The 68,525-nt window shown below is 38.2% G+C and overlaps 6 protein-coding genes and 1 long non-coding RNA gene across 11 annotated transcripts in view; 6 read left to right on the top strand and 1 right to left on the bottom strand.

The window, feature by feature from the left end:
* Positions 1 to 9,603: 9,603 nt before the first annotated feature.
* On the bottom strand, positions 9,604 to 14,342 carry LOC131022491 (uncharacterized). Its single transcript, XM_057951999.1, has 3 exons — positions 14,102 to 14,342; positions 10,754 to 12,138; positions 9,604 to 10,678 (listed from the first exon to the last, which is right to left on the bottom strand). The coding sequence occupies exon 3, from the start codon at positions 10,675 to 10,677 to the stop codon at positions 9,604 to 9,606; it is 1,074 nt and encodes a 357-aa protein (XP_057807982.1). The 5' UTR covers position 10,678; positions 10,754 to 12,138; positions 14,102 to 14,342.
* Positions 14,343 to 18,128: 3,786 nt separating this feature from the next.
* LOC131022475 (putative receptor protein kinase ZmPK1) lies at positions 18,129 to 20,913 on the top strand. Its single transcript, XM_057951980.1, has one exon. The coding sequence runs from the start codon at positions 18,382 to 18,384 to the stop codon at positions 20,737 to 20,739; it is 2,358 nt and encodes a 785-aa protein (XP_057807963.1). The 5' UTR covers positions 18,129 to 18,381; the 3' UTR covers positions 20,740 to 20,913.
* Positions 20,914 to 42,448: 21,535 nt separating this feature from the next.
* Positions 42,449 to 45,159, top strand: LOC131022514 (uncharacterized). The gene is made up of 6 exons (XR_009101308.1): positions 42,449 to 42,895; positions 43,006 to 43,074; positions 43,623 to 43,686; positions 44,044 to 44,145; positions 44,550 to 44,624; positions 44,874 to 45,159. It is a non-coding gene; the product is annotated as an uncharacterized LOC131022514 (long non-coding RNA).
* A 5,930-nt stretch (positions 45,160 to 51,089) lies between these two features.
* On the top strand, positions 51,090 to 54,622 carry LOC131022497 ((2Z,6Z)-farnesyl diphosphate synthase CPT6, chloroplastic-like). Of its 3 annotated transcripts, none has more exons than XM_057952011.1 (4): positions 51,167 to 51,630; positions 51,698 to 51,768; positions 53,705 to 53,994; positions 54,117 to 54,622. In XM_057952011.1, the coding sequence occupies exons 1-4, from the start codon at positions 51,289 to 51,291 to the stop codon at positions 54,137 to 54,139; spliced, it is 726 nt and encodes a 241-aa protein (XP_057807994.1). In that variant the 5' UTR covers positions 51,167 to 51,288; the 3' UTR covers positions 54,140 to 54,622. The 3 variants fall into 3 exon arrangements, with proteins under 3 accessions (XP_057807993.1, XP_057807994.1, XP_057807992.1); XM_057952009.1 differs by having other exon boundaries at positions 51,203 to 51,630; positions 54,122 to 54,622; XM_057952010.1 differs by having other exon boundaries at positions 51,090 to 51,630; positions 53,705 to 54,622.
* Positions 54,623 to 60,332: 5,710 nt separating this feature from the next.
* On the top strand, positions 60,333 to 63,225 carry LOC131022488 (protein RETICULATA, chloroplastic-like). 2 transcript variants are annotated; one of them, XM_057951995.1, is made up of 8 exons: positions 60,333 to 60,554; positions 60,684 to 61,336; positions 61,421 to 61,519; positions 61,721 to 61,941; positions 62,041 to 62,110; positions 62,186 to 62,265; positions 62,532 to 62,596; positions 62,814 to 63,225. In XM_057951995.1, the coding sequence occupies exons 2-8, from the start codon at positions 60,755 to 60,757 to the stop codon at positions 63,005 to 63,007; spliced, it is 1,311 nt and encodes a 436-aa protein (XP_057807978.1). In that variant the 5' UTR covers positions 60,333 to 60,554; positions 60,684 to 60,754; the 3' UTR covers positions 63,008 to 63,225. The 2 variants fall into 2 exon arrangements, with proteins under 2 accessions (XP_057807978.1, XP_057807979.1); XM_057951996.1 differs by having other exon boundaries at positions 60,375 to 60,550.
* Positions 63,226 to 63,590: 365 nt separating this feature from the next.
* LOC131022505 (protein MIZU-KUSSEI 1) lies at positions 63,591 to 64,932 on the top strand. Its single transcript, XM_057952021.1, is given in 4 exon segments — positions 63,591 to 64,110; positions 64,113 to 64,155; positions 64,157 to 64,561; positions 64,563 to 64,932. Coding segments are annotated over 4 exon segments (669 nt in total). The 5' UTR covers positions 63,591 to 64,043; the 3' UTR covers positions 64,717 to 64,932.
* Positions 64,933 to 67,803: 2,871 nt separating this feature from the next.
* LOC131022509 (uncharacterized) overlaps positions 67,804 to 68,525 on the top strand; it is a 2,439-nt gene continuing 1,717 nt past the window's right edge. The window contains exons 1-3 of one of the 2 annotated variants that reach the window (XM_057952028.1): positions 67,804 to 68,033; positions 68,165 to 68,423; positions 68,518 to 68,525. The exon at positions 68,518 to 68,525 is cut by the window's right edge and continues 40 nt beyond it. In XM_057952028.1, the coding sequence (XP_057808011.1) occupies positions 68,338 to 68,423; positions 68,518 to 68,525 (94 nt within the window). In that variant the 5' untranslated portion in view covers positions 67,804 to 68,033; positions 68,165 to 68,337. The remainder of the gene's footprint in view (positions 68,034 to 68,164; positions 68,424 to 68,517) is intronic. The other variant, XM_057952027.1, reaches the window with a different exon arrangement.

The raw sequence follows: 68,525 nt of genomic DNA, 5'->3' as shown, positions 1-68,525 counted from the left end.
AATTATGGAAATATTACTCCTTAATAAAATACCATAGCATAATTATTCATGTGATCAAATAAAATAATTATAGCACTAATATTAGTGCACTCACTCAATTATAATATTCCTCTTCGTATGAAAAATAATTTAAAAATATTATGCTAGGAAAAATTTCCATAAACCGGCATCATTCGATTTCTCGGTAAAAATAAACCGCACTTGCTTTGGAAACTTAATCAAAATTCCAAGTGCTAAAGTCTCAAATAAAAATCATAATAACTTGGTCATAATGACACACGTCACAGAAATCACATAATCAATCAGTCACGTAATTTCACATAACATCACATCAAAGCAGTCGGCAAATACAAACAACTAGACGTCTCTCAGACCGACTTTAATTATCAAGGTTTCTCACTCTTTCTTCCTCGACTCTATTTCCAACTCATTATTCCTATTTTCTTAATAGGACAGTCAAACTCTAATAATTCGGTATCCGGTAACTCTATTTCCGGTAGTTGGAAATAAAATAAAATCTCAGCTCAGTTCAATCAGCATCTCTATCTCAACTCATTTCTCAAATCTCATCACTCTAATTCCATCACCGGTTTATTCACTCGTATCTCTATTTAAAAGACAATCTGTCTTATCTGCTCATAAAAAAAAAAGTTTCGTATTTCGACATCTCAGTACTCTCATTATTGTTAAGACACTATTTCTCAATATAGGGAAAAGTACGGGGTGTTACATCCCACCCCCCTTAAAAAAAAATTCGTACCGAAATTTGAGTTATTCACCTTCGGGTAAAAGCTCTGGGTACTTCTCTTTCATCTTCTCTTCAAGTTCCCATGTTGATTCTTCTTGACCGTGATGTCTCCATTGGATTTTCACCAAAGGAATCGACTTGTTCCTCAATTGTTGGATCTTTCGGTCCAGCATAGCATCAGGTCTCTCTTTATAGCTCAAATCTGGTTCCAGAGACACTTCTTCTTGATGGATGACGTGTTTTGGATCAAACACGTACTTTCTCAGTTGAGAAACATGGAAAACGTCATGGACGTTCGCGAAGCTCGGAGGCAACGCTAGTTTATAGGCTACATGGCCTACTTACTCTAATATATCATAAGGTCCTATATATCTCGGTTTAATTTCTTGTTAACTCGAAAATAACATGCTCCCCGAGATAGAGAAAAACTCACACAAACATCGTTTCTAACGTCAAAAGAATCTATCAGTGATTACTCAACTGTTTGATTTTCTTCTTTCGATTTTGCTAATCGATGCCATAATTCATGGCTATGTGGTCCCACTTCTATTGTGGAAGTCTCCCATAGGTATAAGTCGTATAAGGTTGCCAAAGTGGCGCCTTCACGTGTTAACACGTCAAACATTCTTCTACGAAAGATGCCATCTCTCGCTTCTTATTCTCCTATCAAAGCATCATTTCAGTCTTGGCACATCTTTATACTTTCCGCCTGTACGGTGTAAGGGGTATCATGAGCTTCGCTCGTGATTTCGTTCTTCGACTCTTCTTTATCAGGCACACATATTCTCTCTTTAAACAAAATGGCATTATCTGCCGTCTCTTGATAATTCTCCACTCTCTTGGTTCGAATCTTTATTCGCAAACTTTCTATCTTCTCATCTTCTCTCTATGCTGTGACTATTCTCGATCGTAAGTCAGGCGTAATGTTCAGTGCAGAAATTACTATTTCTGTCGTTTGTGGTGGTATTACTACCTTCCAATTCATCTTCTCGAATTCCTTGATTAGGTTCTCTTCTCGAGTAAGGAGAAATCCTAACTCTCCCTGATTCTCTCTGCTTAACGCGTCAGCTACAACGTTAGCCTTTCCAGGGTGATAATTTATTTCACAATCGTAATCCTTCAATAACTCTAACCATCTTCTTTGTCGCATGTTCGAATCTTTTTGCTCAAAGAAATATTTGAGACTTTTATGATCGGTGTATATCTCACATCGTGCTACGTAGAGACGGTGTCTCCAGATCTTAAAAGCAAGCACTACGGCTGCTAATTCTAAATCATAAGTTGGATAATTCCTCTCGTGTGGTCTCAGTTGTCGCGAAGCATACGCTATAACTTTTCTCTCTTGCATCAGTACACAACCTAGACCATTCCTCGATGCATCAGTGTACACTGCATACTCTTTGTTCGTTTATGGAACAGCTAAACTGGTGCAATAATAAGCCTCTTCTTCAGCTTTTGAAAACTTCGCTCGCATTCGTCCGTCCAAACGAACTTGACTTCTTTCTTTAGCAGGTGCGTCAATGGCTTAGCGATTTTCGAAAAGCCGTTAACTAAACGTCGATAATACCCTGCTAATCTCAGAAAACTGCGAATCTCGTGTGGTGTGGTTGGCAATCTCCACTCCTGTATCGCTTGGACTTTCGCTGGGTCCACTTCAATTCCTCTCGCAGAAACAATATGGGCGAGAAAATTGATTTCTTCAAGCCAAAACTTGCATTTGCTAAACTTCGCATAAAGCTTTTCAGCAATCTCTCCAACACGATCATCAACCGCTCTTCGTGTTCTCGTTTACTCTTCGAGTAAATCAGGATATCGTCTATGAAGACTAACACGAACTTGTCTAAGTATTCGTGAAAAACGCGATTCATGAGATCCATGAATACTGCCGGAGTATTCGTCAAACCGAAAGACATCTCTTCCAAACATCCTTGAGTTTATCGTAATGCCATATTGCATACACAATGCCGTCTTCGGAAATATCTTCCGATCGTATCTTCAGCTGATGGTATCTCGTTCTCATGTCAAACTTTTAAAAAAAAAGTGCTCGCTCCTTGTAGTTGATCGAACAGATCAGCGATTCGGGGTAACGGATATTTATTCTTTAACGTCACTTTGTTCAACTCTCGATAATCGATACACAGCCTCAAGCCTCCATCTTTCTTTTAACAACCAGAACTGGTGCTCCCCACGGGGAAACACTGGGTCGAATGAAACTCATATCTAGAAGTTCTTGGAGTTGCAGCTTTAACTCTTGCAACTCTGCGGGGGCCATTCTGTATGGCGCTTTCGACGTCGGTACGGCGCTAGGCTCTAAATCGATCGTAAACTCAAGCTTTCGGCCTGGGGTAATCCCGATAAAGTCTCGGGAAAAACGTCTTTATACTCTCGTACAACTGACACGTCATCAACGTTTGCCTTGGATTCGTCTCTCTCTGGTTCAGATATACAACGTACGCGATTGTATCTTTTCTCGACAAGAGCTTTCTTGCTTGTGGTGCCGAGATGATCGGTGTTTTCTTCTATGTTCTCTCAATACCAATGAAGGAAGTAGGTTATTGGCCAGGTGGCTGAAAAGATATCCGTCTCTCCTTGCATTGTATCTTTGCATGGTTTTCTTCTAACCAGTCCATTCCCCAAATTTATATCCAAGTGCCACATATGCATCAGTCTCAGATTTCTAACCTCGAGCTTAATCGATCTTAACTCGAATTCTAAATTAGGGCATACGGATGAAACCGTAATAATTCTGCCTACGGGTGTGGTTACTCTTTAGAGGTTGTGGAGCAAGCTCTACGTTCAGTGTCGAACAAAAATACTATGGGCACATCTTTCAACTCGCCTATATCTGGCAAATTTCTTCTATTCTTGTCTGGTGCTTTCTACTCAAGCGCGAACAGTCTCTAATGATGCGGTTGATTCGCCTGCGGGGCTGGTGGTTGCCTTCTTGATCGATGTGGTCGATAGGCTGGCTGTTGTCGCTGTGGTGGAGGTAGCGGTAGAGTTCCCTCCATTGCTTTAAGTTGTGGCCGAAGCTGACTCGGTCGTCATCCGCTTCCACTTTGCTGACGATTCGGACACTGGTTCGAGTAGTGCCCGACCCTTCCGCAGGTGTAACAGCTATTCTGTCTCATCTTGCATTCTCTCAGATGTAATTTATTGCTCTTCGACAAGTCGATAACCCTCGCGGTCCTTGAAGGTTTACTGCTTCTGGGGCAGTTGGGCCAACATAAAGCCGTTTATCTCAGTTCTGATATTGTGGTGGCGCATTCTGACTCTGCCACGGCTTTTTGGGATCTTGACTTCGGTCGTCCCATTTTCTCTTTCCTTCTTGCCCTTGTCCAGAAAAGGATGGATTGTACGTCTGAGTGCTCTAACTCGTTTGGGGTGCTGAAGCTCAAATCACGTTCTCTGGTTGCATTGCCAGTTCTATATCAAATGCTCTATTTTATGCTTCAGTACACATAACCGCACTCTGACTCGTTAAATCGTCTCGTACCTCTTGTCTCAAACCTGATCGAAACAATTTTGACATCTTCTCATTCATTTCTTCTCGATATGTGGCATACCGATCCAAGTCGCGAAACTGACGTTCGTATTCAGCTACGATTTTATTGCCTTATCTCATATCATCAACTCTATTTCTTTCTTCAATCGGTTTATCTTTCTCGACAAAAGTCTAAGGGAACATATATCAACCTTAGAACTAATTCTCATCACTCACAAATCATAAGACTCTTACTCAACATCATACTATTTTCTCAATTCTCATAACTCAACGTCAAAGACATATTTCATGTCTATCATCGCAACATCAGCTCAAAACTCTACTCAAGCATAGAGACTCTCTGGTCATCGTCATATAGACATATAAGAAAATTTTCTCTTTCGAGAACTCTTACTAATTGCGGGGCATAACGAAAATAAAACATCCCCTAATATTACGACAATGCTACATCTATACTAGTCGTCATCTCAGTCTGCTATCGTGGAAAACATTATCTGCTCTAATCTGTCATCTCGATCTCCTTGAATCTGCTATTGCCTATCCTGGCTTAGCATCACTTCTTCTCATCCTCGAATTGGTCAGCTTTTTGCATACTTGGCTAATATAAGAAAATCCATAATCGAAAAGTCGTGCTCGTCCCGTAAAAATATAGTTTACGACTGCTCCCATAATTCGTGTTTCTTCCAAACACTCTTCTCGTTATACTATCCTAGTCACCTAGACATTCCTAACTCTTGTCGGATGTGGTAGGGAATAGGATGTGATAAATAAAAATGTCTGATCTTGAACAAGATGAGCTCAAGTAATGAAATGATTCCATAATAGCCAGTGCTATTTCAAGGATAATGAAGAAGTTACAATCAAGGTAAGATCAAAAGCTAGAACAGAATCTAGAATAAAAACTGAGATATGATATGATAGAAGTAAATCAATACTGGAGGTAGAAACAATCCACTAAGTGGAAAATGAATAAATTGTCCACTGTTAAAGCAAGGGGTAAGGCTTTCCAACACAAACGGCTCAGGCTCGAACACAATGGATCTGAAAAAAAATTCTCAATAGCAAATAGTTCATCTCCTGTTGGAGTTCAAATGGATGCCGAAAAATTTTTAATACGACCAAGCGGGATAGGGACTCAATAAGTCTACTCTCATGACTACTCTAGCGATGATACGCGCGGTCCCGGTGAAAGTACCTCTATTTCAAAGTACAATTGGTCAATAGCATCTATGCATCCCATGAAGTCTCCATAATACGTTCGTCCTATTAGGGTCGTGTCTCTAAATCGCGATGAAACTCTAACTCTCGTCGTATTATCTCAACGGTTGGTTTCTCTGCTCCTCTTCTTCATCTTCTTCTCGGTTTATGTTCCTTCGGTTCCCTCTTCTTCTCGGAGGTATACTATAAAGGAAAAAGAGTTATATAACTATCAACTTCTAAACTAACCGTTCGTCGTTACAAAATACAAATCCTCATTTTCTCATTTCACTTCTATATCTCATTTGTGATATCAAAGTTCTCAAAACTCTCATCCAGTCTATTTCTCGTCTATCATCGTTCGTAATTCTCATCAATCTCTATTCTCATTCATCATTAAGCATCAACATCATCATCATTCTCAAAGCTCTGATAAAGATAGTGAAACTCACTAATCATCAACATCTCTTGTATATATATATATATATATATATATATATATGGAAAATTGCCTCTCTCTCGAGGTCTTTTACAAAAGTAGGATCCTATATACAAAGGTCCTAACACTAAAATGATGTTTTAACTATACAAGCATCATAGGTACTAAGTACCTATAGATATATACTATCTACACATACACACAATGCTATGCTTCTCTACCTATATATATATATATATATATATATATATAGGGGTGGGCTAGAGTGAAAACACCCCTTAGTGTTTAAAATAGGAATAAATATTAACCATAGATTTAATTAATCCCGCGGTCCAGATTAGATTATTACTTACTGCTCGGTTCAAATTAAAACAGGTTGTGAATCATACATAATTAATCGGATAAGGGTAATTTGGTCCCAAAAAAAATCGACCGATGATCTTCACCAAACTTGCTCCGAAAATAGCGCCCCATTTAATTGGAAATTCATTTATGGTATTATTTGACTGCAACTTGAAATGATTCGATTAGATCAGACGAATCTTTGAATATTATTGCCATATCTAATCTATTTTGTGGAGAAGTAATAAATAATTATTTTTTATGGTATGAATTAGAAGGTGTAGGGTTTATTTTCCAAGATACTCTCTTTATCCCTTTCCGGCAGGGGGCGATTCAGCCGAAAGGTACCAAAAAAAATTCTGGCATTGGTGTTGAATTCTTGGTAAGCTCTATCCTCTATGGCAGTGAGAAATCAATTTCTTCATTCTGCCCTTTAGGTGTTCGATAGATTGTTTGAGAGGCAATTTTTTTTCTTCAAGCTTTTGTCTTTTCGTTTTTGTCCAGACTTTTAGCCTAGAGGGCGAAAACTAAAAAAAAAATAATCTGCGGTAAAGAATTCCGGATCTATAATGGTGATTACGAAATCAAAGAGAGCTAGTATGTAAATTATAATGTTGTGCTTTGTTTTTTTGTTTTTTTGGTATCTTGGTTGAAAAAAATGGTGAATTGGATATGAACACTCAGATCGGCTGTGATTTTCGTTTGGTGTTCCGATTTCGTGCAATATGAATTAGTAGTGATAGGTTTGGATAAAAAGGATAATTTTTTTTAATGATTTGTAATTTTATGAGTCAAACATCGATTCATATTTTGGACAGGAGAATGCGAAATGCTGTTTATCTTTTATAATTTCGACAGAAGAATGTGTATGAGTGTTCCAGTGGGATGTTTTGTGGTTGTGTTGGTGTGAGAGTATGCGAAATGTTGTTTTGATGTGTAAAATAAGCTTGAGTTGGTTAATTGAACCACATTATGTATATTATGAAGCGTTGTTGTGTAGTATGAACCATGCCTAAATGTAGGATGATCCATTGGTTTCTAAAACCTATAATTATATGTTTGAATCAGTTGGTGGTTGTGCATGAACCAAATAATGTGGGGTGATTTATATATTGTATTCAATGAACCAATGCGGATGAAGCATGAATAAGTATGTATACTTTTCAGCAAATGATGTTAACTTGTATTTGTGATGTTTGAATCACTATTTTTTTTGTGTGAACCCTATCATCGTCTAACAATTGCATCGATATTGTGAATTGCAGCTTACCTTGCTCAGAAGAAGGGGAAATGCATTATAATTTGTTAGAGAAATGAGAATGCAGATGAATTGTATTTCCTAAAAAATGGGACAGAATGCAGATTCAAAATTCAAATGAAACATGATACGAACAAAAAATAAAGAAGTTATCTACATATCAATCAAATAACTATAGGTATTCTGAATTAATAAAAAATCCTAAATAATACTACAAAAAAAATCGTAACATACATTCTAATTCATGTTATTATACTATGAAAATTTGTGTTGAATCAACGGGCGATTCATGCAAATGAATATTCATGCTGAATCAACGGGCGATGCATGCAAGATAATTTTCGATTCAGTTTTGCAACATAACGTGATTCATGCAATATATCTGTGATTAGTAATTCCAGCAAATCATGTCGTAAGAAGTATCTGTTTAAAATAATTCCAAAAAATATGATAGAAGCAATATTTGCATAAGATATATTCTTATTCTTGAGTAATGAAAAGATATGCATTGAAATGGAAAGAGATTAATGAAATAAAAGCTACCAAATCTGAGAAGATATGTTATAAGCGTTAGTTTTGTTTATAATGACAAAAAAATCCTCCAATGCAATAGGCGTGAGTTTTGGTGCTGATCTTTAGGATGATTTTAAGTCATAGGATCTAGGAAAATAAAGGGCTGAGATCCGTTCCTATTTTATGCAAAAAAATATGTTTTTATTTTAGCCCACCTCTATATATATATATATATATATATATATATATAGAGAGAGAGGTGGGCTAAAATAAAAATAGTTTTTTTTGTATAAAATAGGAACCGATCTCACCCATTGATTTGTCTAGATCCTATGGCCAGATTTAATCCCAATTGATAGCCTATATTTACACGTTTAGACGCTGAGAGGATAGGGATGTCATTTTAATTATTCATTATTAGTTACCATATCTTATTTAATTAATCACATTATTGCCATATCAAATCAAATCTTCATACCTTATATAAATTTGGATTTCACTTTTTCATATATGCAGAACACAGAGCAGATCGAAAATTGAACAAATCGAAAATTACATTGAACAAATCGAAAATTAAATTGCATGAATTATGTGTTGATACATAACATATCAAAAATTAAATTGTATGAATTACGTTTTGATACAACACGAATTGAATATTAAATTGCATGCCTTACATGTTGATACAGCACGAATCGAAGATTATTTTAATCTGGTTCATGAATTGCTAAAATAATTCATGCAATCAATTGTGTGATTCATTACATGTGTGAATATCGTAGTCATATTAGTTATGAATTATGTTTTGATACAACACGAATTGAAAATTAAATTGCATGCATTACGTGTTGATACAACACGAATCAAAAATTATTTTAGCAATTCTTGAATCGGATTAAAATTATTTTAATCTGATTCAGGAATTGCTAAAATAATTCATGCAATTAAACTTTTTAATTCATTTAAAAAATTTAATGAATCGATGATTAAATAACACACCGAAAAATAAATTTTTTAAATTCATTTAAAACAAAGAATCGGACGAAGCCTCGTCGCACTCACCGGGGGGATTAGATTAGGTCTTCGCCATTAACACAGAATATAAACCTCGGCTGCTTGTATTTTTTCCGATTAAACTTGTCTGATTGAATCCGCAGTGAAAATCGAAAAAAAAATAGGGAAGCAATTACAACTCACGGTGTAATTGATTTACATTGATTGCACAAAATATTTTAATATGTTATTTAAACTCCAACGTGATTGCAATCATATCAATATTGAATTTCCATATTAATTGGGAATTATTTTAGGATGAAGGTTGGTGCAGATCACTAGCCGATTTTTATTTTTACTTTTGCCTAAAATAGCCTCAATCGAAAACTATGCATGATTCAGTAGTGTAGTGAATTTGAACCGACGAATTAATAAAATTCTAATCTAGACCGTCCAATATAATAGATCAATGGTTAGGATTTATTCCTATTTTATACACTAAGGGGTGTTTTCACCCTAAGCCCATCCCTATATATATATATATATATATATATATATATATATATATATATATATATACATATAACATATCTAGATACACGTGATCGCTAGTCGTCGTCTCCTAAAATCCTGCTCGTCACATCGTCAACCTCCATATCCTCACTCGGCTCCGTCTCCTTGCTCGGCTCCGACTCCTGACTCTCGTACTCGTCGATCAGTCGGTAGACGCTATCGTCGCTCGGCTCATCCTCGACGTCGGTGTCCATCATCGGACCATAAACCGGCACCTCGGGAATAGGTACCCATGTCTCGATTCCGTCGGCAGTAATATGACGCTGTAATGGCTGGGTCCGTCCGTGGCCGACCGTCATCTCTGGAGTTTCCTCATCGAGGTCCTCCTCATCACTATCGGAGCGTGCCGGCCGAGATCCTCCCTCCTGGGCGTCTCGGGATGGTGAATATAGGATCGAGTGCATATACGTCTGAAAAGCCAAAGTGCCTGGCTCAGGCAACGGGGCAACCCTCGGATATGGATCGTAGGGAACATCCTGCGTCTCAGACTCAGTAGAAACAATCGGCTGCGCCGACTCAACGGGTGGCAATGGCAAAGGTGTCGTCGCCGGTGTCAAATCCCAAGGCGGTAAATCAGCGCTGGGAGAAGGAATAAGTGATAGAAACGCAAACGGATCATGCTCTATCCCAGGTGAGTACGTCTCGAAGACCATCGGCTCAGAAACATCAGACTCAAGAGAAACTGGAATCGGATCAGCTGGGGGTAGAGGTGCCATCGGAAACGGCTCCTCGGGAGGTGGAGGCACAACAACTAGGTCCCTTCCCTGGGCTGGTCCCTCAAGCTCTCCATACTGCGGTGAAGGCGGATCGCCATAAGCAAAGTAACGGTGGCTCAGCGTCGCGATGAAGCCACTAAGGTCTCCGTACTTGATGCCCTCCAACCAGGTAGTATCTACGTACTGGGGCACTAAAGATGTCGCCCAGTCTCGCCACGAAGGTGGCAGTAGTGGAATCAAAAGCGTAATGGCCTCTGTGCCATCGATCCCATAGGGAATAGCCCTCCCCCATCTTCGGTGATAGTGTGCCAGAAGTTCACCCAAGGTGTCATCCTCGTCCGGGATATACTCCTTGAACCATCGCTGCATCGCTGTCTCAATATAACTCGGCATCCTGTAATATAAAATATCATGTCCATTAGAAAATGGATGACGAAACTTACTTGGTACATCTCAATCAACAACATACTCGTCCTCGTTTGGTACGGTGGGGCATCGGCTATACTAGCCTCAACATCTCTCCTCATATTCCACATCAACTGCCTCATATCAGAATCCATCATCTCAAACAATTCCGCCATCAAAACAATTCATAACTCATTAGTGAATCAAACTCAGCTCTCAACAGGAAAGCAATAAGAAACAACATCAACCTCTTACCTCGTTAAGCCGGAGGAGTTGGGGTGTTGGGGTTTCGTTTCAAACTAACTCTCTCAAACTAGCCTAAGAATTCAAGTTAGACTAGTACTCAATTTAAAAAGATATCAGTAATTAAAGGTTCAACTCAATCAAGCAATAGACTCATAGCAGATGACCTGCTCTGATACCACCCTGTCGCAGCCCGATTCCCGACACTAGTGATAGTGGGGTACGAGTATCGATACGACTATTTTTAAAAGAATAAAAGATAAGAAGAATAGGTAGAACATCAAGCGGAAGCTCGCATCAAAAGGTGTTAAGGAAATCATCATAAAGGAACCCAAGGGTCAAATCGTCAACGTCGTTATAACTTTTTATTTATCAGAAATTTCACGAACAAAAACAAAATGGGCATCGCTCATTTTTCGTAAGGAAGCATAATATGCAGAGTATCGCAGCAAAAGGCGAACCGATTATATGTATGAAGACACATAACCGTGAGTATATTACTTGATTCGAAAGGAAACGAAGTATTTTAATCATCAAGACTCTATTAATCATAAGGGCAATATTAAATATGATCACATCGATTGAAACGGTTTCCCACCAGCACCAGACCAATCTCGCTCCCCGCTTAGCCTGCACATTTAGAAATACATGCAGGGCGTGAGTACATAATACTCAGTGGGCAAACACCGAAAAATAAGAAAAGTGCTCTTAGAGCTATAAGTTTGAAGCTTGCCACATCTCAGCAATACACAGAAATAAGTTAGCATAAATGAATCTGTGCATGTTTTCATAATCAACATCATAAATAAGTGTCTGCAGACAAAGTAATCGACATGTATGTACCGCATCTACAACTCATCATTATAATTAAGGTACTGAGAAGTAGGCCTCCCTCTCAAGTACCGTGACCGGCCGACCCGAAGACGGCTCACAGTCACCTCTGTGCACAAAATCCCGCTTGTGGCAGGACCGAATTCGTCTCATCTCATCAGTAGAGGGTAACATACAAGCTCAACATCAAAAATTGGCAAGTCAAACAGTTCTCAAACATCATTTATCTCAAAACATTTGTTAATCTCATAACATCATCAAATCATTTTAGAAAGCTCATATGATAAACATATACTAAAAATATTGCCCACCTGAAGACCTTACTCAAATTCTCCCGTCAAAGCGGAGTTACTTACTTCCTTGCTCTGCTCGTGTCTTCAGGGATCATCATCATCATCGAGGGTTCATGTCATAAAATGAATCTCGATTAGAAACTCATTAACAAAACTCATGCCTTAACTCTTGCTCTATCTCATATTCTATCTCCTTATTCAACTCTATATAGACTCTCCACTCATCTCAAATCCTTAAGCTCAAGGATAGGTTTCAAGAAAATCATGGTTCTAAGTCTCGATTTATCTCTCATATAAGACTCGTCAAATTTTCACTCAAACACATAGGCAACACAAACACGTAAGGCACATAAGAAAATACAATCAAACATCATCAAAACATGCTCTGTTCATACACTCACTCAACTTCAAAAATTAACCAGTTCTGACTCCGACATCTCCTGGACTCGAGACTCATACCAAAAGAAAGGTCTTCGAGTCTAGTTTCATATAAAAAAAAGTAGAGTCGAAAAATCCAAGTGGTTTGGGAGTTATGTCGTTTTTAGCCACGATCTACCATATTCGGCAGTTTTGAGCAATCGAAAACTTTGATTTTTGAAAAAATAGTAAATGATGTCAAACTGGGCTCAAATTTGGTGGATATCTATCTAACACAATAAGGTTAATACCATAAAAATTTGGAAAGCTAGATCACACAGGAAGATACTGAAAAGAATAGTAACTCTTTCCCCTGTTCTCTAAAATTGTCGGTAGAAATGTGCAGTTTAGGTTTTGTATTTTATAAAAATAGTACACGAAGTCCAAATGACTTGAAACGTTACAGGGGTGCTCAGGACTCATGTAGGGACTTGCTATAAAATTTTCAAAGCTTTTTGACATCGACAAACTGTCGATTACAGTAGGTCAGTAGGCCTACGAAAATCACCAAAATCTCATCTCAAACTCTTAAATGCTCAACTCAACATTCCTTCAAAGAAAACCAATCAAAGCTCATTTTAAACACATATAACACTCACAAACATTCAAAAACATTATAATACTCATCATACTCAAATTAACTCTCCTCTTTTACATCTTAACTCAAATCTCAAGGAAAACGTCTCAACGAACGCATCAATTCAATTCTCTTTTCATTCTCATGCTCAAAATCACTCCATCATTCATTAATGACCTCATACCTCATATAACTCATTTTACACATATAAATCCCATTTTTATCATGTAAACTAAACTCTAATGATAACTCATGTATCAACGCAAACTCTTAACAAAAGCATGACAAACGTTCACATAATGATCATAAATCAATTAGACCTCATTTCATCATTCATTGACTTCTCAAAATATGAAAACTCAAAAACTCATTCAAACTAAACTAAGTCCAAATTTTACTTAGCTTACAATAGACTTAATCAAACATATTAAAACACTACTATCATGCTCAGAAACATATATCTTAAGCTAAATCACTTAATCGACACATAGACATGAAAGTCCTAATTTTTATTAAACTAAACTCCTTGAATTTTTTTATAAACACACATGGATCTTTAATCTAATCATAGATCTACCAATTTTAACCCATTTATCTCACGTATAAACCATCAATTTACAAATTAGAGCATATATTCACATATCCCTAATTTTATTAAACTAACTCATATCAAAATCATCCATTGACATCATATACTCAATTTACTCCATCAATCATCATCATATACATCTCATAGACTCATCTACATCATCAATTCATCATTTTAATCATTGACTCAAAAGTTCCCATTTTTTGGTAAACTAAACTCCATCGAACTTTCACATCTCAAGGCATATATTTCACAACACACATCAATCATCAACAAACATCACATAGACCACTTTTCTCACCCCAAATCAAGGAAAGAAGAAGAAAATTTTTTGAAGGGTTGAAGACCCATTTGATCGAAAATTTCAAAAACAAGGGAGGGGTGATTTCTTGCTTCAATCTCTCAAGAATACTCACATACAATCTCATACAAGTCATATCTATGAATTTATACATCACTTACCCAAACTTTTCACCAAAAATCACACTTTCTCTCTCTAGCCTTGGAAGCAATCTTCAATGATCTTCTTGAATCCAAGGAGATTGAAGGTGTTTAGGCAAGGTTTTGGAGTGGATTGATGTGTTTTGTATAATTTTTGGAAGCTTCGGAAGGTTCTACCATGGATGTTAATGGAGGAAGATGAGAGATGAAGGGGAGAGAGAGAGTCGAATTGGTGAGGATGAAGGAGTGAGAGAGAGGATTTTGTTAGATATGAATTGATATGGTGATCTTAGTGAAGATTTGAGATCTTAAAGAATATATGGCATTAAATGCCTAATCTCTCTCTCTAATCTCTACACTCTCAATCTCTACTCTCTCAATCTCTACACTTGGTAAATTTTGGTAATTAGTCACATGCTTGGAAAATTAAAATATTAATGTAAGAAGGGTGATTAAAATAATAACCACAATAATTATGGAAATATTACTCCTTAATAAAATACCATAGCATAATTATTCATGTGATCAAATAAAATAATTATAGCACTAATATTAGTGCACTCACTCAATTATAATATTCCTCTTCGTATGAAAAATAATTTAAAAATATTATGCTAGGAAAAATTTCCATAAACCGGCATCATTCGATTTCTCGGTAAAAATAAACCTGCACTTGCTTTGGAAACTTAATCAAAATTCCAAGTGCTAAAGTCTCAAATAAAAATCATAATAACTTGGTCATAATGACACACGTCACAGAAATCACATAATCAATCAGTCACGTAATTTCACATAACATCACATCAAAGCAGTCGGCAAATACAAACAACTAGACGTCTCTCAGACCGACTTTAATTATCAAGGTTTCTCACTCTTTCTTCCTCGACTCTATTTCCAACTCATTATTCCTATTTTCTTAATAGGACAGTCAAACTCTAATAATTCGGTATCCGGTAACTCTATTCCCGGTAGTTGGAAATAAAATAAAATCTCAGCTCAGTTCAATCAGCATCTCTATCTCAACTCATTTCTCAAATCTCATCACTCTAATTCCATCATCGGTTTATTCACTCGTATCTCTATTTAAAAGACAATCTGTCTTATCTGCTCATAAAAAAAAAAGTTTCGTATTTCGACATCTCAGTACTCTCATTAGTGTTAAGACACTATTTCTCAACATAGGGAAAAGTACGGGGTGTTACAGTCATTATAAAATATGTAATTATTAATTAATTATACACTTATTTTACATGTAATTATTAACTATTATACGCTTGTGCGAATTTTGATCGAACCATCAAATATGATAATTATATAAAATTATCATCCAATCATCAAATATTATAATCCAACCACAAATCAATCCAAATTAAAATCAAAATACTTTAGTTTTCAAACAAAACGTATAGTTATATAACTTAACCTTCCAGTCATTAAAGACAATGCGTATAGTCACCCAATGACATCCATCAATATTGCAAATTGCAATGGCCTACACATTACAAAATACATATTTAGCACCAACTTCCCAAAAAAAATGATGAAAAAAGACAAGAGAAAAATAATCTGACGAGTACTCGATGGAGTACTCGATGCTCGATCAAATACTCGATCGAGTACTGAACGCGAGGGTTCGAACAGTGCGGCTTCGACGAGAGCTTGGGACGTGATTCTAAGGTACATAGAAAGAGAGATGTGATTTAGAGAGATTTGAGACGTGATTCTAGGCTAGAGAGAGAGGGGGCGTGATTTATGGGTTTGGCAGTCATTGCAGCCATGGTAGAGCTCGAAAATCAGCTATGGCAGCCATGGCCAATTTAAGAGAAAACAGCGGGGGCGAACGGTGGCAATGTGAAGAAGAAACATGAAGAAGAAAAGAAATGTGTATAAAATTAAAATATAAAGTGTCAAAATAAAAATATAAAAAATGTGTTATAAAATGTAAAATTTAAATAAATACTCCCTCCGTCCTATTAAAACTGGCCACCTTTCCTTTTTAGTCTGTCCCACTATTTCTGTCTACTTTCTAAAATAAGTAAAAAACGCACTTTATTAACTCCCTAATTAACTCACTAATTAACTCTTAATTATAACCTATAACCTACACTTTTTACCACTCACTCTAACCCTACCCGCAATTATCTCGTCTCTCTCTCTCACCCCGCCGCCCCCTCGGTTCCTCTAGGGTTTTCAACGTTGAATCACCGGTGAATCACCGTCAATCGGCCTCTGTTCCTCTCGTATCTCTCTCTCCAATCGTCTCTCTCTCTCTCGCTCACCCCGCCGACCCCTCTGTTCCAGCACGGTGAGAAGTCTTGGTCCGCCGCGATGAAGAAAAACGGCTCCTTTGAGGAAGATCTGACGTCTCTGAGCAGCGTCCTCCCACAGCCACCAGTCCGCCGTTGATTCGTCGTCGATTCAGCACGGCTTTGGCAGCGATTGGCCATATTGTGATGAAGAAACTGACGGCGAGGGCTCCCCCTTTCATCCCGCCGTCTACACCGAATCTCCGCCGATTCGGCGGAGATTGCTGTTCAATCCGCCATTTGTTGAGAAAAGCTCTCAGATCCAAAGCTCCCCGGTCGGATTTGAACCTGTCGCAATCTCCAAGGACCCCTCGGCCTCTCCAGAATCTCCACCGGACTCGACGGAGAGCGATGGGCATCTCTCCGGCCTTATTGCGGCCGACACACTATCGCCGTGGTCCCTTGGAGTGTACGGCGCAGATGTACTCGACGATGCGGACTCCGGCGGGTGGACGCCCGTCCCGGAAACGGAGGACCAGCCTCCGATGAAGAAAAAGCTTACCAGATTCCAAATTCTGCCACACATTTAATTTTTTGAGTAATTCGAGAGTTTACAGTTTTTTTAAATTAATGATCTAAAATAAATTAAAATAAATTAATTGAAAATAAAAATAATAAGTAGTTGTGAAGTTGGTTGGGATTAAAATTTCAATTAAGTATCATGGAAAAGTCAAATGGAAAGGGTCCACACTAACTTAAACACTAACTACACATTTCTTAATCTCCGTGCCGAAAATAATGTGGCCGGAAATAATGGGACGGAGGGAGTATAAAATATGAAATAATAATATAAAAAATCAAAGGGTATTATTTTCTTTTAAACTTAAAATGATTGTTTAACTTATGTATTATAAAGTGGGGCTATAAAACTTATATTTTTATGGGAAATGGTTATACGTGATAATTCCCACTTAAGGTTTTATCTACATTAAATAATATATTTGTGATTTCGCATCATTTTCTATTAAAATAAGAAGAACAGGATCCCAAAAATATTAGTATATATTAATTCATTAAATATATATTAAAAGTTTATAGAATTTTATCTTCCATCTGAACATTAATTAAAAATTTATCTTTGGTTTTATATTAAACATGAAAAAGAATAGATTTTTAATTTTTTATTATAAAATTTATTGCAATTATTCAATACCAACAATTTATTAGTGTAATATTCATGAATTGTGTGCAATGCAAATCTGCTAGTACTAAAAAAAGACTAGTATCAAAATCTTGTATTAATTAATAAGTTACGGCTAATTAATAGAGTCATCCCGAATACTATGAATTTTTTTTTTTTTTTTTTTTTGATCGGGCAAAGTCATGTTAGATGTTAGTAGTTAGTTCCCCATCCACTCCAAGAACCACCTTATCTCTCTCATTCACCAAATCCACCTTATATCTCCAATCTCCAATTCGCTCCCAAGAGGGATCGAACCCGGGTCACTTCACTTAAGTGAGGACCTGGTGGCCAGTGGGCTAAGCCCCCTGGTTGAATACTATGAATTAATAACCGTATTAGTGTCCCCAAGGGGACACCAAGCGGTGCGACCTCCTATCTGTGAATAGTGAGGTCTCGGGTTCAAATTCCACTGTTCCCCCTCCCCAACTCCCCCAAGTCAAAAAAAAAAAAAAAAAAAAAAACCGTATTAGTTGATCGATTAATGGATAATAAACCATCAAGATTTCAAAAATGATAAAAAAAAAAAAAAAATTGTCTTGAAGCTTAGTAGCAATGAAACGACCATGGAATTCTCCCATTCCACAAAATCTAATTTCCGTGTAAACAGTGCTTGAAATATGTTAGTGTTTCTCTTCTTCTTTTGTTTTGTCTATGGACTATGAGGATAGCATCTATTCTTATATTCTATTCCAAGTTGGGCATTCCCTTGAGCCGCCGGGTCCCTTTCAACACGGCATATTCAAAGTTGACTTATTATATATATATATATATATATATGCTGCCATAAATGATCCCCATTCTTGAAGTCGAAGATGATAGGCCCAATAATCCTATTGGCCCTCGCGCTCCATCTCCCAACAGCAGCCTCCAAATCCCGCCTCATTTTGAACCGCGGCGACTCCATCACCGTCGGCAAAGACTCACAGTTCCTCACCTCCCCCGACGCCTCCTTCACCTGCGGCTTCTACGGCCTCGGCGCCAACGCCTACTGGCTCGCCATATGGTTCACCAACTCCGCCGACAAAACCGTGGTTTGGACGCCCAACCGCGACCGCCCTGTCAACAGCAAGGGCTCCAAAGCCACCATCCGCCGCGACGGAACCATGCTGCTCACCGACGTCGACGGCACCGTCGTCTGGCAGACCAACACAACCTCCACCGACGTCGCCACCGCTCGTCTCCTCAACACCGGCAACCTCGTGCTGCAGGATCAACGCGCCAATATTCTCTGGCAGAGCTTCGATTTCCCCACCAACACTCTCCTGCCCTCCCAGCCATTCACCAAGAACACCAGACTCACATCCGTTTCCACCGCCGGCAGCTTCGCCACCGGCATTTTCAATCTCTACTTCGGCAGCGACAACGTCTTGAGATTAATCTCCGACACCCCGGACACCTCCACGGCCTACTGGCCGAATCCGGATTTCGACATCTACACAAACGGCAGAACCAATTACAACAGCACCAGGATCGCAGTCCTCGACGATCTCGGCCGGTTTCTCTCCAGCGATCTGCTGCAATTCAACACCTCCGATCTCGGCCCCGGCGTGAAGCGCCGCCTAACAATGGACTACGACGGCAACCTTCGCGTCTACAGTTTGAACGCCTCCACAGGATCATGGTCCGTGACGTGGCAGGCGATCGCGCAGCCCTGCAACGTCAAGGGGGTCTGCGGGAGGAACGCCATCTGCGTGTACGCGCCGCTGCCTACCTGCACGTGCCCGCCGGGGTTCGAGGTGGAGGATGCCGCCAACTGGAACGCCGGCTGCAATCCGGTGTTCAATCAGACGCTGCTGCTCTCGACGGAAGTGGAATTCCTGCAGATCCCCCACACCGATTTCTACGGATTTGATCTCAACACCACCAATCCTGTTACTTTTGATTATTGTAAGAAAATGTGTGTGGAGGATTTCCGGTGCGTCGCATTCAGCTACCGATTGTTGGGCCAAGGATTCTGCTTCATCAAAAGCGCAATGCTGAATGGGTACGCAGCTCCCGAGTTTCCGGCTAGCATATACGTTAAAATTCCCAGCGGTTTGGAGGTGGCGAAGCCTGAAATATTCCATGCCTCGAGCCAGAGCTGCGGCTCGGCTGAGAGGGAAGCGCTGTTCGGGTCTTCTTCTATGTATGATTTCAACAGCAGGAGGTTTAAATGGGTGTATATCTATTCATTCGCGGCGGCGCTGGGAGCTGTGGAGGTGATGTTCATACTCCTAGGGTGGTGGTTTCTCTTCCGAAAACACGGTGTCCCGGCCTCGGTGGAGGCCGGCTACAACATGATCTCGAGCCAGTTCCGGCAGTATAGCTACTCGGAGCTGAAGAAGGCGACCAAGGGGTTCACGAAGGAGCTCGGGAGAGGCGGGTCGGGCGCCGTCTACAAAGGCGTCCTCTCCGATGAGAGGGTGGTGGCGGTGAAGAAGCTGGGCGACGTGTTTCAAGCGCAGGAGGAGTACTTTGCGGAGATCGGGATCATAGGGAAGATCAATCATATGAATCTAGTGAGAATTTGGGGGTTCTGCTCGGAGAGGAGGCATCGCCTCCTCGTCTACGAGTACCTCGACAACCTGTCTTTGGACAGGCATGTTTTCGGGTCGAGCTTTCTGGGGTGGAAACAGAGGTACGCGGTGGCGTTAGGGACGGCCAAGGGGCTGGCGTATCTGCACCACGAGTGTTTGGAGTGGGTGATCCACTGCGACGTCAAGCCCGAGAATATACTTCTGGACAGCGATTTCCAGCCCAAGATCGCGGATTTCGGGCTGGCGAAGCTGCTGCAGAGGGGCGGCGGCGGGTCGGAGTTCACGAGGATACGCGGCACCAAGGGGTACATGGCGCCGGAGTGGGCGCTGAGCCTTCCTATCACGTCCAAGGTGGACGTGTTCGGGTACGGGGTGGTGGTGCTGGAGCTGGTGAGGGGGGTGAGGCTGAGTAATTGGGGTGAGGGAGATGAGGGTGACGGCGCGCTCGCGAGCTTCGTGAGGAGGATGAGGGGGGAGGCGGAGGTGGTGGTGGAGAGCGTGGTGGATGCGAGATTGGAGGGGGAGTTTGGGCGGAGGCAGGCGGCGGCGTTGATTCGGATGGGGGTTGCCTGCGTCGAGGAGGATAGGAATAAGCGGCCCACCATGGCCACGGTGGTGCAGACTTTGATGGAGTTTGAGTATGTTGATGATTGACTTCTTGTAAAATATATATATGCGACTTTGTAGCTGAGATGATTTAATTTCTCACCTAATTCTATAGTTGGACTTCCTAGTCCATAATTGGAGCATGGACGTTTCTTTAGGGGAATTGAATCATGGACTTGATTGCAGAATATTCGTGATTATCAAAGACACATTTAGTGGAGATATCTTTATTTTTTTTTATTTTTTTTAGAGAACAAGAGGATAATTTTATTGAACACAAGAGCATGGTAAATGGAGATGACGTCCCACACCACAAAGGCCGGAGGTTCATCCCAAACATATTGTGTACTAATATCCATCGCTGCTTTCGCTAATGAATGAGCGATAGCATTAAAATCTCGTTTAACATGACGAAGACGGAATCCCGGGAGCAAAGCTAAATCATCACGGCACAAGCTAACAATGGCGCCAAGCTCAAAAATATTTCTATTACTCGAATGAATGACGTCGCAAGCTCTCCCGCAATCCGACTGAATCCACCTATGCGCAAAACCCAAACTTTTGATCCACGAAAGAGCCTCCTTAATGCCGATGAGCTCACCTTCCTCAACACTCCTAGCACAAGGAAGCTTAAGCGCTTTTCCAACGACGAACTCACCATCATGATTGCGAAGCACCATTCCAATACCCATAGCTTGGCTTCCATTGAAAAAAGCCGCATCACTCCACAAATAATCGAACCTTGCGGGATCGGATGCCAACCCAGGAAGCTCACTGCCGAGCACTACAAGAAACAGTGTCGGACACCGACGGAATCAGCGACGAAAATATGTCCGTTGTTAAATAACGACGGAATCGCCGATTGAAAACGACGGTTATAGTAGCTCCGATTCACCGTCGGATTTAACGACGGAATAACGACGGAATTTTTTAACGACGGACGGATTCCGTAGCTAAAAATGTTTTTTTTATTTTTTTTTCGATTAACGACGGAATAGTGATCCGTCGGTATTTTGCGACGGACATATCCGTCGTTGTTTAAGTGGTTGAATGTAGAAATTTTTTAATTATTGATTTTACCTACGGAATGGGCTTCCGTCGTTGAGCCCTACATATTATTTCACGGGAATTAGTCCCGCCTCACTTTCACCTTCGTCTAATTTTCTTCCTCCTTCAAATCCCTCCTCCGCGTTCGCCCCCTCCGATTGCCAATCACCGGCGTCCGGGCCGTCCCCACCGTCACCCGCGTTCGCCCCCTCCGCCTCCCACGTGTCCCCCACCGTCTTCGTCGTCTTTCACCGCCGACGGGCGCTCCGTCGACAAATTAGCGACGGACGAACTAATCCGTCGGTAACCGACTTAGCGACCAGTGAAACGGCGACCCGTGGACGCCGTCGATGATCCGTCTTTGATTACTTTTAGCGACGGAATTTTTGGATTTAGCGACGGAAAATTCCGTCGCTGATCGGCCAGTTTTTTGTAGTGGAGGGAGAAAGATTCGAGTTCCGATTGGGAAGGGTCCGAGCCAAGATCCATTCTTTCCTACTCTCAACAACTATAAGAACGGATCGGACAGGATTCAGGTGGGAATTGCTCCAGACAACAACATTACGCTCTTTCCAGATTTGCCAAAACACCATGCATATGTTGGCCTTAAGCTCCTCATTAACCTTCTCAAGAATGAGAAAGAGAGCTTGTTGGAAGAGTCACTCCTGCCAGTGACTAATGTAATGGCCGACTGCATCTGACCCACCCGCCAACAGTCTTCGGCGAAGGGACAGTGGAAAAAGATGTGCCATAAGTTCTCGAACCGAGCCTTACAGATTGGGCACTCGCCACCAACAGTAATACCACGAGAGATGAGGTTCTCATTGGAAGAAAGATTGTTTCTAGCTGTTGCACGCCAAAGGAAATTACGAACCTTGGGAGGAACATTAGTTTTCCAGAGTTTACTCCATTGACCCTCCACACAGTAAGCATTGTCAATCGTAAGAGCACTCGCAAGCTTGTAAGCGGATTTAGCCGAATACATCCCATTATCCGAAAAGTGCCAAATGAGCTTGTCCGGACCCGGATTTGGGAAAATAGGAATTTTGATGATATTCTGCACATCAGTCGCATCAACGAAGTTGGTCAGAAGATCTACGTCCCACCTACAAAAGTTCTCATGCATAAGATCACTAACTCTCAAATCATCGAGACTAGGAGGGCAATACGTCAAAATATAAAAGTTATCCTCTTTGCGCAACCACGGCTCGCCAAAAACCCGAACGCCGTTGCCATCTCCAATATGCCAACGAGTACCCCTCCGAACCAAATCTTGCGCCGAATGCATACTCCGCCAAGCGAAACTCTGATTATGACCAACATTGGCACTCAAAAAATCGCCTCTTAAGAAATATTTAAACTTCAAAACTCTACTCATAAGATCAGCGTCAGGGTCATCAATGAGGCGCCACCCTGTTTTCCCAAACACAGATAGTTGAGTAATTGTAGGCTTCGAAAACCCATGCCGCCTACTTTCTTATCTACACAAAATCTCTCTCACTTCATCCAATTGATACCCTTCCCCGTGCCACCCTTGTTCCCCCACTAAAATGTGTTCATAAGCCGCTCCATGTCGTCAGTAAGACTAGTGGGTAAAGCAGAAATTGACATGCAATAAGAAGGAATAGCTTGCGCCACTCCTTTGATGAGAATTTCTTTATTTTAGATAAGAGTTAATTGCCTCTAAATCCTTAAACCATAGTCAATTTTCATTTTTTCTCTCAATCTTTGAACTTCCTATTAAAATCCACCAATTATTGATTTTTTCCAATTTTTCCGTGACGGATTTTTTCGGGCAAATCCGTACACACGTGGCATCGAAATTATCCGACGTGGACACGCTGCTATTTAATAAAACGACATAGTGTGTATTGTACATAAACGACGTCGTTTCTTACTTGTTCTTCTTCAATTAAAATTAGGGTTCTCGCTCTGAAACCTTCATTTAACAAATCTCCACGAAATCTACGAAATCTTACAAGAACTGAAGAAAAATCTTTGGGCATTTACTTAAACTGAAGATTTCGCAGGTATTAATGGGCTTGAATCTCCCATTCGGCAGCTCTATCACAAAACACATTTTGGAGAGAAATCAAGATAACGACGTTGTTGTTTGGGAAGGAGCGGCACCGTTGTTTGGGATTCGAACGGCGGCGACCATCATCGAGTCAATGAGATTTGAGAATGTCGGGTTGGGCCACGGCGTGGGCGATGTCGTTGCTGCCAACGCCATAGAGCCAAGACTGAGGGAGCTAGGGTTTCTGATTTTTTAGAGTTTTGGTGATCGAGGGTCAACTGAAGGGAGAGGCGATGCTGGGATAAGGAGGCGGTGATAGCCCCCGACGCTGCAAGCGCAACGGCGGTCGTGGCCGTGCAGCGATAGAGGAGAGAGTGAGAGAGAGGGGAAAGAGTTAGAGTGAGATGGGTGGTAGGGGTTTCCGTCTGTGATGAGCGAGAGAGATGGAGTTTTGGAGGCGACACGAACGGCCTCGCCGGAGTCTCAGAGGTCGGCGTTGGTTGAGACTGTTCGACCTTCATCTCCTCTGCTGCATATCTTGTTTTCTCTTCAATCTGAAAGACCGTTCATATTCTTCCCCGCTTTTAAAACTCCCAAGGCAAAAACGACGTCGCATAGAGTTATGTGCCATTAATAGAGCACGTCGACGCCACGTATTAAGTGAATAATGCCACATAGGATAATTCCGATATCGGATTTGGCCGAAAAATCCGTCATGGGAAAATAGGAAAAAACAAATAGTTGGTGGATTTTAATAGGAAGTTCAAAGATTGAGGGAAAAAACAAAAATTGACTATAGTTTAAGGATTTAGAGGCAATTAACCCTTTAGATAAATATTTGATATTTTCCCGATGTATTAGTGTTTTTTAACAAAAATGTCTCATCATTATTATATTTTTATTTTAATACTATTTTTTTTAAAAAATAATTTCATTTTAATATTATGAAATATAGTTATTTATTATTTACAAAAATTGAAAGTTACAAAAAATTATGCCCAAAATTCAAATTTATCAATCCAATAATGAATTAATACTAAAATTAAATAATAAAAATACTTCTATACTCGAATAGTATAATGGACTGAATCTTAAGTAATAATCATAAATTTAAATTAATACATATAAAATTAAAATTGAAGAAAAAAATATGTAAATAAATATAAAAATTGAAAGTGGGATATTAAATTTGATACCAAGGGAATGAGATTCAGTGTACCACACTTTAAGTCTCGCTTTCAAGTTTGTTTAATTTATTATATACTAGTGTGTAGCCCGTCGAATTTCGACGGGAAATTTTGTACATTGTTTTTTATTATAGCATATGAATGGTCTTTATATAAATTATTTTAAAATTTTAATTTTATTTGACTAAAATAAATTGCTAGTACAGTTCAAGCTATAATAATCTCAACAATTTTCGTCAGTTATATATGGAGTAATTTTTTGTTGAGAGTTAAAATAGATTGTCTTTTTATATGGAGTAAATCTTTATCTGATGAAATAATATAAAAAGCTGATGTGAGGTTAGAGATTTTAGAAAAATAAGAAGAAAAATATTTAGGTAAATTTTACATAGGATATGATGAAGGATTGACAAATAGTATTTTTTGTTAATCGAATATAGGAAAACCATCTTATATATGAACATCGTCTCTCATCCGAACCTTACAAGACTTTTGAGCATCATCTTGTCTGTAGCTTGAAATATCACATTTGACTTTTGTACGTCGAACTTATAATTATTATCGTATATGAAGCTTGTTATATGAGATTTGGCTTATTAGTATCATCTCATCTTTAACTTGAAAGATAAAACTTGACTTGTGAGCAGCATCTCATTCGGAGCTCGTAAAACCATAAGTGACTTGTGAGCATCATTTCGTGTGGAGCTTGAAGACTATAACTAACTTGTGAGCATCGTCTCGTCTATAGTTCGATGGACCGGAGTTGAGTTCTAAGCATCACTCATTTGGAGCTTGTATGACCTAAGCTGAGTGCTAAACATTATCTCATTTGAACCTTCAAAGGTCGGAATTAAGTTATGAGCATCATTTCGTTTGGACCTTGACAAATCACTTCTAATTTGTGAGCATCATATTGTTTAGAGCAAAATACTCGTAAGACTATAACTGACTTGTGAGCATCATCTCGTGTGGAGCTTGAAAGACTATAACGGACTTGTAACCATTATCTCGTCCATAGTTTGATAGATCAGAACTGAGTTCTAAGCATCACTCATTTGGAGTTTGAAGACCGCAACTGAGTATCTCATTTGAAGCTTAAAGGACCAGAATTTAGTTATAAGTATCATCTTGTTGGGAGTTTCACGAACCACTTATAACTTATGAGCATCATATTGTTTGGAGCAAAAACTACTTATAAGTACATCTCGTATGAAACTTGATAGATCACCTCTGACTTTTTAACATTATCTCGTCTCGAATTTGAAAGATCAAAAGTTAATTTTGAGACTCATCTCGTCTAGAGCTATAAAAAAAACATATACCTAGCGGAAATGCTTACAAGTCAATTGGTCAATTTATATTGTCATTAATTTAATACGAAAAACAATTTTGCAACGTTGAATAAATAAAAAAACTTATGTAGGCATATCAAGATAAATTAGTTTTAAATATATTAAGCCAAATTTTACTATATTTTAATTTATTTTATATATTAATATTAGTATGTAGAAAATCATCTTTTGTTTAACAGACATTAGAATTTCAGGTTTCTCAAATAATCGAACCTACTTCAAATAATTGAATCTTTCAATCTGGTTATTAGTTAATCCAGTTAAACAAAGTAACATATTTAGTTCTAAAAAAATCAATAATAATTAATTCGTATTGTAGTTGGTTGATTTGATTGTATAATAAATAACAAAACTTAATTATTTGATCTATTTTAAACATAACTATTTATTGGCCAACTAAACATCTTCTTTACAATAAGATAATTTGACTAATTAATTAATTAGTTGGCCAAATAAATATTTATTTTATTAATCAAAATTTTAATTTAATTTTACTATTAATAATAATAACTAAGTTTGTCAAAGAATAAAAGTCCGTATATTAGAACAATAAACTAATAAATTTAATTTTTCTTCCGTATAAATTTTAATATGCTTATCATTGATAGAATATGCTTACAAATATTGATTTGCTTTATGTAAACTTATATACTATGTGAGAGAAAACTAGAAAAAAGCATGACGTTTTCTTCTAAAAAAACCCTAACCCTAACCCTAGTTTGCCGCTGATTTTGCCGTCGTTTCTCCATCCATGTCTTCCGACCTGCCGCCGACTTCGGCGGACCGAAGCGCCTTGAATCTCCCTCCGGTGTCAAACAACTTCTAACGTACCTCAACACCTCTTGCTGTGAATAATGACAAACGCAATTCTGTTGAGACTTCTGCCTTGGTGAACAAGCAAAAATTGATTTTTGCAGGACCAATGATTTCTGGTCCCTCCGGCACTAAGGCCATCAAGGCATCTGCGCCCCCCGTCTCTTATGCGAATGCTACTGCGCCGCAACGTACCAAAAAAATGGATCTCCCTGCACACAAATTCCAAGCCCTTCGGCCGTTTCGCCAGGGGGAGATGGGTATCCTCAAAGTCCCAAAGGAGATACAAAACTTCCAAGCGTCAAAATTCCAGTTTGCTCTTATAGGCCGACTTATGATGAACAAAGGAGAGAAACCTCGAACCACTCGTGAGCTTAAAGAGGAACTCCAGTCTCTCTGGGCGATTAAGAATTCCTGGCATTTAATGCCAATGGGAAAGGGATATTATACTTTGAAATTCCATACTAAGGAGGATAAAGCGACTGCGAAAGCTCATCTTATTTGGACCTTCCTGCGGGTTCTTTGAGGCTCCGTGATTAGGTTCGTTTTTTCAATCCTTACAAGGAATCGTCCTCTTTAGCTTAGGTTTGGGTTAGAATTTATTATTTACATGTGGAGTTCTGGCACCCCGAAGTTCTATCTGGCATAGGACGTTGGCTAGGTCAACCGCTGAAAATTGATGGTAATTCTATTGATGATGATGTTGCGCATTTCCCTCGCATTCTGGTGGAAATTGATCTTGCTCAGCCTCTTCCGGAGAATATGACGATTGATGGTGGAGACTATTCTTTCAATATTGAATTTAGTTATGAATATTTTCCTCTTTTCTGTATGAGATGTAGGATCACGGGACATTCGATGGATAAATGCCGGAGAGAAAAAAAAAAGGCAAAACAACCTGAGGAGATAGTGAAGCCAAAGGAACCCGAATGGCAGGTGGTGGGAAAAGTGAACAATCATTCTCTGGACAAAAGTTTGGATGCAAGGGAGGGGTTGGTTACCGTTGATGATTACGACGGTGAACCGGATGAACAAAGACAGCAGCCTTCAGGACCGAACATGCTTCAAGCTTTGTGCAAGGATTTGAGGGCTCCGGGTGCTAACAGATTCAACGTTTTGGATGGTATGGAGACGAATGAATTAGACGATGCTCAGGGCAGGGATGAGTTACCTCAAGCAATGGTGGCTAAGCGGGATGCGGACAGTGATGGTACTCTAAACGTGCAGAATCTGGAGAAGGAGATGGGGTCGCCAGGCTTTGCTGTGGAAAACACTATAGGGCCCTGTGAATCTGTCCAGATAGGGCAGCAGGATAGGCCTTATGATCAGGAGGTTGATCAGGCGGGATGCTCGGTGATGGAGAGCTCGGAGATTGCTGACTCTTCGGGTCATAAAAAGGTAATGACGGGGGAAAAAGATGATAACCGAAAGCAACTCATACAAAATGGGAATCATAATAAAGCCCTTCTTATGCAGCAAGAGAGTATCGAAAATCGGCTTCGTAAATCTGTTGAAGCAGGTTATACCCCACGTGACTATATTGTTGATTACAGCAAAGATGATAGTTTGCGAACGATAGATAACGTTGTGAATAAACGTTGGGATAAAGAAGCGGAACTGGGTGAATCCCAGTCCAGATTGAAATTTTAACTTAATGAATTTCTTGGTTTGGAACGTCCGTGGCTTGACGGACGAGTCTAAACGTCTTCTTAAGGAACACTGCCATTCATTTTCTCCGATTATTTTGGGTTTAATTGAACCTAAAACTAGATTTCATAAAGTTCGTCAGCACTTTTGGAGATCTATTAATATGATCCCTCGTCATCAGAATTGTAGACACCCTCGTCGTTCGAATATTTGGTTGTTGGCTCATCCTTCGGTTCAGACGTGGATTATTCATTCTTCGGACCAGGTGGTGATTGCCGATTGCTGCTGGCAATCGAGGAACTTCCGTGTTGCGGTTGTTCACGGAGCTAATGACCAGATTACTCGTCGCTATTTGTGGATGGATCTCCTCTCTTTTGTTAATGGTAACACGGTGTTCATTGGGGATTTTAATGCGATTAAGGGAGCTCATGAACGTTTTAGTTTTGTGACACCTTCGAGGAGCTCTTGTAATGAGTTCTGTGACTTTATTGAGGTTACTGATTTTATTGAGTCGCCTACCTCTGGTATTCGGTTCACTTGGTCTGGCCGACGTTTCCTTCCTAGGCATGTGGAATCTCGGCTTGATAAAGCTCTCTTTTCGGCCAGCTTTGGAAATTTATGGTCTAAAATCAACACTCATGCTCTTCCGAGGCTTACTTCTGATCACTCGCATCTGGTCTTTCAGTATGTCTCATGTGGATCTCGCATCCTGATTTTCAGGAAAGAGTGAACTCCTCCTGGTCGGGCATTGTGAACACTTGCTGCCCTATCTTCAAGGTGATGTTTAAGCTTAAAAGACTTCGCGGTGATCTAAGGATCTGGAATAAAACTGTGTTTGGACATGTTGATCAGCAACATCAGTCGGGGCAGCAGAATCTGATGGAGATTCAGAACAAGATTTCAGATTTGGGGTATACTGATCAGCTTTTTGATGAGGAAGTGGCTGCCCAAGCTCACCTCAACGTTGTTTTGGAAAGGAAGAATAGTCTGCTGCAGCAGAAAAGTCGTGCGAATTGGTTACAGGATGGCGACCGGAATTCTTCTTTTTTCCACCGTCTGATTCGCTTCAGAAAGCAAGGCATGAGAATTGAGCACTTGAAGATTGGAGATACTTTTTCTTACGATCAGGACGTCATTCAACAACACATTGTGGAGTTCTTCTCTAACTTGTTTAAGGATGATGGTGAGAGCAAAGTGGAGAGGACTATGCTTGAAGCTATTATTGATCATTATGTTACTGATACGCAGAATGATAATCTCATTGGTATTCTGGATGATGATGAGATTACAGCTTCTGTCTTCAGCTTGGATGCTAATAGTTCACCGGGGCCCGATGGCTTTTCGGGGAGGTTTTTTCATAATTGTTGGTCCTCCATTCGAGTTGATATCTTGGCGGCGGTCAAGGCCTTTTTCCGCTATTTTTATCTGTTGGATTTGTATACTGAAAGCAAGAACGTTTTATGCTTGTATACAATGTTTCCTAAGTTCACTATCTAATCTCCTATCTGATTGTGTTCATGATTGCATATGTATGTTCTTTATCTCTATATAAGTAGATTATATGGTGTGTTGTAGATCACAGAAGACCATATAATTGGAATAACCTTAAGAGATATAATATGATCACAGCCGAAATAACTCTAGGACAAGTTATTGGTTTAGGCTGCAGTATAGATGGAAGTAGTTTGTCTTGGCTACTTGTCTATACTGGTACGTCATTACGTATTGATAGGACCACAGTTGAGATGTATTCTTCTATCTGACTTAAGTGAAGAATCATGATCTCGGTGACTTATAAGATCTTAATACTAATAAGTATTCAAATATATATGTTAATTCGTATATCACTTTGACTTACTATGGGTGAAAGTTATATACTAACTCGAGTACTCTGTATCTTGGGTGATGGCGGTTAATATATGATATTTGATTATCTGTATTAGTACCCGTATCCGGTATAGGATAATGACATCCCCTTAAGGAGCTCAATAAGGTTTATTGCGCTAAACCCTGCAGGTTGATTAAGTTCAGGCGCAATAATAAAGTTTGAGTGGTACTGCTTAAGGATTTATAAAGAGATTAATTAATTTAAGCTGTCAGAGCTCTAATTAATTAATGGATGTCGGATATTTTAAATACGGAGATTTAATAAGTCTAAATACAAGCCCCCCGACTCATCACCGGCAATAAAGGGGTAAGTCAGTATCGGTTCTCTAGTGGAATGAACTGATATTTATAAATTAATTATGGTCTGGGCTGACCATAGATAAATTAATTTATTTGAGGCCCATCTTTATTCCTTGTATCTGGTCCCTGGACTGGCCCAATGTCTCCTAGCCCTAGAAGGAGAGAAAGACGCCTCCTACACTAATTCTGTGCCCACAAGTATTTAATTTTATTTAAATACAGCTGTCAGCTCTCAGGAAAATATACTGATAAAATATTAGGGTTTTGAGAGCTGTGGGGCGCAGGGAAGAAAAACGTGTGGGGCTTATTTCTCTCTTGGGACTTTCATAGATCGTTGTCCATCCAACCGTGAAAGCTGAGCGGGATACAGTCGAGAAGATCAGAGCTGGAGTCAGATTTTCGCAGGAAACCAAGTTCTGGCAGTCTCCGTAAAACGGCCATAACTTCCTCCACAGAACTCCAATTCAGACGAATCAGGCGGCCACGGAAAGCTCTCTCGAAGACGAAGAAGTCGTATTTCTGGGAGAAATACGATTTGAGGACGTTTGAGGCTTCATACGAAGGCTTGAAGCGGACTGGTCTGTTCAGATGCGAATCTGCGAATTCTTCTGAATTCTTCAGGTATTTCTGAACTCCAACGTGCAGCTGTTAAATTCATAGGAGCATGTTAGGATTAATCGTTGTATGATAAATTAATAATAATCCAAGAAACGATCATCGGGCAAAGCGGAACGTTAATTCAGTTTAATATTCCTTCAATTGGTATCAGAGCCAGGTTTAATTTCTTAGCTCTATTATTAATTTATGTACGATTAATAATGTGCGTTGTTTTTACTGCTGTTGTTCTTCGTGGTCTGTTGATTCGTGGGATACGTCGTTTTGACGTTGTAATCGTTTTTCGCCACGAGAAAAATCCGTGGTTAGATTAGGATTTCAATTTGTATTTGTTTTTCCGTTGTAAATCTGTAAAACTGAGGAACGAAACGAGGATGACGACGAATCAACGACGAGGAAGGTGTAAGGAGGACGTCACGGGCAAGGTGCGGCACGGGTAGCCGGCGCCGAGGGCCGCGCGCGCACGGGTGCTTCGGCACCGTGTGCTGCGCGCGCCTGGTCAGGCCGTCTGCTGCTGCTGTCACCGTTGCTGCCGGATCGTGGCGAGGCGAGGAAGACCAGGAGCGAGGGGCTGCGGGCGCCGAGGGGCAGCGCGCGCGCGGGTGCGTGCACACCGTGCGCAGCGCGCCCAGATCGGCGACCGCGCGGCCGCTGCTTTTCTCTGGTCCGTTCTGCGCGCTGAAGGCGAGGAGGGCAGGAGCTGAGCGAGGGCTGGAAGCCACCGGCGGGGGCGGTGCGTGCCCGGGGCCGCGCCTGCGCGCTCTGCGCGCTGCGCGCCCTGGCGGGCGGCGCACTGCCGCTGCTGCCGTTGCTGTTGCCGTCGGGTGCTGCTGCTATCGCCGAGTTCGCCGAGGAGTTGCTGCTGCTGGGGGCTGCCGGAAGGGAGCTGGTGCAGCGGTCGAAGAAGGTGGCGGCGCCGCCCTAAGCGGCGAAACCCTAGGCGGCGCCTTTTCTCGCAAACCCTAAATCCAGACGCGGGTCGAATGACGGGTCAGACGGGCAGGGCGCGGGTCGACGGGTCCTGAGCGCGGGTCTGGGCTGCTCCTTGCGGGCCTGGGCTTCTCCTTGCGGTTCTGGGCCGCTGCTGGACGGGCGTGGGCGGCTGGGCCGCGTTTTTTGAGCCCAAGCAAGGGCTGTTTTGTTTTTCAGCCTTTTTTAGGCGTTTTTGGGCATTTTTTTGTCCATTTTTTTTTATTTTATTTTCTTTTAAAATATAATAGATGTTGGGTTTCCACGAATGGGTCACGAAGAATTTTAATTCTTTTATTACTGTTCTTTGCATGTCGTGGTTGTTAATCCCTTATGCTCTTTACCTGCTTTTGCACGTCTTTGCTTGTTAATATTTGTTTATTAATTGCGCTTAGACGAGCATGCTAGTAGGTTTACCGTTTTCTTAAGCATGTTTTAGAATTCTGCGAGCATGTTTTACATGTTGCGTTCTAGAAGAGCATGTTTAGGATTATGTGTTGAGCATGATCAAACCTTTTGAAAGAAAAAGACTAAGCTGTATTAATAATTTTATAGATGATTAAAAATTATTTAAATTACCACAAACGGTCTCAAGACAAAGTGATTGAGGACGGAAGTAAACGTCCACACGATCGTGGCTTACTTCATGTTCGATTTCACAAGTTTGTTGAGTTGAGACTTCTATTCAAAATATTTAAATCCATTTAAGTAGTGGGAGTTATGCGGTAAACGTCCACCCTATCGTGGCTTACTCGTATGATTTTCATAAGTACTTTAGAGGATGGATTTTAAATAAGATAACTAAGAAATTAAATTGAATGCGGCATGGTCCTAGTGAGTATGTCAAATTCGAGAATTTAATTTCAAAGTTAGATTGTGGTTATTACTAAATAATTTTTATTCTTAAAATTATGTAGACCTCCACATGCGGTCTCAAGACAAAGTGATTGAGAATATGAGTAAACGTTCACCCTATCGTGGCTTACTTCATATTTGATTTCACAAGTTTGTTAAGTTGAGATTTCTATTAAAAATATTTAAATCCATTTAAGTAGTGGGAGTTATGCGGTAAACGTCCACCCTATCGTGGCTTACTCGTATGATTCTCATAAGTACTTTAGAGGATGGATTTTAAATAAGATAACCAAGAGGTTAAATTGAAAGCGGTATGGTCCTCGTGAGTATGCTAATTTCGAGAATTTAACTATCGAGGTTAAATTGTGGTCGCTGCTTAGATATCATTTCAAGTACAATGTACAACTCCCCATCGGAGTCCCTTCTTGAAAATGATATGGTCTAGTTAAAGTCCGACTATTAATTTCCTTTGTCAAAAGGTTAAGTTGACATGGATGGAAGTTAAACGACTAGGTAAATAGTCTGGTTGAGGAAATCATGGTAAACGTTCACCCTATCGTGGCTTACTCGTGAGTTTTCTTGGGCAGTTGGAGGTTTCATTAATATTGTTTTATCAAAAGGTTACAATATTATTGTTACGAATTATGTGCTTTATGTTCGTTACTTTCAGATATGTCTATGTCTCTTATTGTTTATTTATTCTTGCACAAATTCTTTTAACCGGTCCACATATATAAAATGGAAACGCAGTTTTGGATTTCTATCTTTATCACAAACTAAACACATATTTTGTGTTGCTTACTACTCAACGTTCTATTTGTTCGAACAATGAGACAACTGATGGGAAAAAGGAACTACATAAAAGGTGGCATGTGACGAATAATATGGCTATATGCTTTATTATGAGTATAATGTCACAAACCTTGTAGCTCCAACATCAGGGCATGGACGATGCTATTAGCATCATGCTGAATCTCAAGAAAGTGTTCGAAGAGTTGGACTGAGCTGTTCATTTAAATTTGATAAGAGTAATCTTGTTATTTTTATGAGTGAGCATAGCTCAGTGCACGAGCATGTCATGCAAATTTTGACGGACTTGACTTGCTCAGTAGGAGTATCGACGGTGAGGTAAAAGTCGATATTATCCTGAACTCTCTTCCCAAGTCTTTTAATTAAGAACTTCCACCTCAATGCTGTTATGAGCAAGAAAGATAATACTTCTTTTGAGTTGTTGAATGCTCTAGTTACGGCTAAGGAAGTTGTGGGAGAGAGATGTGCAAGCACTTGTTATTGCCAAAGGAGAGCCATCTTCTTCGTCGAATGACGGGAAGAAGAAGGGTCCAAGGGGCAAGAAAGACAAGGGAAATAGTGGGAGTAGTGGTGTGATAAGATTGGGTATTGGAGATTTCTTCTTTCAATACTCAAGGCAAAGGGTTAAGGTACTTCACTTGCTATAGTAACTGAGACATGTCAGCTCGTTTTCTACTCAGTTGTGAGTAGTGGATAACGAGAGAAACTGATAATGATTGTTGCACCTTGCATGGCTTTTTATAAGCTGACAAGGAAGCTGAGAAGTGATGAGATGATAGTCTTCATAGGCAACGTGACTAGAGTCGCAGTTGTTGCAATTGAAGACTTGTCTTTGAGTCCTAAAGACATAGTTTAGTTTTTGAAAGTTCCTTATCATGTTCCAAAATTTTGAATAGATGGATCTTATGTCATTTTTGATAATGGTGTTTTTATCATAAGAAATGACAAAGTTGTCTATTCTAGTATTTTGAACATCTCTCTTCATACTATAACTTGTCTACAAAATACCTTTATATTGCATTTACATCATCGAACAAAAGAAAGAGAAAAGTTAAGGCTAATCTCTCATGAGGATCTTACACATATATTGATACCCTAGATTAGGTCACATCTATCTTAACAGGATCCAAAGGCTCATGTCTAAATAAGTACATTGGATTCAATCCAGGTTGTACCATTTGGAACCTGCGAATCCTGTATAGAGGAAAAGATGTAGACCGGGTCATTCATGGCAAAGGGAATTAATGGCCAATAATGTGTTAGGAATGATCTTTTCTGATTCACTGTCAGTGTTTGGGATTCCAACCCAGTTTACTACACCGTGTTATCCCTATATAAGATGGTGTGGTGGAGAGAAGAAATAGTTCACTCTTGGAAAAATATGTTTGATGATGAGTTATGTATCTTTGCAATTAGTCCTAAAGAATCAGAAGGTGGTTATTAGAAATGACACACGATTCTTAGAAGTGGACTATGGGAATAATTACTAATCCAAGTCAGATAGTGTGTTTCAAGAAATTGAAGACATTAGACAGGCGATTCCATCACCCAAGCCAAGTGTGCAAGAGTTTTGTACCACAAGACACTGCACGCACTGTTGACACACATGTGCCACCACAGATCCATTGTAGTGGGAGGGTTGTGGGACAACCCGATCGATTTATGTTCTTGGGAGAATCTTTGGATTCAGTCCCTGGTAGTGAATATAAGAGAATCGACCCAGATATCTACTTGGAATTAGTGGAAGACGAGAATGTAGATTATTGGCACACCTCAATGGAGCAATCCATTAAGAATATGGGTGTATACTAGAAAATCTTGCTGCCAGGAGGCAGTCATGCCTTAGGTTGTAAGTGAGTATACAAGGTAATGACAGGCCCGAATGAGCAAGGTCGTAGCTTCCGAAGCTAGACTGGCGGCGAAAGGTTATGCCCAGTGTAAGGGTATAGGTTATGATGATATTTTCGCCAGTGCCATGCTCAGAACATTCGGATCATTTTACCCATAGCAGCTCACTTAAACCATCGAGGTTACGTGAGAGAGGGAGAGAAGCATCTCGTGTCAATCGCTCTCGTGTCATCGGTGATGTGGTTCATCTTGCATTTTATGTAGATAATATCCTCCTAATTGGCGACAATATGGAGCTATTGTCAAGACATAAAGTAATGATTATCCGAACAGTTTCAGATGAAAGACTAAGGAGGTATAGTATACATCTTTGTGATCAAGGTTATAAGGGATCACTAGAAAAAGATGTTGGGCTTATCTCAAGTGTCTTACACTGATACTGAGAATACTCGTTTTAGTATGAATACCGCCAAGAAAGGATTGCTACCTTTTAGATATGGCGTTCATTGATCGTAATACTATGTCTTAAGATGTCTATTAAGGTTGAGGAAATGAAGGCAGTATTCTACGTTTTCCGCAGTAGATAGCTTCATGTATGGATTACTATGTACGAGATCTTATATTTGCTATGCAGTTAGCATGGTTGTAAGATATATATAGTCCTAGTTAAGGATACTGAACTGTGGTAAATTATATTTTCAAGTCCCTGACTAGAGAATAAGGATAGATTACCAGTTAGACAGTTTAGTTCCTTTTAGGATTATATGATTTCGGATTTCCAGGCTGACCGGAACAAAGAATAATTACCTCGAGCTATGTGTTTTCCTTGGGAGGTAAAACCTTTTGGTTTGACCACTACCTCCAGGGTCTAAGAGTGATTCCTAGTTTGCGTGAGAGCATCACCTTCGTGGTACCCCAAGTGCAGTTGCAAACTCTAAGGAATCCTAGAACCACAAGGGGTCAAACACATGGAGAGTAAGTACCAAGTTATACGATTATTCGTAAATCGAGGTTATGTGCTCAAAGAATAAATTCTCACATATTGGAGAAACCTACTGATCTTTTCACAAAAGGCTTATTGCAAATGGTCATTGAAAGATGGGAATGCGATTGATGCCAGATTGATGCCACCCACTTAGGAAACTTTAAGTATAAGTGGGAGAAGTGTTAGGTGATTGGTAAATAGACGCATTGTATACTAAAAGTTTGCTTTAGTATAAGTGGGAGATTGTTGGATTTGTATACTGAAAGCAAGAACGTTTTATGCTTGTATACAATGTTTCCTAAGTTCACTATCTAATCTCCTATCTAATTGTGTTCATGATTGCATATGTATGTTCTTTATCTCTATATAAGTAGATTATATGGTGTGTTGTAGATCACAGAAGACCATATAATTGGAATAACCTTAAGAGATATAATATGATCACAGCCGAAATAACTCTAGGACAAGTTATTGGTTTAGGCTGCAGTATAGATGGAAGTAGTTTGTCTTGGCTACTTGTCTATACTGGTACGTCATTACGTATTGATAGGACCACAGTTGAGATGTATTCTTCTATCTGACTTAAGTGAAGAATCATGATCTCGGTGACTTATAAGATCTTAATACTAATAAGTATTCAAATATATATGTTAATTCATATATCACTTTGACTTACTATGGGTGAAAGTTATATACTAACTCGAGTACTCTGTATCTTGGGTGATGGCGGTTAATATATGATATTTGATTATCTGTATTAGTACCCGTATCCGGTATAGGATAATGACATCCCCTTAAGGAGCTCAATAAGGTTTATTGCGCTAAACCCTGCAGGTTGATTAAGTTCAGGCGCAATAATAAAGTTTGAGTGGTACTGCTTAAGGATTTATAAAGAGATTAATTAATTTAAGCTGTCAGAGCTCTAATTAATTAATGGATGTCGGATATTTTAAATACGGAGATTTAATAAGTCTAAATACAAGCCCCCCGACTCATCACCGGCAATAAAGGGGTAAGTCAGTATCGGTTCTCTAGTGGAATGAACTGATATTTATAAATTAATTATGGTCTGGGCTGACCATAGATAAATTAATTTATTTGAGGCCCATCTTTATTCCTTGTATCTGGTCCCTGGACTGGCCCAATGTCTCCTAGCCCTAGAAGGAGAGAAAGACGCCTCCTACACTAATTCTGTGCCCACACGTATTTAATTTTATTTAAATACAGCTGTCAGCTCTCAGGAAAATATACTGATAAAATATTAGGGTTTTGAGAGCTGTGGGGCGCAGGGAAGAAAAACGTGTGGGGCTTATTTCTCTCTTGGGACTTTCATAGATCGTTGTCCATCCAACGGTGAAAGCTGAGCGGGATACAGTCGAGAAGATCAGAGCTGGAGTCAGATTTTCGCATGAAACCAAGTTCTGGCAGTCTCCGTAAAACGGCCATAACTTCCTCCACAGAACTCCGATTCAGACGAATCAGGCGGCCACGGAAAGCTCTCTCGAAGACGAAGACGTCGTATTTCTGGGCGAAATACGATTTGAGGACGTTTGAGGCTTCATACGAAGGCTTGAAGCTGACTGGTCTGTTCAGATGCGAATCTGCGAATTCTTCTGAATTCTTCAGGTATTTCTGAACTCCAACGTGCAGCTGTTAAATTCATAGGAGCATGTTAGGATTAATCGTTGTATGATAAATTAATAATAATCCAAGAAACGATCATCGGGCAAAGCGGAACGTTAATTCAGTTTAATATTCCTTCATTATCTGTCTGCGGGTTGCAATTCCAGCACGTTAATTCTGATTCCTAAAAAGGATAACGTCGAGACTGTGGCTGATTTACGTCCTATCATTCTCTCAAACTTCTTTTTTAAGATTATTTCGAAGATCTTGGCCACTAGATTGAGTGGGGTAGCAGCTGCGGGGGTCACTCCTAATCAATTTGGTTTCATCGGAGGAAGATCGATCCATGATTGTATTATGCTGGGATCTGAGGGGTTTAATTGCATGAATCGTACGGAGCGGCGATCGAATATGGCTTGTAAGATTGATATTCGCAAAGCTTTTGATACGATGAGTTGGGATTTTATTCTGCAAGTTCTCCGTGTGAATGGTTTTCATGAGAATTTTATACGATGGATTTCTATCATTTTCAGTTCGGCACGCTTATCCATCCTTTATAATGGCCAGCTGAGCGGTTACTTTGCGTGCTCTAGAGGGGTTCGGCAGGGTGATCCTTTATCTCCTATTCTCTTTGGAATTGCTGAGGATGTTTTGAGTCATTTATTCCTGAATTGTGTTCGATCTAGACATCTTATTCCCATGGATTTCAGTAGGTCTGCGCATTTTCCCACTCATCTTCTCTACGCTGATGATATCTTGCTCTTCTGTAAAGCGTCGGTTAAGAACGCGCGGAAAATTAAAGAAATTATGGACCTCTACGGTGAGCTTTCTAGTCAGAGGTGTAATCTGGCCAAATCCCACGTTTTCTTTGGGTCTGGTGTCTCTAATGTTATGAAAAATGGTGTGGTCAGAGATTTGGGTTTCGCTATGGGATCTTTACCGGTTACTTATCTGGGAGTTTCGATTTTCATTGGTCGTATTCGTGCGTCTCATTTTATGGGTATCCATGATAGAATTATCAATAAATTTTCGAATTGGAAGGGCTTACAGCTTTCTATGGCTGGTAGAATCTGCCTGGTTCGCTCTGTTATTCAAAGTTCGGTCACTCACTCTATAATGATTTATCGTTGGCCAAAATCTCTTATTTACAGCTTGAATAAGAAGTGTCGTAACTTCATTTGGTCTGGAAATGTGGATAAAAAACCTTCATGCCCGGTTAGCTGGTCCCGGGTCTCTGCCTCGCGCGCGGAAGGTGGTCTGGGGATCAGACCGTTTTCGGCTATGAATAAAAGCTTTTTAATGAAGATTGCTTGGAGACTTATTCAAGGTAGTGAGTTTGCTCCTGCGATTTTATGCACCCGTTACTTGACGAGCTTCGGCTACGCCAAAACTTACCTTGCCTCTTCTCCAGTTTGGACTGGTATTCGGGGTCTTGTGGATAATTTGGTTGATAACTCTTACTCTTATATTGGCACTGGTGAACATACTTACTTCTGGCGTGACGATTGGCTGGGATATAGGTTGATGGAAAGGCTTCATATTTCGAGTTTTATGATGAATTTTCTCGATCAAGCGGTTAGCGATTACTATTATGATGGCATTTGGCACTTTACTACGGATTTTATAATCAATTACCCGGATATTGTGGTGGATATTTTATTGCTTCCGATTGGGGAAGAGGGAGACGCTCGTTTCTGGAAACACTCGGTTAGTGGGAATGTGATTGCTCACCTAGCTTATGCTACTCAGAATCATATTTTTCCGAAGGTGGTGTGGGGAAATTGGATTTGGGAAAAAAAATTTCTGGAACGTCGATCGTTGATTTGCTGGCGCATTATTCATAAGAAGATGCCCATGCTTGATAATCTTATTAGACGTGGAATAATTGGTCCTAATCGGTGCATTATGTGTGGTTTAGATGTGGAGACCATTGATCACTTGTTTTCGAGATGCACTGCCCTGCAACCGGTCTGGTCTGAGTTCTTGGCTTGGTTTGGCAAAGAGGAGTTCTCTCACTGCTTGGATATTTATAGTGCTCTTGTTGCTTCTTGGAATGAGCACTTCAGTCCTCAAGTTCGTTCTTTTTGGAAAGCAGGGATTATTAACCTTTTGTGGAAAGTTTGGGATTGCCGCAATCAAACGACTTTCAATGATGCTATTTTTCATCCCAAAATCATTACGGACTTTTTGAAGGTGATGTTTAAAGAGATGGATGCTAATTTTCATAAGCTTGGTTGTTCAAACAATTCTTAGTCGGATTACCTGGTGCTTAGAAGAATTGGGGTCTCTACGAGGGCGGCTCCGCTTCCCACTATGATTGAGGTACATTGGTGGCCGCCGGCAGGACAGTGGATGAAAGTCAATACCGACGGCTCGGCTTTGGGCGCCCCGGGCAGCATTGCTGCTGATGGTGTTTATCGGGATAACTGGGGCTGGGTGCGTGGATGTTTCCATTTCAAAGGTGGTATGGGTTTTGCTTTCGAGGCTGAGCTTCTTGCAGTGATATATGCGGTGAATATTGCTCACCATAGAGGGTGGCGATGGCTTTGGATTGAGGCTGATTCTGCTTATATAGTTAACCTCTTAAACTCCCTTTCTCAAGATGTTCTGTGGCGCTTCATGGCTTTGTGAAAACGCACGATTCCTCTTCTCCTTGATTTTCGCTTGCAGGTTTCTCATATCTATAGAGAAGGGAATAGTGCGGCTGATATTATGGCTAATCATGATAGAGAGGAGGGATGGTGGCCGTATGCTATTGATGCCATCAAGAATGCTGTCTCTTTGGACATGTCGACGCATAGTCATGTTCGTGTTAAGTTTTGATGAATGTTTGGTTTTGGCATTTATTCGAACACCTGGCGGGTGTTCCTGTTTGCTGGGCAGATAGTTTGGGCTGATCTTTGGTCGACTTTGGTGGTCTTGAGGGTTGCTTGTTTGTTGGTGGAAACGCTCTAGGAGTATAATTCTTTTAGTAGGAGGTTTTTCAAGCCTCTGTCGAGCTGTTGCTTTCGCTGGTTGAATGTGTGGAGTGAGGATGGCTATGCTGTGGGGTCTCTCCCCTCTCTCGCTTTTCTCTATTTTCGGCTCATAGGCTGATCGTCGGAGCCTCTGCTGTGAGGCCTCTTAGGGCTACTGTGGTCGACGGCACTGAGTCCTCCCATGGCGTTCTGTGTTTTTCCCGGTGCGATGCTTTGCTCTCGTTTGCGGCACGGGGCTGCTCTCCTTGCACTACAAGAAAATCGCACATACATAACACATCATACATAACGGTTTTTTTCGAAAACCGTTATGTATGAGCGCCTTTTTGACTATAGATAACGGTTAGATAATTTTCCGTTATGTATATAGTGTTATCTACAGGCATACATAACGGTATGAAGCAATGCGTTATGTATGAGCGTTATCTATTAGTTATATACATAACGATACTCGTAAACCGTTATGAAATGCGTTATCTATGAGCATCTCTTTTATAACGATTGTCAAAGCGTTACGAAAAGCGTTATATATAAATGTCTTTAATAACACTTATTTCAACCGTTACGATTACTGTTATGTATGGGCATCACTTTTTTTTTTCTTTCCTTTTTTAATTTCATTAATTTATTTTTTAAGAATTATAATATATCTATTTTTTAAAAATAAAACAGTTGATCTAAAAATAGCCTATGATTACATATATGATGCTTTATTAAAAAATAATAAATTGATTAAAAAAATAGTATAATAAAATAAATAAAATTTTCCCTAAAATTGTTGACCGATTATATATAACAACAATTAGAAAAACTTATATTTAAATTACTAGTATTAGTTTTTTTCTAAAACAAAACTTATCCCTCACTCAAAGTCAAATTTCAATGTAGTTTTAAATTTCAGCATTTAAATTTAGATTTAGGGTTTCTGTTTCCCTCCCACCCACACCCGCCGCCCCACGGCCCCACCGGCGCCGCCCCTTCTGCGCCGAGCCTCGCCGTCCCCCAGGCCTAAGACTCGCCGCGACGCCGTCGCCCTGGCCCCTCCTCGGCGTTGCCCAGACCTAAGGCTCGTAGTCGTCGTCGCCCAGGTCCCAGCCGACCCGCGACGCCGTCGCCCAGGCCCCGCCGAGCCTCGCTCGTAGTCATCGTCCCCCAGGCCCAGCCTCGCCGTTGCCCAGGCTCCGAGACGCCCCCGTCCGCCCGAATGCTCAGCCATAATTGTCGTTGCTGCCTTCACGATGCGCTTCCATCGCCGCCGTCATTCTTATAAGGTCAATTCGCTGCTTCCTCAATTTTCTTTGGTTTTTCATTTTTTAAGTGTTATAGTCTATAGGGCGTATGATAATTTCTTCTTCTGGTTCTAACATTTCGTCAAAATTAGGGTTCTGATTGAGGAATTCAATTTCGTTGCTCTTCGGTATTACAATTGTAACAGTACGAAGTTGTTAAGGTGAAATTTCGTGGCCTTTACGGACTCAGTCAAGGTCTTCATGTTCATGTCTTCACTTAGCATAATCAGTTGGATTGGATTTAGTATTTTAATTTGTTTCGTGCTCGATGAATTTCTAATGCTGGTATTTGCCTCTCACTCTGTATACGTTCTGATGCTGTTTTTAGTTTTCATTCTTAATTATTTAGTTATCTACTCTTTCAATATTTCTCTCATCTTTTCTCTGGATCGCACTATATTTATTCAGTCTTTTCTTGTTTTCTTTGTGGGGTTCGGTTTCATGCTGCTCTTTGATTATATTTTTCTTTGTATATGGTGTTCAAGTGGTGGCCATGGCTGTTGTGTTTATGTCTGTTGGTTAATAAAGAATGAGAATATATAACTCGAATATTTGAAGCTTATTTCCTTGTTAATTAGTGTAACGGCAGCTGCTGCATTAATTGACTTCAGAAAATGGGCATTATCAGTTGAAAATATGTGAAAGGCTGTTCAATTCTGAAAAAATGGTCTCTGTTATGTGATTGCTATTAGATAATGTGTTTATGCAGGCAAATTCTATTGGGAGGAGAAAAACTTGATCGACTTGTATGTTATACTGCTAAGATATTCAAGGTAAAGGTTTTTTATTACTTTCACAGCTGGAACTATTCTTTTTAATGTTTTGAGTGCATTTGTCTCAGCTGTTGCAACTGATTATTGCGCTTCGTTTTCACTGAAGCAGAATAACGATTATACTCGACTTTTTTCACCTAAACCTGTTTAGTTTTTCTTGATGGGCAGTTTCTATTTTGTCTGTTGCACTATAACTAAATATATATAATGTTTTCATATAGTTTTTCTTGAACATATGTACGGTCATATGTGTAGTGTGTGAATAATTAGTTTGGTTGAATTTGCATTTGGTTTTAAGGTCAGGATGGTTCCAATAATTCCCCATGTTCTAATATTTAATCATATCTCAAATTTCAGTAACTTTTTGGAGCTTTGTGCAATGGGAAGAAGACTATCGAAAATTGCAGCCAAAGATCCCCCTTTCTTGCTTAGCTAATGGCATCCAGTAAGCATGATAAGGTAAGGAAACTGACTGCTACCCTCCTGAAATTCCTTGATGATTGGTATAAATGTCAGATTTTATTGTTTTTATAATGGTTATGTTTACTGTTTTGAAGCCCAACATATCATGTAAATATGTTTATTATTATAATATGAATAGGTCGGCATCTAGGTAGGTGTATACATTTAGTTGGTTAAGTTCCTGAGCTACTAATTTTGTTGTACAGAGAGCTCTTACTCACTCATTTATAAATGATAATTTAATACGAATATTTTTACATTGATAAAACTTAATATTCTGGTGAGGATTACTCTTTGCTTTTGATGTTCTTTGATGGTTGCCTCTGTAGTCGTTTTTGGTTTTGCTAAATCTTCATTAGTTTATTCTGGTTTTGCTATATATTATGCTGATTTTTTTTAAGGGATAATACTCTGCTTTCTTATTCAAGAAGAAGAAGAGGATCTGCAAATCATGGAGCTGCCATTAATATTATCAGGTAAGCTCAAATTATCAAGGAATTTGCCTTTTCTTAGATTTTAAATTTTTAATCCATATATTCTTGTATTTCTTTTTATCTATGAGGAGATCTTGACTTAATGTAGGACTCGTTCTTTGTTGAGGATGAATTTAGATTATATTTCTTGATTTTATTGCATTAGTGAATTATATAGCGTTTTCGTTCCCATTATTTGAAGTTTGGTAAATTTGAAAACTACATAATCTCACCAACTCACTTCCATTGTAGGCTCATTTATGCTAGCAAGCTACTTGGTGATGACAAGACTACCAAAGGCTACAAATCGAGGACTATCGGACTTATGATTGAAAGAATATTGACAAAGTTCATGTTGAGTGCACAAATCTCTTGTTGGAACACATAGTATGATAGATTTTCGTTTTAGCTATAAGATACTTGCTACTTGCAATGTCGAATCGAAATAATTGCAATGATATGTACTTGTTACTTGGTATATTCGGATGATAATGTATAATTGTTTTGGATGAAATATAATATGTTATTGATGGTTTTATCATTGTTTTTTATTTTATTTATTCATTTTTTGAGCTAAATAACAGGAAAATAGAGAAAAAAATATTAAATATGCTGAAAGCTATAGTTGGAATACATAACGGTAGATATATTCTATGATAACAGTCACAACCGTTATCTATAATTGTTATAGATAACGGTACACAAGCGTTACGTATTAGTGCATCGTATTGTTATCTATTATACTATAGATAACGGTATTTTACCGTTACGTATGAGCGTATCCTATTGTTATCTATTCAACTATAGATAACGGTATTTTATCGTTACGTATGAGCGTATCGTACTGTTATCTAATATCATAGATAACGGTTTTTTTATCGTTATGTATGAGCGCATCATAGACAACACCACTATATATAACGGTTTTTTTGGGGTATAGATAACGGAGAATCTCCGTTATCTATGTGCATTTTTTTTGTAGTGTTGCCATCTCGTTTCTAAGTTTCTGCTTGAGGTTGGTTAGTTTTGGCGACGAAGTCTCATCGGCCGAAACTTCTAGCTTCTCGGTCCTCTGGGGTCCTCTTGCTCGTGGGGTGCTTCCGGCGACGGTGTATAACCGGCCGGTAGCTACCTCTGAGTTTGTTGGGTTGGGGGTTGCTGACTGCTCACGGCGACGGCGTATAACCGGCCGTGTTGCTTTTTTGTTTTGGTTTGGGTTGTTTCTTTTTTGGTTGGCAGATGGCGACGGTGTCTCACCGGCCTTCTGCCTTCCGTTTGGTTGTTTTGTGGGGCTAGAGCCGAGATTGTTTGGGGACGATGGTTAGGCCGGAGTTCCGGAAACTTTCTCTTCCGCTCTTCCCTTCTTGTGTTTCTTTTTCGTCTTCTAGACGAGTACTCTTTTTCCTTTTTACGGTTTTTCCCACTGGGTTTTCCGTAAAAATGTTTTAATGAGGCTCAGCCCTTGGTCTGCTTTTCTTGTGCTTTCAAGGGTTCTCTTAGGTTCTTTTTCCTTTTTCTTTTTTTATATAAATGCATTTTAATATATGATACTGCTTGTAAATGATACCTAGATAAGAGATGTGACTTGTGAAAAAATAAATGAGAATAAAAGAGAGTAGAATTTTCAAAATGATTGAACTATAAAATATCACATACATATTTTCATAGTTTAATTTTATAGAATAATAGTCATCATCTTAATTGATTTAATTTATGGAAATTAATATATTATGCATATTTTAAAATTTAATTTGCTTACAAAAATCGATTTGCTTCACGTAAACCAATATACTATGTTATATCTTAATAGAATAACAAAAATTGATACGAGATTCAAAATTATAACGCTTCTTTATTGAGTCGATGCATTGGAGATGGGAGAGTCGGGAGACGCTATGGTGGGGACCAACTTATAGTGCCTCCCACTGGAGACGCTTTATAAAATTTGATTTGCTTTACGTAAACTAATATACTATATTATATAATGGAACTATAGAATGAATAAATGATAAAAACTACTGTGAGATTCAGGGGGGTGTATTGGATTGAGATTCTGTAGGATTTTAAAAGATTTCGAAAGTCTGGGTGTATTCAATCCAGACTTTTAACAGTCCTTTAAAATCCAGAGGTATTCAATCCAGATTTTTTTAAGTCTTTTAAAATTCATAGGTATTCAAACCAGACTTTTTAAAGTCTTTTAAAATCAAGTGGTATTCAACATTTCGTGGATTTTAACAATCCATGGATTCTGATGGATTTGTTAAAAAAAATACAAAGGACGAAATCCGAGCTTCAGACTTGAGATTTTGATGGATTCCTCTAAACTCCACGCGGAGTCTATAGATTTTGAAAGTCCGTTAAAATCCATGAAATTTTTAAAGTCCTTTAAAATCCTACAGAATCTCAATCCAATACAACAATTGTATCATTTTACTTAGATTTTTAATTTGTGAAGTCTAATAAAAAATTTATATGTAATTTAGAATCTGGTTAGAAGAATACAAAATATATTATTTAATTTAGATTTTTTATTTGTAAAGCTTTACGAAAAAATAGTTGGGATTCAAAATTTGCTTAATAAAAACTGCATAAAATATATACTTTCTTTAGGTTATGAACTGAAAAAGTGTTACAAAAATCAATATGAGATTCAAATAGCATCATTTTATTTTTATAAAAATATTTTGTATAGTGGTTGTCGTCGTCTACCACCAAATAATTCCTGCAATCTTACAAAGAATTAAATTAGTATAGCAATAAGCAGGGTCAAACCACAAAGAATGGGGTTTTGCAGAGACGGCGGCGATTGTGGGGGATGGAAGATCGACGGCTGCAAGCTCGGTGGTCGTCAGGAATTGAAGAGAGAATCGAGGGAGGAGACTGAAATTGGGTACCTAGGGTTCCAGATGGCGACGCTCTCTGCTCTTCGCTACTGAGAAGTTTGTGGCGTGGCTTAGTATGGAACGCGTCGACTGGAGACAAGGTTGTGCTGTGCGGCACGGCGAAGATGGAGGATGGCGGTAGTGCTCGGCGTCTGGAAAAGATGGCGGATCTGGGGCGCTGGCTTGAGCGGTGGTGGCGGAACCCAGTGGCAGGGCAATGGTGACACCTTCCCATCTCACCGCAGGCGGCGTCTCGCGTCAACAGCCAACGGCTGTCGCCGTTTCACCCTCAATTCACGCAAAGAATCGTTGCCCTACTCTTTTAATTTGGGAGTTCTCTTTTTTCACCCTCGATTCACGGCTAAAGATCTGGGAGTTTTTTTATTTATTTATTTATAAGAGCCTAATAAAACGACGTCGTTTTACTGCATCGCAGGTGTATCCACGTCTGCCAAGTCCGGGAGCCACGTCAACACCGATCAAGGTGGTGGTCAACGCGTGCGCAAGGTGATGTGCAATATGCAAATTTGGTGATCGTTCGTGCATTTTTTGGCTATTAACCAAATTTAAAACTATCCTAAATGCAGCCTATAAAAGGCTTTACAACAACAGGTTGCTGCCTACATTCGATCTTCTACAAAAATCAACAAAAGATTACAAGTTTACAACAACAGGTTGCATACGTTCGATCTTCTACAAAAACCAACAAGGACTTAACTACATCCCAAAGAAACTAGCTTGTTCAATTCCTTCTTCTTGGAAAAAGCAATGGAAAAATTTCACCAAAACATAAACTTGAAGCAAGCATCTGGTTCGGGAAGAGCCTACGGACAGTCAATCGCCTTTGGGCTGCAGCAAAAAAGCAAGAAGAAAAAGGTCAACATATTTTCATACAAAGTGGAAAGATCAACAACATAAGGAGGAAAAGAGTTGTAATCAATTTGGAAGCAATATCGAGTTTGGCGGTGACACAGAGATCAACAATTAGAAAATTAGCACAAGGTATCAGTTGTAGTAAAAGCACTGTGGGAAGATGGTTAATAAATGGCTGATCAAAGCTCACACAAGTGCCATACGACCTAAGCAAGTCTTGGAGCGGTGCTGAGCAAATGAGGGGATAACGAGAAACCCTAATTCACTTTAGAGTTAAGAGCATAAATTAAACTTTAATTAAACTCTATTAGGATTCTAATTTATTTCTTCATTTGGATGGGGACATTATAAATGAGAGACCCAAAAAAAAATTGGGACGTTATTATTGGGAATGGAGGGAGTAATTTATAAATCAATAATATTGGGCAATCTTTGCAGATATATAGCGTATCCGAAGATTCCATCGTGCGGGTATATTCTTCCAAATTTGAGCAACGAACACTCACACAAACATAAGAAATTAAGAAGATTATAAAGATATTTTAAATTATATATTTAGTTATATTTTATTAAAACAATTTTAAAATTAATTTGTAGCAAGTAGCAAGCGAGAAGATAGTGACAAAATGCTTTGAGAAGAAAACCTTAATAAGCGAGAAGATAGTGATAATTTGGACCAGCTCTGTATTATTTTCTTTCTTGTGTCCACATGCTTTGAGAAGAAAACCTTAATAAATTTAGGGAAAATATCAAAGAGAGCTGAAATCGACCATCATTATCAAAGATAAATCCTTATGAAAGATATTCCAGTTCAATTATAAGGGTGCTTGCCACCTACCAGTCTACCACGTTTATAAATAATTCAATTGAAAATAAAGGGTGAAGTTCACAAGTAGCCAACTCAACAAAGTGTAAGAGTTTACTACCATATTCCATAAAATTTTAAGTTATGTAGCCATTTTGTGTTAAAATGACAAGAATATCCCCAATGATCCCCACATAAATTTTAATTATTTAAAACATAAATATTTAAACAAAAAAGGAACATGAAATCATGCAAAATAAATGGCAGTTTCTAAATTCGACAGTTTCAATAAAGCACAAAGTTTGGTCAAATGGAGGATCTTCTATCTTATCAATATTATTCAATTTTGTTTTATATTGTGTTTTCTCTCTCTCTCTTCACTATACGGCTTTATGGAAAGAAGAAACCCTAACAAAAGAGTGCATGACTCTTTCAAAAAAACAAATTGAGAGCGCACGACTCTTTCAAGAAAACAAAGAACTTGAGCAACAACCAATTCGTCGGAAGTTCAAATTGATTCCGTGCATCTTGAAATTGAAGTTCATACACATAAAATTATAGATGATTTTGTGTGAGGTATGTTTTACGTTAGTTTTTGTATGTGGTATTAGATTTTAGTTTTTTTATAAATAAAACGTATGTGAGATGTTAACATCATTAACTTTTTTGACTTGTCATAAGGGTGATAAAGTCATTTTACTCAAAAGTGGATACTAAACTCATACTTTTATGAATGAAGATATATAAAGAACTTATATACTTTATCATTTGACTATTCATATGTATTGTCACAAAATAAAAATACATACAACAAACAAGTATGTTTGATGTGTATATATATGTATTATCTTGGGTTAATGATGGAATCTTAATCTATCGATATCCTCACTTATAACGATTTTAGCAATTTTTCCCTCATCTTTGAAATTTAATATTTTCAATTTGTATCAATTTTATCAAGAATTTTTGAAATAATTATTTTAAAGAAATAAAAATTAAAGTAAAAATATTAGTAATATCCTCATATATAACTTACTTTTATACAATAATAAGTTCATACTTCGAATCATTAATCCTATTTCTTTTTTTCTTTTTTTTTAAAATTAACAGTATTAATCCTATATACTTCGAATCATTAATCCTATTTCTTTTAAGAGTGAGGCACATGACGCACTCACTACTCTGTTTTCTAAAATCAATTAAGAGGGGGGGGGGGGGGGAGATCTAGTTTAATAAACAAATCAAAGGCAAAATTTTGATTATGATTAGGTACCAGTTTATTTCGACAATGAAGAGAAAATGAAGTTTCACTAAACACAAAACATTTAGTAGTTAATTGATAATTTCTTACAAGTTATATAATTTATCATGTGATATGACAGATTTTGCATGTTTCATGCGTATAATTTTGAACAATAATATTAACTTTTAAAATATATATATATATATATAATATTATTATTTATACTTTAGAATCAATTGTTATTCTTCCACCAGCACCCAAAGTCTTGAATATCCTCATGAATGAGAATGTATATATGTTGAATGAGAGTTTAAATGAATTATCAATAATACGCATCTTCTATATTGTGACTAATCGAAATAAATTTTAAGATTAATCGTTAAAAATAATTCAATCATTAAAAAATTTTGGTGAAAATTTACAACCAAAATCGATATTTATAATTACCGATTTTTCGATCGTTAAAATTTATCAATCAAACTTTCGATCGTTAAAAGATGGAACGACCCCTAAAAATGATCGTGATCATTTTAACAATTAAATTTTTAGTTGTAATTTTCGATCGTGAAATCCGAATTTTCAAATAGTGATGCATCTTCAACCTCGGTATTAGAAATGAGTCGATGCTAATGTTTTCAAAACTCTCATATTATTATCCAAACACCCACCAACCTTCGTTAATAATGACACCCACCTGTTACGTTGCTATATTATTAGTAACCCAACTTCAATAAATTAAGTTTGATCTAACTTGTTTCTTTCTTGAGATAAGTAGCTAATTAATAAATAGTCTGTCAAAACAAAAAAACAAAGCTAATAAATAGAGCCTAGCTATTTCTCTGGGCAAAACTAAGACGAAAAAAAATGGTGTCATCGCTTCAGTGGAGTAGAGTTGTTCCAGCAGTATCAATGAAAGCATGGAGCACTGCAGGGAAACGAAGTGTAGAGGGGCCAAATGCTTCTTCTCCAGCCCTTGGAATTCGTAAAAAGGCGTGTTTGGCAGTTGGAGCAGTGATGATGCCGAAACACGTGGGTATTATAATGGACGGAAGTGGAAGGTGGGCTCAAAATAGGAACTTGCCCATCCGAGATGGCCACAGAGCCAGTTCGCAGAATCTCACAGGCCTCATTTCCAGCTGCTGTGAGCTCGGAATCAACACTCTAACGATCTTCACTTTCTCCAAGGACAATTGGAAACGATCACAAGTCCGTCTTTCAATTTCTTTATTTACTTATATAGCGTGTAGTAAGTAAATTTTCAATTCTATTGCAGATGGAAGTTGACATCCTGATGAGAGTTTTTGAAGATTACATACAAACACATTTGATGCAACTCGTAGCAAGGTAACTCATTCAACATAACATATTTATATACTAAGATTAGATTTTGTACACTCTTCGTACATTAAATAGCTTACTTTTTTTATTTTGGTCCGTCTCCAAAATATCTTCGAAACTTGTATTTGAAAAAAATTCATTAACTATTATTCTTACAATCTTCACTTTTTATCGGACTCATTCAAATACATAATTAATTTTTATTAAAACTCGTGTCACTCTCCCTTAAAAAAATGTTTGAGAGACGAAGGGAGTAGTTTACAAGTCTTAGGTAGTACTTCATTCGTCCATCAAACATCTTCCATTCTTTTCATTTTAGTGTGTCCCCAAAACATCTTCGTAACTTATTTTTGAAAATAATTCAATTAGTAATTATCGTTACGTACAATCTTTACTTTTTGTGAGATTCATTCTCTACTCACAATTAACTTTTATTAAAATTCGTGTCACCCTCCCTTAGGAGCATGTTCAAGGGACGAAAGGAGTATATAATATTTAATCTTGACCATTAATTAATAGTAAAATTTGGATGATTTAGATGCATGAACATTTCATACGGATGGGTCCCTCGATCCCATTTGAAATTCATATTTTAGTTATAAACGGCGAATTATGGTGTGTTCAATATAGTGCGTTTTTCTCACCACCGATGAATTGGCCATATTGGAATATCTGACTGCCAACTCAATTTTGATTTAGATGAAATTTAAAATCATGTACAAAAAAAAAAAAAAGTCATGTAATTTTGTTCATAAAAAAAAGGTTGTGTAAAATTTCATAAAACCTCCATAGTTCATGTATTTACATGCAAATAACGCTTTGAGATGAGATAACAATCTTTTTATATCTAAAACTATTCAAACTTATGACAATATTTATCTATTTTTTAATATATATTTATTACTCCCTCTGTCCCAACGAAAGCGGTGCGTATTCCTTTTTGAGTCGTCCCAACGAAAGTGGTGTATTTCCTTTTTTTGGTAATAATTTTACACTACAAATAATGTGGCCTCACACACCTTTACACACTTTTACACTACAATCGTATTCTCCTTAAATCTCATGCCGAAAAGAAGCACCGCTTTCGTTGGGACGGAGGGATCGGAGTATTTAAATCTACTTTTTTTAGTGCAACATGCTAACCTGCTAAAATAATACTTGCTCGGTCCTAGGGGTGTGCAGCGGGTCGGACCCGGACCGACCCGCCGGGTTTGTAGACCCAAAATTTTTAGAAAAACGGACCGACCCGGACTGAAATTTTCGAGCGGGCCGACCCGGGACCGGACCGAACCCGAGCAACGGGTCCGGTTCGGTCCGGGTCAGACCCGCTAATAACCTAATTTTTTTTTTCTATTTTTCCACCTATTTTTCAGATCTAAAACATTAAAAATACGATACCAAAACTTTATTTTTTTTCCTATTTTTCCACCTATTTTTTTTCCCTATTTTTCCACCTATTTTTCATTTTTCAGTTAGTATTCTTAGGGTTAGAAGTTAGATTAATATTATATTATTATTACAAATATTAATTATTAAATATAAATATTAAATTTTTAATAGCATGGGTCGGTTCCGGGTTCGCCGGGTTTTGACTGGGTTCGACCCGGACCGACCCGAAAAACTTTCGGTCCTCAAAATAAGACCCAACCCGTCGGTCCGGGCGGGTTCGACGGGTCCGGGTTGGGTTTGCACACCCCTACTCGGTCCAACAAAACATACGATATTTTTGGTGACATAAATTCTAAGAAATAATGGTGACTATATTGTGAATTTGTGAGTGACTGAATGGAGAATGATTTCACTTTGTTATGAGTTGAGTGGATTGATGGATCATGGATTTTTTTATTTGTATTACTACTAAAATTTGTTTTTTCTCTAATAATGCCATACAAGCTAATCAAATTGGTATATATTTTTTTTTCTTTTTCTTCTTTTTTAATAGATATGATATACAATTTGCCGCGATCGGGAATAAATCAATATTGCCGAAATCTCTTCAAAATACAATATCTTGGGCCGAGGAAATAAGCAAAGGTAACAAAGGAATGAATGTGGTAATGGCGGTGAGCTACAGCGGTCGCGACGACGTCGTAGAGGCAACCAAAAACATCGCGACCAAAGTAGAACTTGGAATTATACGAGTCACAGACATCGACGAAATTATGTTTGAACAAGAACTTATGACAAACATCCTTGAATTTCCAAACCCAGATTTACTAATAAGGACAAGCGGTGAGCTCAGAATTAGCAACTTTCTTTTATGGCAATTGGCCTATACAGAATTTTACTTCGTAGATAAATTATTTCCTGATTTTAGTGAAGATGATCTCCATGAAGCATTTGCTTCTTACCAGTGCAGGGAGAGGCGCTATGGTGAACGGAGGAATTAATTTCAATGTGATTTTAGTAAATTATCGGGTGGTTGGGACGTTCTTTGCTTCTTTTTACAACCTTGGGTGCGCTCGGGGTTGGGAGGCTTTGAGTCGGGTCTCTTTGGATACTCTGCGACATTGTTCTTCACCGGCGTTGAGTTACTTTTATACTTTTTGGTTTTGCTTTTGCTTTTGCGCTGATCTTCATATGTTTTTTTTCTGATTTTTCTTTGAGCTTTTGATGGGCGTTGGGCTGCCATTTGCTCTTTGTTTTGCTCTTGTCGGTCTGGTTTAGGGCCGGGGTGGAGCCGAGATGGTTTTAGGACGATGGTTAGGCCGGAGTTCTGGAAACTTTCCTTTTCGCTCTTCCCCTATTTTTGGTTTGTTTTTTTCTCGTCGGTTAGACGATCACTTTTTTTCCTTTTTACGGTTTTTCCCATTGGATTTTCCTTAAAAAGGTTTTAATGAGGTTCGACCCTTAATCTGCTTTTCTTGTGCTTTCAAGAGTTTTCTTAGGTTTTTCTTTTTATATATAAACACAGTTAAAGGTTCTTGTATGTTCAAATGGACAAGCAGGGTGAATTCTTACTAAATAAATTTTAATTATAATAAGTCAATTAACTGAAGACTAATAAATTCTTATTAACTAGCATTTGCACTCGTGCAACACACGAAAAATAATTTTATATTTTATTATATATAAAATTGATTATCATTTGATTATTATATAAAAATTCTAAATATAATTAAAAATACTAGTATAATTTAAGATAAGGGTAAATATCATGAAAACTCCTGAACTATATCCACTTTATCAAAAATACCTTGAAACTTTTGAAATGTTCTCTAAACCCTCAAACTATCAGGTTTTTATCAAATATATCTTGCATCTATTTTTCGGTCACCAAAAACGTGATGTGGCTCGCCGGATGCCACAATATAATTTATATTCTATTTTTTTTAAATGACATATAAAAAATGACTACGTTTCATACCACATTCTATCGTGTTTATCCATAATTCTAGGTTATTAGCGTGAATTTCAAACACGATAAGAGTGAATTTTAAATTTCAGAGTGGATTTTTTTAAAATGATATTGTACGAAACGACGCCGATTTTGCCATTGCATTTAAAAAAATATATAATATAAATTAAATTATGGCATTCGGCGAGCCACATCATGTTTTTGGTGACCGAAAAATAGATACGGGATATATTTGATAAAAATCTGATAATTTGAGGGTTTAGAGAACATTTTGAAAGTTTCAGGGTATTTTTGATAAAGCGTATATACTTCAGGGGTTTTCATGATATTTACCCTTAAGATAAATATATTTTAGTTTATTATAAAAATAATAGAGAATAATTCATATTAATAAAAAAATGATATTTTGAGAAAAGAAAACAATATAAGTTAAAAGATAATTGAAAAAAAATAGATATATTCAAAAAAAAAGGAGAGAGGATAGAGAAATTTCTTAAGTCTTAATGTTTAAATAAATATAATTTTTATATTTTAAATTCAATATTTACATAACATATATCAAATTAAAGCTCTTGTCATGATCTTTAATTTGATATGCATATCAAATATTTTATAATTAGACGAATTTCACAATTTTAAAAAAGAAATAAAATAGATTAATAAGAAGTTAAAGAAAAAGAAAAAAAAAAGATGTACTCCCTCCGTCCGCGATATCGTTTCCACATTGTGGATGGCACGGGTTTTAAGAAAAGTGGTGGATAGTAGTAGATATGTAGTGAGTGGAGTTTGGGTCCCACTATTGTTGTGAGTGGAAGTTTGTGGACCCTACTTCTATAAATGGAAGTGGAAACGATATCGCGGACGGACCGAAATGGCAAATGTGGAAACGATATCGCGGACGGAGGGAGTATATCTTATAAATAAACCTTCAATTTTATTCTAACTACAAAATTGCCACTTAATTTTGAAATTGATTTGAAATCAATTTGAAATTGAAAACTCCCTTTTTAATATAGTATAGATTAAAGGTGAAAAATTAGAAATTATATTAGAAAAATTATAATACCTATTTCTTTATAGCTAAGTTTAGAGTAATTTTGAACTTTGAAATAAGATAATTCACGCAGGATAAACAAAATGAATTTACTTTAATTCCAACAAAATAATTTACAAAAGCTTTGAAAATTTTATTTATTTATTTAAATTCTTATGTATTGCATATATTATTTGAATTGAGCATTTATTTAGCGAATCTTGAAAAATTATTACAGTTTGATAATCCAATGTCACATGGTTTCGTTGCTTTTAGCAACCCTTATCATCAACCATACTACCTTCCCCACCTTTCCCATCTATGTATAATTTTCACTATATTCAACAGTGATTACGTGAGGACCAGCTTCACCACAACTTCACCTAAATCTCCTTTCATTTAGCACACCACTACACATAATTCTCCATTTAGAATTTCAAAGTTCAGACAAGATCAACATCCCACCTTAACTAAATCCTCCAAGGTTTCATTTTTCCAACTCCTTTACTCGTGTTCTGCTTTCACACTAAATTTAAGCATCCCGTTTATGTTATTCTAGTAAATCAACATACGAGTACAATTTTCTTTACAAGGCTGTAAAAGATATGAACTTTTTATTTCATATACATTTTCTTCACATATATGCAAATGTACAAATGTTTTTAAAAAAAAAGGAAAAGGAAAAAAAACAACAAAGCTGTCGAACTACAATCTGAACTTATTTTAACCTTGGAAATCGAGTCGAGCTGAGTCTGTTGAGTGTAGTTGTTGTCGCCGGAGTCTGGGGGGAAGTGAGGCGGTCGACGGTGGCTTCACTGCTGCCGTCTGACTTTGTGGAGAGAGGGAGCAGGTGTGGCGGTGGCACGGAGCTACTGTCGTCGCTGAGTGAGGGTAGAAAGCGGCGCCGCCGCTTGAGAGACAGGCGGTGGTTGCGGCTGAAGAGGGGGGGAAGAAGACTCCGTGTGAGTCGGTGTGTGTGAGTGAGCCGCATGGTGTGTGTCTGTGTGTTACGAGAGAGAGAGAGTTGAGAGAAAATGGGAGTCAGAGGTTGAAGAATAGGGAAGAAAGGAATAAAGGTTAGGGCTTTGTGTTTGGGCCGAAAATTTATGAAGAAAGGTGGGCTGCATTTCTTTTTCACAAAAACTTGGGTGCAATTGAGTGTACCGTACAATCCAATTGTCCTGCATTCATATATATTTCTTAGTTATATTATCATAAATTCGATCCTTTGGTTTTTTTTCTTGTTGTCATGGCATATGCTTCCGCTCAATCAGCCGAACCTTCATCCAATGATTGAGGCTCGACCGCAGCAACTATGCGTTTTGGCGCATCCAAATTCTATCAACTATCAAAGCTCACAGTTTTGATGATTTTATATCACTAACATTTGCAGCTTCTTCATCTTTTCTTAACTCTTCATCTGCAGCTACAGATCCAATACCAAATCCAGAATATGCGCCATGGATCCGCCCGGATCACTTCCTCATGAGTTGGATGTTGTCTTCTATAAGCGAATCCGTAGAAATTTTATTCTTAAAAAAAAAATCATGTAATCAAAGCGATGTTATTTACACAAACACATTCACACTCACACACAGAGACACATGTATACACTTAAATGATTTCCTTTTTATATTTTTATTTGAATAATATTTTATGAAAATAAGTTTATTTTAATACTATGAATTATAATTATTTATTATTTACAAAAATTGAAATTTACAAAAAATTTATGCCCAAACTTCAAATTTATCAATCCAATAATGAATTAAAACTAAAATTAAATAATAAAAAAATAATTATATACTCTAATTTAGTGGATTGAATCTTAATTAATAATCATAAATTTAAATTAATATATAAAATTAAAATTGAAGAAAAAATATGTAAATAAATATAAAAATTGAAAGTGGAATATTAAATGGGATACCAATGGTACACTAGATCTTAGGGGGGGGGAAAATTACACCATTATTTGTTCGGATGGGATCTCTGTTTCACAATTTACTGTGTATCATCATGTCCCATTTTTAATTTTTAGATTTTATAATTATTTGTTATAAAAATAAAATATTATTATATAATGAATTATAATTAATAATTTATCACTAAAATTAAAATTTAGAAAAATTATATATCTTAACTTAGAATTAATTAACTCAAACAATTTGTTATTAATTCAATAAATATAAGAAAAATAATTGAATGAGTGAACCCTTTAATTATTTTTAACTAATATTCCCACCTGTCCCCGAAAAAAGTCCTACTTACCATTTTTTTTCCGTGAAAAAGAGTCTAATTTATTTTTTTGAACCATTGCATCATGCATTTTCTATTATTATGTAATTATAAATTATACTTTTATTCCACTTTTTAATTAATAATGTACTTTTATTCTACTTTTTTATACTAACATTATTTCATGGACAGATGAAGTACTTTTATTTTATTTGCAACAACTTTAACAACTTTTTTATACTAACACTATATGTAACACCATTTCGCCTACAAATTGTACCTTTATTTTATTTGTAACAACTTTAACAACTTTATTAAAACTCGTGTTCATGCTCAAACGAGACTCTATTTCATGGACGGATGAAGTAATAATTACTCCCTCCGTCCGTCAAGATTATGTCACAATTACTATATCGGGCGCCCGCCAAGATTATGTCACTTTCCTTTTATGGCAATGGTCCCACCATCCTCTTTAATATTTTATCCTTACTAACACTCTTTATTTACAAAAAAATCACTCAAAATTCAATCTCAACCACTCATCTCATAAAATGGTGGGACCCTTTCTCCACTACATCAAAATCATCACCAATTTTATTAAATCTCGTGCCCAAGCAAATTGTCATAATCTTGGCGGACGGAGGGAGTAAGATTTAAAAAAAATAGAAAAATTAAGAGTGAACATGGTGATACACAGTAAATTGTGAGACAGATGATCCCATTTATTTGTTGTTGGGTTTGGAAGAAAATAGTTTTACATGCTTTATTATTTATAATCAGCGAACAAGTTAATTAGTTAATTAATTCTATTTATCTTAAAAATCCTCAATTGAATTTGTAATTTCTTTTTAAACTGATAGGCTGCAAAATAATGAATGAAATGTTGGATACTAAATTTAAGGGTTAAATGCTGAAAAATTCACACTTTTTTTATTTTTGATTTTTTCTCATGACAAAAAAAATTTATCTGACAATACATAAATTCGAAAATTAAAAGGAAATTTCCCCGTCCACATTTTCTCCCCCAAATTAAATATGAGCTGGCAGTCGGAAAGCCAGCGTGGCTATGTCGTTTGATGACTTAAACGACGCCGTCTGACATAAACGTAAAACGACGTCGTTTTACGGATGGAAGTTCATAAATTAATATTTAGTTCATAAATTAATATTTAGTTCAAAATTAGGGGTTTACTGTATTTTACCCTTTCTATTCGCAATTTAGAGTTCTTAGAGAAAAATATGGATTCATACTGGATCTCAAGCTCGAATTCAGGACCTCAAGAAATTAATGAACTTTGTAACCATCGAATTCCTGCTTGCTTGCGCACCTCCCACACTGAGAGAAATCCGGAGAGGCGATTCCTATGTTATTGTCGGCAAAATGCAGGTGGTTCTTATATTTCTTGTTTGCGAAATGTAGGCGAATTCCTGCTTGCTTGCACACATCCAACACCAAGAGAGAGGGAGAATGAGGGACCACCAATACCATCAATACTTACACAAATTACCTTTACCCACTCCTTATATAATACAATATTCGTGGTCAATGGTAAAATTGGAGCTTTTCAACAGTGATGAAGACTTGTGATTGAGAGAGAGAGAAGACAAAGTATCGATTAGGGCTTAGGGCATAATTGAATTTGGAAAATTAGGGTTTATAGATTTTTTGTTAAACAAGTGGAAAATAAATGTGTTGTACTTGTACTTGTACATATAATATTTTAAAATTGACACTTAGATTAAAATTCGACACGTTGGATTTGCATCATTACGACGGTTATCGAAAAATGTGGACGGAGGAAATTTCTTTTTAATTTTCCAATTCATGTATTGTTGGGTAAAAAAAATTTGTCATTGAAAAAAATCAAAAATTGAAAAAAGTATGTGAATTTTTCAGCAATTAAGCCTAAATTTAATGGACTATGAGGTTATTAGTATATTAATTAATATTGAAAACCCTACGACTCCGCACGCGTGTGGACTTTCCCACGTGCTGAACACATTTAACGATCCCCGGCGAGCCGCCACTTCCAATCACACTGGTGTGGCGTCTCTTTCACTCCTATTTTCACTGGCTCACGCAAAAACGACGCCGCTTGCCTCTCAATATCTGCCATGGTTGCCTTCTGCTAACATATCATTTCATTGATTCATCCCTCGCAGGTATCCTCTTCCTTTTCCCTAACATTAGGCTTTTTTGCTTCAAGTTTCGACCTTTTCTCGTCCCATCTTCACAATTTATAATATTACTAGTATTTTTCTCACTTCTTTTGCTAATTCTATTGTCTGCAGCATTTCTGCCACGAAGTAGCTAATTGGTGCTAGGAAACTCTACAATTCGTCGAAACTGCAGTCTTTAGGAAATGGCGGGTTGTTCATCGAGTGTTGGAATAGCTCATTTCAAGAACTTTGAAAACGGCGTCGTTGCGCTTGAGTGCTTTAGCTCCAAGAGTCCTTTGGCAACTAGATTTCTGTGTTTTAGTACTAATGGAACTAGAAGGAATAGGAGGTTGATTAGTAAGAGCCAAAGGCAGAGACTTGTGGTTGTTAATGTAATCAATCCAGAGATCGAGTCTAAACCAAGTCCACCAGTCACCACCACGACTGAAACGGGTGGCGTTGGTAATGTCGTAAAAGATGCTGCTAATGCTGTGGATAAGAGTTATCTTTCCACTCCTGATAGCAAGAGTGATGTTGGTGGTGGTGGGGGTTTCATTGATGGAGGTGGCGAAAATGGGAAGTTTCCTGGTGGTGGAGGTGGTGGCGGAGGCGGGGATGATGGTGGCGATGACTACGAAGAAAGGGAGTTTGGGCCGTTACTGAAGTTTGAGGAGGTGATTAGAGAGACCGAGGCTAGAGGGGCAAGTCTTCCAGCTGATATGTTGGAGGCAGCCAAGACTGTGGGATTAAGGAAACTGCTTCTGCTTAGATACCTAGACTTGCAGGTTGAACTTTGTAGTTAGTTCATATGATTTGAGCAGTTATGATTGTTGGTTTAGCGATGATGGTTTAGACATTTGTGATTGCAGGGCTCAGCTTGGCCGCTTGGATTCCTGATGAGGTCATCCTCCATGCTTAGGAATAGGATGTTAGCTGATCCATCATTTCTCTTCAAGATTGGAACTGAGGTTTGTTTGCACACTTTGTGCCTTTTCCCTTATTCTAGGCGTGTAATCTTTTGGGGTTCGTATTGGATGTAGAATGCTAGTTTTGATGGTTTCTGTAGATGTCCGATATCTGAGAAACGTATGTGTTTTAAAGGTTGATTAGAGAACTTGGTATTTTTAGCACTTGGCTCATACTAGTTCTGATTGGTTTCTCCTCTGTAGATAGTCATTGATTCTTGCTGTGCAACATTTGCCGAAGTGAAAAAGAGAGGAAAGGATTTCTGGGCGGAGTTTGAATTGTACACCGCTGATCTTCTAGTTGGGGTGGTTGTTAATGTCGCTCTAGTTGGTATGCTAGCACCATATGCCCGAATAGGACAGCTATCTGCTTCTCAAGGATTACTTGGTCGGATGCAGAGAGGTTATGCGGCATTGCCTAGCAGGTATGCTTAGGGGAAATCTCATTCTTCAACATGTTTTCTTACTCATGCCTTTTGTTTCCTGATCTTCAAACTGCGTGACATTGAATTGGTACGAGACAGTGTATTTGAAGCAGAAAGGCCAGGGTCTAGATTTTCAATAAATCAGAGAATTGCTACCTATTTCTATAAGGTAACAGCTGCATCTGCATGGTATTACACAATAACATGTAAACGATGAATTAATTCTTCACTGCGCAATTTTCAGGGAATTCTGTATGGATTGGTTGGTTTTGGATGTGGTATCGTTGGCCAAGGAATCGCCAACTTAATAATGACAGCCAAGCGGTATGTTTCTTTGTAGAGATACATATCAGACGCCTAGGTTTTGTTGGTTCTCGAGCTTTCATATTTAATTCGAGTGCCATTCAGATCTAAGTAAAATGTGGAGGTCCTCACAAATACTGAGTCCTTTTTCTTGTTCTATCTTTATCTAAACATGAATATGTTTCGACCATAATTCTTGTTTGCTATCGGCTCTGTTAACTCGGGAAGTTCTCGAGTTATATTTTTATTACAGAGCGTCTCTCATGAAAGCATTTTCTATCTCTCAGGAGCATTAAAAAATCAGAGGATGATATTCCAGTTCCACCCCTTTTGAAGAGCGCAGCAGTGTGGGGTATGCCTTGCTTCGTTGCCCTCGTCTTTGTTGAATTTTATTGTGGTCTTGCCTTTGAAAGGATCAATTTCTGAGTTATGCCTTATCAACTAGAATGTTGGCTATTGTGTTAAAAGTTCACACACTTTAACATAGAATGCACCAAGAAAAGTGAGACTAATTTGTAGTATTATGATTAGAATGCCTTTGTAAACTATGATCCCGCCCCATTGTGCAGGAGTTTTTCTGGCTGTGTCATCCAACACTCGGTATCAGATAATCAACGGGTTGGAACGCATAGTGGAAGCTTCTCCGATGGCGAGGAAGGTTCCGCCTGTTGCAATGGCGTTCACTGTTGGTGTGCGATTTGCCAACAATGTCTACGGTGGGATGCAGTTTGTGGATTGGGCTAGGTTGGCTGGCGCTCAGTGACCACCATTCCCCTCGTCGTCTTCGTCCCCGTTGCCGTGTTCTTGACCAGCAGAGAATCCTTCCAGTAGTTATGAATTTGCACGAACTGATTTATTTTCTCTTGGAAAGGCCTATCTCTCTACATGATTGCTACGTGTTCTGAGTTATTGCAGCAAGATATTATTAACTGCTGCAATACATTGACAGATTGGAATAAATTACGTTTTGATTGCTCTGAATTTATGATTGTCTTCATCCTTGATCTTTATACATATATGATATATATACCCCACGAGGGTGATTTGGATCATGTTTTGCTGGTGTTTTCGAAGGCTTATTACAATTACAAATTAATTTGGGATTTTGTGACATTGAAGGAATCATAGGTATTGTTTGCACGTGTGATTGTGTACTTAGTGAATAATTTAATCAATCTACGTTGTGTGCTAATGCTACTATCCACACATGTAGCTATGTAATGTAGTTGAAAAACCAAGGAAGGGTAAAAGGGTACTTTACTCTTGGATTGTGAAAACCATGATGCATGCTAAATTTATAACTCTGCTGAATGAATTCGTAGTATTTTGTGTATTCTTTTTTTTTTTGTATTTTTTAAAAAATTTATTCGTTTTCTACAATGAATTCATGATCCTTCCCAACGATTTTACGATATTTGGTATATAGTAGGGAGGTGTTTTTGGTATGTAGAATTCCAGCGTATATATATAATGGAGATGTACACATAGATGCAAACATAATGATGAAAACTGAAAGTGCAGCAATGGAAGTGAATGGATTCCCCGGTCAACGGTCAAACATGCTGGAATCTTGAGTCACTGAATACTTTCTTGTGCACATTGGAATTCCGAAAAATCCCCAATCCCTAGCTTTTGACGGCTATCTTTCCCCTTCCCGCCATCTATTTATACACTCCCATGATCACTTTCATCCCCCAAATTTCTTTTTATCCACGTTTTTCCCCTTCAAATTAATCCCTTCATTCACCAACAACCTTCTTCTTTTAAAAAAACAAAACTTTCTTGAATTACATCAAGCAATGACGAAGATCGACGCCCTCCGTCGATTCCTCCTCCCCTGCATCGGCAGCTCCCGCACGTCCCCGAGCCCGCCGCCGCCAAGAAACGCCTGAGCACCTCCCTCCGCGACGACAACAGCAAGAACAAGCCCCCCTCAGCCCCCCAGCAGCAAGAAAGCGAAATCCCGTCGTGCTGCTCCTCCCCGGCCACCCCCGCCCACGATGGTGATCGGCACGATCTTCGGGCACCGGCGGGGCGGGCATGTGTGGTTCTGCGTGCAGCAGGACCGGCTGAGCGTGATACTTCTAGAACTTTCCATCCCCACGTCGGGCCTCATGCAGTGCGGGCTGGAGTTCAGCGCCGCCGGCTCGGAGCTGAGCCGCTGCCCCCTCCGGTCGGTGCCGCTGTGGACGCTCTTCTGCAACGGCAGGAAGCTGGGGTTCGCGGTGCGCCGCAAGCTCACGCAGCAGACCAAGGTCATGCTGAAGACCGTGCAGAACGTGACGGTCGGGGCGGGCGTCATTCCCTGCAAGATCGGCCGCCGACGAAAAGGAGGTCATGTACATGCGGGCTAATTATGAGTGCGTTTTGGGCAGCGCCGATTCCGAGTCTTTCCATTTCATCAAGAACTCAGCGTTTTCTTGCTCCCAACAAGATGAAACTAATCTTGTTTTGTTTTTTTCAAGAATTTAGTTAGGTGATACAAAGATTTTTCAAGAAAATCGCGGTTTTCTTGATTCGGAACCTGCTTGGGTTAAACTTATTGCTAACTTCTTCTTCTTTTTTGTTTTTTTAGAGAAAGCCAATTTGTAGCTTTATTTTTTTTCAGGAGAATAATCCAGTTAGTTCTTGTCCATTAATCATCATATATCTGCTCCTTTTTCTTTATAATGCTTTTGAATACTGTGATTATAGTGATCTGGGACATGATTTTTCAAGATTCCTAATGAGTTGTCAATCTGTATGACAGTTGTTGTTTCAAGACTTAAACTCTGTTGATCTTGTTATTTATTTATTTATTTTTTTTGTTTTATTTATGTTTGTGATCTCTATGCATGCTTAAAGCGAATATATGTGTCCCCCACCTTGATTATCTCGGTCTATTTAACTAATCATCGATGCTTAGACTGAGATTATGCATGCTTTCTGCTGATTCTAGAATCTGCAAATAGTAATTAACAGATTAATTAAAACTTGTTATTTTTGGCTAACAGCACTTTACACTTCTTTTCCTAATTCTTTTGCATGGAGATTTGAGAGAGAGAAACTAGACTATGCTGCAGTAATCCCAAGAACTGATCATTATGAGTATGAGTGGTGCTATTTGGTCTCTCAAACATTACTAATATACCCCTGTATGGCTAGCCATATTGTGGCCGGATAGCTTTACCGAAGAAGATTTTATCACATTTTAATTGTCTTTACTTTCTTATCTTATTTTTTTGCAATGTAAAAAATATGATAAGATATATCACATCAATGCATGATAATATTATCATGAATTTGAATGAAAACGAGGGAAAAAGTGTTGTTAGAAAAAAAAAAAAAAACATCATATCCTGAAAATAATAGGAAAAAAGAGTGAAATATAAGTTTTATATGCTTTTTAATGAGTTGGGCATTAATAATGAGAAATACAACGATGTTTTACTATTAAGAATTAAGATCAAATATTCATTACTAAATTGGTGATTTTCCGTACCAAATGAGTATATTTTGCTTCCAACAAGAGTGACCAAGCAAGCAAGCATGGCTAACTTTTTACTAATAAAATGCTTATAAATTAGCCTTTTAATCATATATTAGGAAAGTCATTAAGATATAAGCAAATAAGAGATAATGTATCCGACTGCTACAAGTTGCCTTCAAAAGCTTTCAGAGAATCAGTCTTTTCAAATAAAAGTTGCAATTTTTTATGTTTTTTATATGTTAGATATAGCCTAATATTCCATTTGCTCTAGATACTAAGGAAAGGAATCTTCTTTTTCTTTTTATGAAAAAGCAAACAATATTCACATATACCCTTTGGCCTTTACTTTCGACTGACACAACGAAACTACTTTAGCTATCTCATAAACAGACTTCAACAGTACACAGGTAAACGAAAGTAGAGATTGATTTACTTAAGCTAAAACGCAATTAACGATAATTAAAATCACGTAGAAAAATCAAATATGAAAGACAACTGATCATAGGGTAGTAAATTCATTAATTAAATCCACGCAATTAATCTATTAATCTTATGTACCAGTTTAATCCAGTTATGATAAGAGATCACTTAATTAATCAATTACTCTCGCTAGAGCAGCAACGATCGTGGATTAGTAAATTCTCTATCTCCGTTAGGTCTCAAGAAAATCTACTAACTCCCAATAGCTCCCTATGATCCACCTATCTCCGCTAGATCTCAAGGTATATCATACATTCCTGAATCCGCTAAACAGTTATCTCCGCTAGGTCTCAAACCGAATGCTAAACATGCAAACTATTGGCCAAATAATTCACAAGAAATCAAGCACCAGGAATTATGAATCATAAACTGGAAGACACAAAGGTATTAACAAATAAATCACATAAATTCAATCAACTATTTACAAACCCTAGAATCAGCTAAAGGAAACTAGCTAGACATAGTAAAATAAAACATAAACATAATTAAAAAGAACGCAATTGTAAAAACTGAATTATATAAAAACCAAATAAAAACTGAAGTAGCGGCTTGAATCTTCAATCTTAATTCACTTGGATCACAATTTCAGACATATCTTGTATGTTGAGATAATTTAACTAGTAATTTCTCTTTGTTTAACATGTCTAATCATTCATATTCAATCTTTTTCCTTAAAAGCAAGAAAAAGAATATGCCAATTAATCGTGGATTTGATCATAATCTCAAAGCATAAAAATCTTAGCTTTTTTCATTATGAAAGTGTTACATCAGCACATTGCGCGCTTCAAATAATTGAAATAATTATCATATTAAAAAAATGGAAGACTTTTTGTATACAATGTTTGTATTAGGAGTATTATCAATATCATCGATTTTACATATTAAGAAACTGAAAAATGAAATTAATCTATTAGTAGAAAAAGGTAACGCATCGTGGTGATCATCATATCTAACTTATTCGGCATAAATAAATAAATCATACTAATACATGGACGACATCCTATAATTCGAAATTGAGCGCCTCATAGTTTAGCCCAATTTTCTAGATCTTTATCTGAGGTTGTTTGTTGGACTGAGAATTTTCCGGCGTGGTTGTTGAACTTGGTTTCCGATGATTTATCCTGATATTAATATATGGGTGTTTCCTCAAGAAAAAGTACAAAAAAATTAAATATTAATCGTCGTGTATGTGGTTCATATTTACATTAATTAATCATATTATCATGACAAAATAAATACTCCCTCCGTCCCAATAAAAGTGGCCACATTTCCTTTTTGGGTGTCCCATTAAAAGTGGCTACTTTCTAAAAATGACAAAAGTTTACTTTAATTAAGTCAACAATTACTCACTAATTTGGTCAACAATTGTAGGCCACTTTCTAAAAATGTCAAAATTACTCACTAATTTGGTCAACAATTGTAGGCCACTTTCTAAAAATTACTCACTAATTTTGGTGGGTCACACTCAATTAAAATATAACAATCCCCTTCTTAATCTCCGTGCCAAAAAAAAGTGGCCACTTTTATTGGGACGGAGGGAGTACTAAAATATGGTAAGATACTTTATTAATATTTATATTTAATAGATTTTTAAAATCTAAAATTAATTAACTTTTATCGATGATATAAGACCTGTAAAAATAAATCAAAACCCTAACAATCCTCCCCCATCCTTTAAACTCCCATCTCCGCCGATTCACCGCCGCATCACCACCGCCAATCGTTATTGTTGTTCCACTACGTACTATTGTGCTTCTTCATCTCAACTCCGCTCATTCTCCAACATGTGTCGTCGTCATTGTCCAACGGCACCACACCCCATTCGCGACTCGCTGCCTTCGTACGTAGAGCCCCTGACTTACTACGAAAATCGCCCTTCATTTTCGCTGCACCCACCCAATTTTGATCTTCTTATTCTTCTTCTTTATTTTGATTTAATTCTTATCATTATTGTCTGTTTTTGTATGCTAGGAGAGCAAATTTGTTACTACTATCTTAGAACAGAAGAAGAAGAAAATTAAACAGTTTTCTAAGAAGGGTGCAAAGTAGAACAGGAGAAGAAGAAAAGAAGATAATTGAACAAAAAAGAATCTAATGACACAAAAAGAGAAAATACTCGGCGGGAGCAAAAAATTATTTTGAGCATGCGAAACAAAAAGAGACCCACCGTTGCCGCCGCTGGAGCGCCGCCTCAGACCATTCAAAATACTCTTCCTCATCAACCCCAACTGTAACTATACACCCTTTTATATTTATCTCGCCCTAATCAACGTGTTTGTGTGCGTGTGTGTGGAATCTAATGTTTGTTAATTGAATACTTGCAGTTGCTTCG

This window comes from Salvia miltiorrhiza, chromosome 4 (assembly GCF_028751815.1).
Source record: "Salvia miltiorrhiza cultivar Shanhuang (shh) chromosome 4, IMPLAD_Smil_shh, whole genome shotgun sequence".
Lineage (NCBI taxonomy): Eukaryota > Viridiplantae > Streptophyta > Magnoliopsida > Lamiales > Lamiaceae > Salvia > Salvia miltiorrhiza.
Note: the sequence above shows the minus strand (reverse complement) of the source record. Positions and strands in the feature narration are given on the sequence as shown.

Coding starts and splice junctions, on each gene's coding strand:
- LOC131022491 (XM_057951999.1), bottom strand. CDS start 10,677: ATGCCGAGTTATATTGAGACAGCGATGCAGCGATGGTTCAAGGAGTAT.
- LOC131022475 (XM_057951980.1), top strand. CDS start 18,382: ATGATAGGCCCAATAATCCTATTGGCCCTCGCGCTCCATCTCCCAACA.
- LOC131022497 (XM_057952009.1), top strand. CDS start 51,289: ATGGTGTCATCGCTTCAGTGGAGTAGAGTTGTTCCAGCAGTATCAATG. Junction 51,631..51,697: donor ACAATTGGAAACGATCACAA/GTCCGTCTTTCA, acceptor ATTCTATTGCAG/ATGGAAGTTGACATCCTGAT. Junction 53,995..54,121: donor TTTACTAATAAGGACAAGCG/GTGAGCTCAGAA, acceptor TTACCAGTGCAG/GGAGAGGCGCTATGGTGAAC.
- LOC131022488 (XM_057951995.1), top strand. CDS start 60,755: ATGGCGGGTTGTTCATCGAGTGTTGGAATAGCTCATTTCAAGAACTTT. Junction 61,337..61,420: donor TTAGATACCTAGACTTGCAG/GTTGAACTTTGT, acceptor TTGTGATTGCAG/GGCTCAGCTTGGCCGCTTGG. Junction 62,111..62,185: donor TTGCTACCTATTTCTATAAG/GTAACAGCTGCA, acceptor CGCAATTTTCAG/GGAATTCTGTATGGATTGGT.